A 72,089-nucleotide genomic window follows, 5' to 3' on the forward strand; every position below is an offset into this window, starting at 1 on the left:
TCGCCTGCGCAAGGAAAGGCAGTCTAAAAATAGGGAAGATTCCTCTATTTATAAACTAGCTCATCATAGATTTAGTCCACAGTGTTCAGAAAACTTAGGGAAAAAAAATGCTATTAATCCCAGGTAGCTTTGGACCAGACCCTGAAGGAAAACATTTCCACTTGCAGATACAGCTCCACCAGCAATTTTCCTTTCAGAGTCTGAATCTGATGCACGACAAAACCATTTACTGCTGAAGTCGAGGAGCGCACACAGAAGTACAACTCTCAACTACGATCTGAGATGAGAGGGTTGTTTCTCAGTAAATATTTTGAAAGCAAATATCTCAAAATATCATCTTATGAGCTCAGGAGACTGATGCCAATGAAAGTAAATCTCTGCAACAAGTACAAGACACCTTTGCACCAGCAAGCACAAGTGAGCAGCTTTCCAAACAAAGAGGAGTCACTGAGCCTATCTGACAAGATACAGCGATAATCCTCTCCAAGCACACAGGACAAATAGGTATCTTTGCCCCAGGCAAAAAGAGGGAAAAAATGAACTGAAATGTTCACAATTTGAGATTTATGCAATGGCTTGTTCATGTAAATGCACATGCCAATTAAAGGAAGATGAAAACGTAATGCAGACTAATGAAGTAATACTGCAACATGAAGTAGTGATGCCTCAGTTGCAGTGGGTATGTGTTCTTTGTCCCCCAAATTTCTCCCCACTGCGGTGCTCCCAGCTGCCTCCCCCTCTCCGGCAGGACAGCATCACCTTGGCTTGGTCGTGATGCTGCCTGGCCAAACGCTCACATCTGGGCACCGGGTAACAGCTAAATTCTGCCTGTCCTTCCTTCAGCGGAGACTAACCTGCCTCTCTCTTCTGTTCTTTCGTGGCAAAACTGTAAGGAAACCGACTGTCGAATGTGATTGAAAGTGCCCAGTGAGTTCAGAGGTTGGGAGATATACAGTGTGATTCCCTCAAAAACAAATCTAAAGAAAAAGTGGGATATTTTCCTTCACAAAATGATAGTGAGGGGTTGGACATGCCTAAAGACCAGCTTCACTGCTGGGTCTATCTACCCAGTACTTTTTTACATAAACAACTCAGGTTTTTATTGTGCTGAGCCTCGAACATGAGCTTTGAAAAAGATGCTGATAATGGTACAGATTCATACCAGTAGCATGCAAATCTGCTAAAAAGAAAACCAGACTGATAGAGAGAAGGAGAGAAAGCAGACTTTGTTACATTCCCAGTCTGCAAAAGACTCGGTATGCAACAGGCTGCCTGGGTAAGTAGGTACACAGATAGAAGACAGGGAAGCCTAAGGGTTTAGGGCCAGAAGGATGTACTGCTAAACAGATAGTCATTTAGTTTCCCTTTATTTTGGGTGATCATCCTAGTTAGAGCATCATCTGCACAACATATATAATGGCCAACGTGATTTTTCCTTGTCTTATAACTTACACAGTATCTTGCACAAGTGCAAGTGAGCATAAGAAGCTGCTGTCTGGCTTTATAACCACTTTAAAGTCCCTGTGCAGAAGAGATCGCTGCTCTTCGCTGCCTCCAGAGCGCATCCTCGCTGCTGAGAGAGGCCCTCAGCTAGCACAAATACCTCTGCTCAGGTAGCTTTAATAATTTGTCTGATCAGAGGAAGCCAATGAGTGGTAAACACTTTCCCATCGGTGGTCTGCAAATCCTCAGGGAGTTGTGCGTGATGCTTCAGAGACTCATGGAGGGCAATTAAGAAAAGTCAGCCTTTAAAAGGTATGATATATTGGTGTTTACTCGCACTGGAAAAAGACATTTATCAATCAAAACAAGACGAAAATCTCCTTTCATAGGAGCGTCCATTCCGTCTGACCTTCTGAGCCACATCCCAAAATCCTCTTGCGGACAGAACTCACCAGGCAGAGCCCCTGTCTGTCCCACGGAGGTCTGTGGGCAGGTGGAGCTGATGAGACATCGAGGGCTTCCCGCTGCGGGCAGGGGACCAGCAACTGTCCCAGGCTGACCCGAGACCCCGGCCACCTCTCTCCCTTTCCTAGCCCCACCACCTCTCGCGTACCATACCCCTGCTGCAGGAGCCACAGCTAGAGCCAGAGGCAGCCTCCTGCTGTTACTTTGAAGGCACCCAAATCCACGTGCCGTTCCCCCCAGCGACTCGCCGTTCCCATCCCATGGAGCTCACAAACCTCTTCACGGCAGCCACCAAGATGGACGAGCTGGGGAAGCACGGGCAAACACACCAGCCCTGAAGCTACATATTCAGTGAGGCTAATGCAGAGGAGGAGCGACAATTCCTGTTGTCATGTGGTAAGTGGATGAAGCCACCAGGAGTTGTGTTTGTTTAAGGTCGTGGAAGAAAAGGTTCTTCAAAAAGTATTGAAAGTAGGTGAGGGGGATGACTTCGTGAAGCACGTCAGGAGGGCTGTGAATAGTGGCAGGAGGGGAAATGCCAAGAGATTTGCAGAGAAGCAGATGCACAGGGTGCTGAAGTTGGTATATAGGGCATGGAGGTTGCACAGGGGGTAGCACATGAAGTGGGGAAGAGCTGGAATTATGCAGGGCACAAAAGCAAGGACAAAGAACTTGAACGAGTTCTTTGATTGAAAGCGATTGAAAGAGGCTGGGCTGATCGTGGCAAAGACAGAAAGGGATTTCAACAGCTGTGTTCTGTCTGGGTGGCAGGGAGGATGGAGAAAAGGAAGTTTTATTTAATAACTAATAAGCAAATAACTAGCCTGGATTTTTAGCAGTGCAATTTGAAAGGCAGAATTTCACCCTTACTTTGCTTTCTCCCTGCACACAGATTTTGTTTGATTCCTGCCATTGCTGGAAAGAGCTCTGGCATTTTATTCAGCTTTGCTTTCATTTGTATTGAATTTTTCTTCCTCAGCCACACGCATGGTAAATGCGTTCATTTCATCCTGGCTCAGAAATGCTCAGGACTTACTCTGATCTCACTGACTCCAGCTCCGCATCGCTGCAAATCCATCGGTAATGTTGCGGTTGCCTCAAATTTTCTACAGATGTAAATGCAAGAAGCATCAAGCCTTGTATTTGGATCAGGAGGACTGACTGCCTCTTAATAGAAGCATAATGAAACCATCAAGAGTTTTCATTCAATTAGACGTTTTTCCCTCTGGCAAATGATTATAACACATTTATAGAGTAATGGGCAATTACTTTATACTCCTTGTCTGTTGACATCTTATTAAGTCTCCATTTTCTGTCCCTAACAAAGAGATCAGACATAATTGTTAGGAACTACAAGGAATACATAAGAACTACCAGAATACATTTAAGCAAAATGAATATGTATCTGTTAGTGAGATGCATGATATGCGGTGGCAGATTTCGCCACTCCTTTCTGCTCTGGGGAAATCTCAATTACATATTCTTTTATTTCTTCATACATTAACTTTTCCTCTGGTGTCAAGAATGATCTTTGTGCTGAGTGGGTGTGGATTATACAATGAATTCTGTGCTTGTGAATGAGACTGAGAGATACTACGAAGGCTGCAGAGGAAAGTTTTGCCCCTGGAAGTTTTGAAGATACATGTATCGCTGGGGTTTTTTAAACCTCTAGCTGGAAGGCAGGGCAGGGGCAAGAACTGATGGAGTCAGCTGTGTCGTGAAGCACAGCAGGTAGTTCTAACAACGCTGATGTTTTCTTTAGCTCACTAACATTTCTTATCCAGCCTCTGAAGAACACGATCTTTCCTGCGGTGCTCTACCACCTTGGGATGTCCTGATGTCAGGCAACAGGCAGATGCATTCAGCATGAATGGGTACTGATGGGAGCTGTGCGTGCATACCCCTGAGAGCAGAATACAGCCTTTGGATTGGGCTACTTAGCGAAACTCCTACACGAGGATTTTAACAGAAATCCGGTAGATCATCACTTTTGAGCAGCAGTCTGCAGAACCCACTCTGGTCACACTCAAGCTGCCACTGATCTGGGACTCACCTGTCTCAGCAACAGTCTGGAGATCTCCTACATGTGGCCATAATTCCCCTTTGAGTGACCCCGCTCACCCTGCTGCAGTGCTCAAAAGCCTTAGGGACTCTGTTTGGTGGTGGGCCAGGAAGCATCTCGCAGCTGCACTATCCTTGGTTGCTGTCACCGTTGCTGAATTACACCGCTTGGAGATGTATTATACCAGTAAGATACAAGGCCTTTGCAAACTGTGGATCGTCACCTAAACACTTCTCTCCCAGTCCTCGTTGGTGTTCCACCTCATTGCATTAGAGCTCCTAATAACTGCAGCGTGGCTGTCTTCTTATTGACAGGTTAAAAGGCAACAAACAGTACCCACAAAGACCTTTTTCACCTGCTTGGTTTTATGCTCTTTCATTATCCTCTGTGATTACATACCCGTGACTGACAGGATAAGCAACGCCGCATCCCAACACAGTTGCCCGGGAATCCTGAGCACACGCCAGTAATTCCTACCTGGCCGCTGCAACTGGATCGGTTTGCAGCTCAGGAATCATCTTACAAAGAGCAGCTTTAAGAAACAGTGACAGAGTAGTCACCCAGAAAGAGACGTTACTCAGATGCTGTACCCACAGTGTCAGGTGAGTGGGACAGAGCTTGGTCTGTGACAATTTCCGTGGCAGCAGAGTCCACGCCAGGACTATGGGATGTCTGAAGGAGGCAAGGAAAGCAGCAAGTCAGATAAAATCACTTCATCTGCGGGTCCAAAAGCCACAAACAAATACTTTTAACCTGAGCACCCAAGTCCTCATTCTTCTTGATCTGCCTCGTAATTCTCCCTGGAGCTTGAGATAGGCAAGGGTTCGCCTGTGATGGGCAGGGGCACACTTCTATGTATGGTCTTCAACATTTTCATTTTAGAACCTACATCCAAATACCAAAGTGCTTCTCTGTTCTGAATGCTCTTTGAGGCTAATTCTGACCATTTACAAGATTCCAAGAGGGGTTTTTTTTTCACTCTTAATGGTAAATTTGAGGGTTTAGGTTGCTTTTCTCCAGCCTCTTCTGAAACACCCACATGTGGATGGATTTTCATGTGAGTTAAGTTGGTGCTTCTGCTGATCCCAAGAAACCTCTCAAGTAGTGGGTGACTTATCACAAAGTCAGGGCTAAGCTGATGACAGGCTTGGGGTCAAGAAGGAATCTGTGCCATAAATCAGACGGACATGTGCCACTGGTTTAGGGCCACAATTTTTTGCTTTTACCCATAGCATGGGGTAAAATCTTCTCCCCAGTGTCACCCAAGTTCTCACTGACACACAATAAAGGTGTTAAACACACTGAAGGTGTTAATTTAACACCCTGGAGGTGTTAAAATTGCTATCAATGGCAGAGGGGCACGCAGGGACATGTCACGATGGCACGTGGGGACCGGCACGTGTGCTGGGCTGTGAGTCTCTCTCAGCCTGACGTCTATCACCAAACTGCTTGTGATGCCAGGGTTGGACTTTGGTGAAATGGGGGTCCCTTTCCAAGCCTTTGTCCCCATGTATCTATGCAGTCCTCTATAGAATAAGAATGCAAACATCTGTGCTTCTGCCTACTGTTGACTCTTGTCTCTTCCTCCCATAGATTCAAGTATTACTTTTTTTCATGCTCTATCTAAATTACCTATTTTTCACCCATTTTTCACAGATTTCTTTTCTACGGCAATTATCTGGGTTTTCTGAAATCAAATATCTGTATGCATTTTGTTTTCAGAGTAAATATGAATTTCATTATACTTTGATTATTGTTTAATAGCACTGGGGACACGACGGTTGGAGGCAGCTGAATTTTGGTTCAAAATGTCAGGTCTTTTTCTGAATAGCTCCTTCAACTGGAGACCTTCCCCATCAGCTCTTTCATAAAGAGAAAGGAGACAAATGGGAAGGTAAGCTAACTAGGAAAGAAAGAGATACTCCTTCCCTTGACCTAGAAGCCTGGCAGGACTCTTTTTCAATGCAGTGTATTATGTAGTGGTTTTCACTATTATGCATATATTTAGCAACTGCCACTCACCTATCTGCAAAGGGAATAGGGTGGTGAAAGATGGAATTCAAGGAAGGAAAGAAACACAGGAGATGTTTTGTTTCTGCTTTTATATTGCCAACAGTGCACTGGAATATACACAAGAATATCTCTCCATTGTTACGGGGGACTCTGTAGCTTTTAATACCTTCGGCTTCTCTCCATTAATATACTTCCTGGTGACATTTCTGAACAAAAAAAACCCCACTTCAAACTGCTGTCAAGACCAATCAAAAAGTGCTTCTAATTACAAGCAAAGGTAAAAAGATGCATCACAGTTCAATGAGGAATACAGGGGCCTATTGGAGAACATATACCAAAATGGTCGTCATCCTCCAGCTAGAGAATAGATATTGGGAAAGACTTTGCCCAGAAGCCGGATTTTGAGAATCTTTTAGGCAGGTTATTTTTGCCGGGTTCCTACTTTGCATGCAATATCTATACTGTCTCATAAATAACTTTCACCGATAAAATCTGGCATCTTGAGTGCTTGGTACCTCCTAGTGTTTAGATTCTCTATTTTAAATACCTGCTGGGGGAAAGTACCTATAAATGTCAATGTGTCATTACGTACTCTGAGTGTTCTTTGTTTCCTTGCCATTATCCCCTGGCAGATTATCCAGCTTGCAGATAAAACACTTCTGCATATGGGCACTGTGCAAGCAATATAGATGGAGAGGGTCTAGTGCAGAGTCTCAAAAATGCCGCTCTAGTCTTTCTGAGTCTGCTCAAGTATCTTCACACCATCCAGTTCAGAGCTGACTGTATATTATAATGCAACTCATGTGAAGTAGGCTAATTGTGAGCAGACCTGGCCACACTCTGTGTAGCAGAGCTTGCACGGCTCCTACTTCATCCTGCTGGAGGTTCCTAGATGTGTCCACAATGTACAATATAACAAGTAATGCTTCAAGCTGGGATTTGCATAACAGCAAAGAGGATCTGGTTACTCACCCATCAGTTTTAAAATATTACAGACAGACCATGAAGACAGAATTTGGTTCTAACGGAGGATACGAGGGTAAATGTCTTGCTTCAGTCACTGTGTCTCTGGGCCTCTATAAGGACAAAAGAAGATGACAAGGGCGTTTTGATTCCAGAAGGTGAAATAAACCCTGAATCTCAGCACCGTGATAAGCAACAGGAGGAAACGCACATCTGAAAGGCATGGTAAAGCCACATTGGGAGGAAAAAAGAAAAGGGTATGAAGATGATTGGAAATCTTAAGCTTGTAACTGATGCAGGTTTATGAAACAGGACAGACAGTCCATCTGAGTAAAGATACAAGAGGAAATAAAGCCAAGGGAAAAGATAATTTAGTTAATACATGGTAATTGTGACATCTCACAGCATGTCTTACTTCCTTTACATGTTCAGCTTATTTGATGTTATTTTTTAAGTTTATTGCAATGTTTTTGTTTCAGCCCCAATCTGGTCAAAGGCAATTCATTGTGATATATTGGGTTTGTGTGGCAAGGTTTTGGTAGCAGGGGGGCTGCAGGGGTGGCTTCTGTAAGAAGCTGCTAGAAGCTTCCCCTATGTCCGACAGAGCCAAGGCCAGACGGCTCTAAGACGGACCCGCCACTGGCCAAGGCCGAGCCCATCAGTGATACTGGTAACGCCTCTGTGATAACATACGTATGAAGCGAAAAAAAAATTGCTGCGCAACAGAAACTGCAGCTGAAGAGAGGAGTGAGAACATGTGAGAGAAACAGCCCCGCAGACCCCAGGGTCAGTGAAGAAGGAGGGGGAGGAGGTGCCCCAGGCGCTGGACCAGAGATTCCCCTGCGGCCCGTGGGGAAGACCATGGTGAGGCAGGCTGTCCCCCTGCAGTCCATGGAGGTCCACGGTGGAGCAGATATCCACCTGCAGCCCGGGGAGGACCTAACGCCAGAGCAGGTGGGTGCCCAAAGGAGGCTGTGACCCCGTGGGAAGCCCTTGCTGAAGCAGGCTCCCGGTAGGACCTGCGGATCTGCGGAGAGAGGAGCCCACGCTGGAGCAGGTTTTCTGGCAGGACTTGTGACCCCGTGGGGGACCCACACTGGAGCAGTGTGTTCCTGAAGGACTGCAGCCCGTGGAAGGGACCCATGCTGGAGCAGGGGAAGAGTGTGAGGAGTCTTGCCCCTGAGGAGGAAGGAGCGGCAGAGACAGCGTGTGATGAACTGACCCCAACCCCCATTCCCCATCCCCCTGTGCTGCTGGTGGGGAGGAGGTAGAGAAAATTGGGAGTGGAGTTGTGCCCGGGAAGAAGGGAGGGGTGGGGGGAAGGTGTTCTAAGATTTGGGTTTGTTTCTTATTACCCTTCTCTGGTCGATTGGTGATAAGTTAAGTTAATTTTCCCCAAGTCGAGTCTGGTTTTGCCCGTGATAGTAATTAGTGAGTGATCTCTCGTGTCCTTATCTCGACTCATGAGTCTTTTGTTATAGTTTCTCTCCCCTGTCCAGCTTGGGGGGGGAGTGACAGAGCAGCTTTGGTGGGCACCTGGCATCCAGCCAGGGTCAACCCACCACATGTGAATATTGAGTATTTGGTATTAGACAATTATTCACTGGATTAAACTGAACATACAGTGAATGTTTAATCATAAGTCATCATCCTTCACCATCAGTCCTGACCTGCCGGCGCCCCTCTGCAATTGCAGCATGAATTCCTATGCAAGAGAATTTGAAATACAGTTTCTGGACACAGAGGAACTGGTACAGAGGACACATGCACGGCCTGAGACCAAACACAGGAGTCAGCCCTCAACCAAACAAACTCAGAGAGGGGCTGAAGTACAGCCATGTGAAATGTCGGCATTTATGGTGTCTCTTCACTGTATTCAGCACTGCATGTATCACAGCAGACGAACATTTCTGTGAAAGCATCCATGAACAGAATAAACCAAGTGTTTGCCAGGTGCCTATGAGGCACTCACTCTCCATTCTTGTAACGCTCAACCACAGACTGAAGAATAAAAGCCTCCAGGTGAGCCTACATCACACACCTCCTGTGTTCAATGGCTTGTACTGACATTGTTTCTTCAGGGACATTTTTTGTTTATATTACAGTGAAAGCCTAACTCATTTATGAGGTATTCAGTGTCTTTTAAAGGCTTTTAGAAGAAAGATGTGTGACTTAAGTTAATTCTGTCCTTGGCTCTGTAGTAATCCCAGAAATGAGAACCATTTCCTTAGTTATCTACCAGCCATTGCAAGCACTATTTTTGAGTGGACACTGAAGTGACTGAGAAGTCTGTAACACCTGGGTATCCCTTGGTAGATGCAGCATTCAGAGCCCAAAGGATTGACAACCAACCTTTCAACAAAAAAATCCACATTTATTTTTCTTCGTCAAAGTGATTATTGATTGGCTTAAGGCAAAGCTGGTAACTAACCATATGGGGATGTCTGTTATACGATTGGATTAGTGTTTGCATCTAACTGCACTCCATCTCTATCTTTAGGATCAATAGAAGATGATAAAGAATGATTAGCCTTGCAGCTTCATTGCATGTTGTAATTCTTCAGCCATACAGCAAAAAAATCTAGAAACTAATCAGGAGATTTAGAAAAATGACTATTATCTCTAAAACATGCCATTCCACTGTTTCCTAAACTGAGGGAATATTTAGCAGTAACCAGCAACACAGGAATATGAAATGTAGATTCTTATTTAGTTCAACTTGCTTTTCCAGGAGATGCCTCTACTGCCTAGAATATGCAAAATCTTAAACACTTTGACAATTTTTACAGGCAAAGTTACAGCCAGAGAATTAGATCAAAGTCATTTCTTTCTTAAAGGATGGAGATGCATGGATTTCACTCAAAACCACAAATTCATTAAGACATTATGAAGTTTTCCCTACATTCTTTCAAAAATATACTACCTTCCCTTTATTCTACTTTTAGAATATAGCACAAGGCTTTTCTTTTCTGCTTTGACATGAATGTGGAAAAATAGATTTTAGTACAAAAGAACCCCCTACCTTCTAATATTAGAGACTGCTTGGGTTACTAATCTAGGAGCAGATGCTGATTGTCCTATTAATCAAAGCAAATCATTAGGCATTAATTACACTTAGTAACAGAATAATTGCTTGGTTTACCTAAACTGTGGTAGGAATGTTTTTTTCCTTCTGAGTAGGATAAGCTTATTTAAATTATGTCACGTGCACACTCACAAAACATAATGAAAGTAGATCAAAATCTGGTTTGTTTTGCACATGTATGAGGTGAGCTGATCTTGGAAACAATGTCAACGGGTTGGTGTATGCAGTCTATGAAAAGATCAGCCTCAGAGATGTTCTGGCAGAAGGGAAGATTGTTTTGGTATAGGAGGAAACAGTCAATAAATCTTGTATCTTAATTGGTGGAAGTGCTGGCAACAGGGTTTTTTTTCTGCTTCCCCTGGCTGATGTTTGAATGCTGGGTGATCAGCCCTTCCACTGCACTATAGAAAGGCGAGTCAGACAAATACACCCTCTGTGTTAGTGGAATACCCTCTCTGATCAAATAACGCAGTAAATAAAGACACAGAGGTACAATCTAACAGCACGTTATCATACTTAATGTATTCTATATATAAGAGTTTCTTTAATTTTGTTAGGGAGAGAGGGGACCCTTTCTGTCAGTCTGGCACTAGAAAGAAAGGCTGATGTGACCAGGATCATGCCCACAGTATACACAGCAGTTCCAAATGCACAGGAGAGGTTAGGGCTCCAGCATGAATACACACCTTTGGTGAAACATCCAACTGAACAGTGTTGGCTTTTTCTGCCAATGGCTTTAGAAAGACCATGTCTTTCCCTGGGAAAGAAAGATTATGTTCCTGGTGAATAAAAAAACCCCAAATTTTCTCAACCAAAGCTTAGAATCGCTTTCACCAGGTTTCCACTTGAAGTTCTTGGAGCTAAAAGCTCAGCACAGCTTTGCTGTTTTTTTTCCCAATAAATGTCCTATGAATGTTTGTGATGTTTCGGGTATGGAAAAATGTATCTTTTCAGTCCTGTGACAAGACAGTTACACAACCTAGGCGTAGCAACCCAATACTGGCAATAAGAAGTATTTGTTGTCATAAATAAGTTTAAAATGTCCTACACTGACAGAGATCTGCATTTCCCCAGCCCAGAATAGCTGTTCCTCTGCTACCTCTGCAGCACATACTCAGCCATGGTCAGAGGACACTGCTCCTCTCCTGGAGAGCAAATGAGAGCAGCACCCAGAGCAGACAGCTCAGAGCAAGCTTCATGCTGGCCTAACAGTACATATCCTTCTGACAAATCTCAGTTCCGGTAAGAAATCTAAATATTTCTCACAATGCTTTGCAGGAAAAGCTGATCAGCAAGATACAACATCAGCTGGAATATTTTGTTTTCCATCAACACTGGAAGGTTTACCAGATCTGGCCAGAGTCACAGAACATAGTTTTCAGATTGTCATTTCAGCTTTTATATTCCGTACACTGTAAAGAAATCTAGTTTTTAAGTACTTGAAATAAAAATGTTTCAACTGACCCCACACATCCATAAATGATTTTCCTCGGAAAACCACTTCTCTGCTGCAACACAGAAAAAAGTTAGTATTTCACAATGTCAAAACCTGTCATAAAACCTTCCGCCTCCTACACAGCTTTAATCACAGGCTTAGGTGGCAGCACCACAGTCAGTGCCCTCGGTGCTCCCCTCTAGTGTTACACCCCCAGACTTTTTCACCTTCGAGTCAGTTTGGACAATCCTTGTAGACAGCACTGCAGCACAGCAGATAGTAGTCATGGGTAGAGATGATGTTTTCAGATGAGACCTTGAAAAGAAAAGTGCAGAGGCATTTACAAAGTCCCTCCCTGATGCTAGACACAGGAATCAGTTTTGCAAATTATATGTTCAGCCTTTATGAAGGAGTGGGAGAAGCTGCCAATGTATGAAAAGAGGGAACAGGAAAAGAAAGAGGCAAAGTCAATGAGACAGGCTGGACGCATTGGTGGAGAAGCGGGGCGGTGGTGTATAGGTCTGTTTTCGCTGGCAATCCTGGGATGAGTCATGCTTATGTATTACTAAGATCATAATTTAGCTTTATGGGAATCATGACTGCATGTTCAGAGACTAAAACCTTTGTTTAAGAGGCACTCAGCTCATTCCCAGGAAGAGATTAATCATGCCCAGTTCAATTTGCAGTCTAACCAACCAAAAGATGCACCATCACAACTGAAGCTAAGTCAAATGAAGAGTTAGCTGTTTTCCCACTTGTTCAGTCCAATGAAAGACATTATCTCTTCTTAAAGACCTTGTAGCACATAAAAATAACAATGATGATGACAAAGTCATTATTAACATGTTAATTTTTACCCATTGAGAACAGAGATACAAGACGACTAGTGACTTGCCCAGGGACAGACCCAGCTCTCCAGAGGCTAAATAAAACAGAGATTTGGAGCTTGGCCATTGACCTTAATAAAGTAAGACTGGCCCCAGAAATGGTGACATGGCATTTACAGTTGTTCCAATTAGAAATTTATTTAATGGCACTAATACGCAAGGATGTTAGTGGCTTTACATTCATTCAGCAGTTAATTTACACTCCACACTAGTACCGTACCTTCCTATATCCACATGTGCTTCGGGAATTGAGAGGTTGACAACTGAAGCGCGTGTGGAACAGGGACTGTGCTGCTATTCGGTGGTGTGCATGCACCTCTGCTTGCACATATTCACTTTATGGAGATGATGCTCTTGCTGATCGTGAACATGTGAACAGCCAGACCTGCCAGCCATAGGAGTGTGTAGTGGTACTTATACCACGCTCTAAGTATTGGCAAGAGGAACAAAGCTGAAAAGCAACATGCACTTTGTCCTTGCTCTACTTTCCAAGGCTCTGAGAAAGTCTCAGGAATGTAACCACACTCAGTTAACTCTTGGCTTCTTACTAAACAAACTCATCATATGAAACAAATTTATCACCTTGGATAACTCTGCCAACAAACTAATTTGTTGAAATCAGCTGGTACCTCCAGCTGTCACAAGGAGACGGAGAAGAAAGCGAGCTCTGAGTTCAGGGGATTGGCTCCATCCACCACAAAAATCCCACCCCAGTGACGCAGGCATCCTCCATCCGTGATGCTCTATGTGTCCTTGCATCCCTGACAGTGTATCCAAGAAGCTGGCCGGACATGAGCCCTGTTCTAGCAGCGTGCAAGCAGCTCAGATGCAGAAATCAATTTTAGCAGAGCCTGTCGGGCTGCAGCAGTGCCTAGATGAAGTACAGCCTACTTCACAAATGAAGAATGACGGCTTTGGCCTGTTCAGGTCAACACTGCAGAACAATGAGGCACATTGTAAGCAAACACCAAATGAAAAGATACTTTATGCCGTGATCAAACCAGGCCGGTGTGGCAGCACCGAGTGCCAGGGCTGGCACTTCGTACAACAGGGGAGTTACGTAAGTGGAAGCACACAGAGGCTTAGGCATTTCCACATCAGGATTTCCAAATTTCTTTGCAAGTCTCCATCTCAGCGATGGTTTTACTAGCTATGTCTTTGCTTCAGCAACTCCTCAGATCACTGCCCATCTAAGTTGATGTAATCGGCCACTGAGGTCCTAACAATAAGCTACAAAAGTGGCAAGAAAGCAGAGGTCCCTGCCTAGCAGTAGTTGGCCACGTCCTCAGAGCAGTGCCCAGCACTCTCTGGAGCCAAGGCACAGCAGGGAGGAGACACTGAGGAGATAAAGCATTTGGGTCAAAGAAAAGTGACTCAGCTGGAATTAACAGGACCCATTTGGGGATCTATTTTCCCACCCAGTGTTCCTTCTTCACGCTTCATGATTCTGTTCTTTTTCTGATATCCTGCTTCTTGCTTATTTTCTGTTTTCCCACTTGTCGTCCCCTGCTTCAACCTCTGTTTAAATGGCCTCCCTTTCACCGTGTTTCTGTGTCTGTCGTTCTGCCCCAGATCTTACGACACATGCAGTAACTGACTTTGCATTTGGCCAAGTGATACTCTCAGCATCTTGAGAGTTGACCGGCAGTGAGAGAGGAGGTGGCATAACTAAGTTGAGTGAATCACATCTACTTCCCCAAAATTTATTTTCTCTCACAGGGGATGGAAAAAATGAAATTGGTGGCCTGAAACAGCAGCCCAAACCTGCCTGTCTGCAGGTCCACTCTGCCTTCCGTCTCACTGTTGCAGAAGAGCAGGTGAGAGCAGCATATGACCCTGCATTTTTCACAGTATACTGTGCACATCTGTGACGCTCTGTGTATAATATAATACAAACAGAATTGCCAGGGATTAAGGTTTTGTTTCTGCTCCTACTAATAAATGCCAAAATCCCCACTGACTTTGCTGAAATAGAATCGGGCCTTAAATGACCCACCATTGACGTTTGTAAGAATCTTCCCAAACACAAGACACCTTTGATGCGATACGCAGCGCCATATGGATGGCCTTCTTTTCGCCTCCCACAACAGCTGCCAGAAGCTGTAAGGCTGACTGTAGTAATGACAATAAAACAGAGATGGTATTTATTACAGGAAAAATAAGGCCAGCTTCACAGGCCACTTACCTGGCATATGGCTGTTGACTGCAGTATCTTTTACGCTGACTGACACTGGCCTGCACACGGAGTACTGCTGCACCGCTGTGATATAATGAAACATGCTAAATGCTGGGCAATGTATACCTGTGCTGCAGATCTACCTTACTCTGCCTGAATCCAGCTCTGAAAGCACTGGAGCATGCAGACACTGATTAATTTTACCTCTAGTCTTACTGCAACCTGGGTGTAAGAAGGAATAAATGTGTTATATCTCTGGCAGTAATTGTCAGTCTGTCTTTTTCTCCGTAACTTTTTCCTTCTTGCTATTTGCCTCTCTTTCCCTCATCAGATTTGCTCTTTCATCATCTTTCTAGACTGACATGCACTTGAAAGGACATTCAACACTTTGAAATCTGCTGTTTTTCAGATTTTATAAATTTCTCCCAGCTTAAGTTCTTGATGACAACTCTGCTCATAGCGTGGCTTGTCAGTAACATTGATCTAGTGGAAATGGCCCAGTTTGAATTTGGTGCACGATGCCTTCCCGAGACATCCTAACAAAACCTGGCCAACAGGAGAATTCTGTTTTATTTCCAACTATCACATTTTCCAAATTCCTAGTATTTATTTTAAGGCTTTTTCCTCTCTGTAAATGCTATGAAACTAGTGGGAATTGTTTATTCTTTATTATTTTAGTTGATATTTTCTTTTTAATGAGTCCTACAGACTTGATAGAGAAGGCTGACTGGTACTGAGAGGTGCCAAGCAACCTTAACTCCCACTGGCTTCACTGGAAACCAAACGTGCTCAGCACTTGTGGGAAGCACTCGGTATTTATGATCCAGTCCATCATTGTCTGCCCAGTCTTTTTAAATCGTAAAAATGTTTAAGGCTTGGAATCTCTCTCATTGTGCATAACGCAATGCAATCCTAAATGAAGCTCTACCCTGTGGGCACTCCTGTAATATAAATGATAATTGCTATATAGGTCTCCCAGCTATAACTACAAAGTAATTCATACACAGGCTTGCTTTCACTGATGAAGGGAGAATAGGAAGGACTGTTCCCAAATCAATCTTTCGAGTTGTAACAGCGGCAATGTTTTCCTAACTAGGAATATTTACACAAAGTTTATCCTGTTCTTACATAAAGTGAACAAGAAAGTCAACCTATTTTTTATTTAGAAGCAGCTGATTGTGTAAAACTCAGTTTTATTAGTTTATTATTACACAGTTCCTGAAATCTCAGCCATATTTATCAAAATGATTTAGCAGTGATTATTGTTTTCTTTTGCCAGTACCATAGTCACACTGGTTATACTTTACAACTCCACATGTTTACACTGGAATTACAGAATAATGCAGCTATATGTCTTGATACTTAATTATCATTTAGTCATATGAGTGAAGAGTTAATTATGATGTCAATATTTAAACTTCGCTGTTCTCACTGTTGTTCTTTCTAATATCCTGGTACATTATTTAAACTGTATTTATATTACAATCCTCAATGACAGAACTTTCTAATTATAAGGACTAGTGCTTCAGCTAGGGAAATGTAATGTATAGTTAAATGTTACCTGTGTAGATCATTAGGTTATAAAGCTAAAATAGCATTAAAGTCACTGTACTGTAATACATGACAAAACCAGCTAATAGAAGCACACATTTACTCTAATAACAACTTCCACTCAGGAACTTGCAGAGATCTAATTATTTCCAAAACACTACAAGTTTTCAAGAGACATGGTCAGCATAGTATTTTTATCTTCCCTGCTAAAAAAACCCTATTCTCTGAAGTTGTTCTGCACAACTTAAGAAGCACCAAGAATTTTACTAAGTCTGAATATAAGTACATGACAAATAATCCCATGGAATTAACTTTATAAAAGCGGAGAGATGCATTTGCTGCTCCTAACTTCATTTTGTAATTTACAAAGACAATATATAAGCACTGACCATCAACTGTCAGTCCTGATATGATGATAACAACAGATAACTTAACTATTTCTGAAGCTCTGGAAGAAATCACTAACCCAGCAGCACTCCCTTGTCAAAAACATCACCATAACTGACAATGTAAGCCACAAAAGACAGAAAACAGAAATTCAAATCATTATTTTACTTAATGCCAATACTTGCAAATGATAAAAGCACTCTGCCCAGCCTTTGACAATCTACTTTATTCCAGTAGTGTCAGCTCAGATAAAACTCAACAAAGGAAACTGAAATACATACAGTATCCACTGGAGCATCTTTCTTTTTTTTCTTTTTGTGATGTAAAATGTTCTGTGTTAAAATATTGACACTGCAATATGTGAGCTAGCTGCGATAAACATGCAAAGCAGCATATGCTGCTGCCAGCCTTATGCTGCTGTGAATGTGTAATTTACATACTGAAAAAGACATGCCTCAGCCCTTTGCTTTTGCTGTGTATCACAGAGATGCCCAAGGTAACACTAAAGCAATTTTGGCAACACAGGAATTCTTCTGGTTTAGATCATCTGTGCCTTCCTCCTTCTCCAAAATCAGCACAGGGACATGAGCAGATGGTATGTGTGGATCTGCCATACCGCAGCAAACCCCAGTTATCGTATGACACAGGCAGTGCATAGACTTTGAGCCAAACCCACGTACAAAGGGAGTTGATCTGTATCTCATCATTCTGATGCAACATCTCTGATTCTTCAGAAAAGAAACTCTTATGGTCCCCCGATGCTAGCACAAAAAACTCTTCTACCATTAATATTTTTAATTCTTTTATGTGAATGTGTAGCTGTTGGAAATATTGACAGCCATGGAGATTAATGTCCTTTACATATATGGTATATACCCATATATGGTCCAGCGGTTCAGGCAGTAGCAACAGTTCCAGAAGATCTGAGCTAATATTCTTGCCTGTGATCCTGCTTGTAGACCTGTGGGAAGTCTACAACAATTCAATGTCCCTCAACAATCTGACCCTAAACTCAGTTCCTCATTATGTTACTGAGGATTGTGAGATGCTCAATGACTGTGATAATGTGGCAATATAATCACCTAAAGTATATCTATAGTTTCAATGCCACATAAGACAAGTAATCCAAGTGTCCTATTGATAAGCACCAAGAATACCTCAGGACTATATAAAAGAGCAATCTGGACAATTAATCTCTTCTGTCCATCAAATCATTGGCTTTTTTAAAAATTCTTTAAAAAATTGTCACTACAATTGGTCATTTTGATACAACTCTGTCTACAAGTGATAATAACACTACATTTTTACCATGTGCGGCACCACGCACTCAGCAGATTATAATTTTTAGTCACCACTATACTATATTAATTTGTAATTGGCAAACAAGAATTATAAGCTTATACAGAACAACATCAACCCCCCCAAACCCCACAGTGTAGAGCCTCTCTCATCGCTCTCAGGTCAATGAAGTTAGCCTAAAGCAGAAAATTCTATCCAACAGTTATTGCGCTGGTTTTGCGATCAGAATGCTTCTCCTGTGCTAGCAAATACCCTGTCTATTTTTTTTGAAACCTGGTAAAAGCACAATTCAATGTAAAGTGGAAGTTTACATGAAATCATGACCTACTTCAAAGAACCAGCTTCTTTTAAGTGCTCTGGACGGATGGCCAATGTAGGTTTAAAAGCACCTCTGAAGTTCAGTGTTGGTTTCCACATAATCTGTGATTTACATCTTTATCAGAATTCTACTGCTCTCTAGCCTCCGATGATGAGTCACAAGTATTAGTTCAAGAAGGGGAAAAAAGAATTAAAAAAAAAAAATCTAGGAAGGTATGTTCTGCCATCACTCTTCTTACAACAAAACAACAGCAGTGGCAAGCAATGGGTCTGCAATGAGCACAGGTGGTCAGGGCCTTAGTTTAACATCTCGCCTCTAAGATTGCATTGGTAATAACTGGCATATTTCTGAGAGCCTCTTCCAACTGTGAGGGAGAAAAAGAAATAAGCAGCTGCATATTATCCTTCAATATATGTAGCAGTGAGAAACATGACTGGTCAAGTATTTGGGGCAAGATTCCCATGGCAAAAAATCACCTTGAAGTATGTACTGTATCTGGTGACATTTGTCAACCCACGTGGCATGATTTGAAATTGTGGTGCACACCAGTCCTGCTTGGGTAATGGCTAGAGTGCTTCAAAGGCATGGCACCTCCCTGAAATGTAATGGAAACATTGCTTACAAAGGACTTTGTGGATAATTGTTAAGAAACATTTTTAACCACTTCTGATACCCACCACTTCTGGACATGAGCCCTTTGCAGCTGTGGCAGTAAGCAACATCACTGATCACAGCATCATGCATTTTCTGGAAATTGTAAAACTAGCCAAACACATGCCTCAAGAAAAAGGAAAAGGCAGCAAGAGACCACGCTTAGCTCAAGGCAGTCCTGTTCCAGCAGAAGGGAGCAGATAAGAACTGCAAGCTCCAAATTGAGTTTCAGTATGGACTGTCAGCTACCAAGCTTCCCACCAGTCATAACAGCTGGTTCCCCACTAGCGAGAACTTTCGTTACTTAGCCCTGTACTTCTTTCCCTGTTTTTCCCCAACCCAAGCCTCACAGGATTATGGAGTAAGTCCTGTGCTGTGTGAAATAATTTTGTGGCTGCGTTGTGGATTGTGGTACAATACAGAAAAATAAGTTCATGTTATTAAAACATTTGACATGATTTCTCCTGGGGAATAACAACAGTCCAAGTGTTTGCCTTTTGTATATGTTTAAACATTCTATTAACATGGAAATGTCCCTGTTTTAATATTTTCTTTTATACACTTTTGGCAGCATCTTTTCATGTGAATGAAACCAAATACAAGCAACGTATTATTGCTGAATTCAAGTGATTACTGAAAAGAAGAAAATCTGGGATGTAGCAAGGTGGGGGGGGAAATTTACCTTTCCAAAGGTAACATGTTGCAAGTGCTAAAAAGAGCATCATCTTCACATCAAATCAAGCAAGGTACAGGATTCAAGAAACAACGTGCCAAGAGGCAATTTCTCAGCAAGATGTTAGCATCAGAACACAAAGTGATGTGTCTGGAAGCAGAACTGCTGAGCTGCAAACAACCTGGGTGTGAGTCAGAGAATATTAGGACAGTGCCTGTCCACCAGGAATATAGACTTGATTGCATGTGACTTGTGTCAACTCTGGAGACATCAAGAGCAGAACATAAAACCAAGGCAACAGAGATATTTCTAAATGAGCCATTCAGCCTCCAAGGCAACAAATCTGGCAATAACTCAAGTTCCAAGAGAAAAAGTCAACATTCCAGGTTTGTGTTCCATGGTTATATCCTTCATTCATTTTTTTCAGGAAAAAGGTCACAGAAACATCATGTTTTAAATCATTAAAAGACAGAATGATCTCCTTTTAAACTAGCCCATAACTTTGAAACCAGAATCCAATTGCCTGTTCAGGCTCATTAGTGTCTTTGGATCCTAATGACCCACTCAGTCACAGTAAATGAAAAACTAATCCTTGTTTTATGCCATTGGCCAAAAAGGATTAGCCAACTCTTGCTACCCATGCAATCAGCCTTGCACTGGGGAGATTACTACCATCTAATACTGTAAGTCTACACATTCCAATCTGTTACAATAAGTAGCACTTAAAGCTTATTTCCTTGAAATGCTTAAGCGTATTAATGCTATAGTGTAAGATTGTTTTCTTACGATGCAATGATTCTTCTACCCCGCCACCAAAGTTTGCATTTACCCACATATACGCAGTGATGCCCCTTTACTTCCAACATTAAGTTTTAATTATGTTCATAGTCTTGAAATGAAAAATGAAATAGAAATTTTTTCTTTGTGTAGGGCCCAAACTGGGCAGGCAAACATGTACAGAATTTCAATGGGGTTCAGTGCAGTAATTTTCTTGAATTGTGGGGAAAGACTGCAACTCAGAGTGTAAACAGTTGTAACTGAAACCAGGGGTTTAATTAATTGTTTGATGTTTAAAGATCCAGGTGACATTTTTTGCACCTTACTATTAATCTTAACAGGTAGCTAGAAAGAGAGCCACTACTTACATTCAATATTCTCTAATCAACACTGCGGGTTGTAACTCAGTTTTGTACCACTTCTATCACTGTAATTTTCCAACCCAGAATTCTGGTTGCTCTTGCTATATTACACAGAAAATGAGTAACCAATTATATGAGATGAGTCTACAGTGTGATGCTATATACATTATATATATACATTTTTTTCCCCTCAAAGTATTCACACAATGTTATCATTAAAAATTTAAGATGGTAAAGAAACAATTTTAACAATAGTATATGCCTCATTCATACTTGAACACTGAACAGTTTTTCTGATACCAAATTAAGGAACTCTTATCGTTTTATCACCTTAAGCATTATACAAAACAGCACAATGAAATTTGTCCTGAAGAACATTATGCTGTGCATGTATGCTTTATATTGGTAGACTTAGACTGAAGTTACAGAAAATTAATAAATTGCTTTTAACTGGAAACCTGATTTTTGAGTGGGAATAGTTTGATGAATGTCTAATTTTCTATCAATGGTGGTGTGTGAAGCCATAAAACAGCATTATATTAAAATAAGTGCTATATCCCACAACTGCTGGAAGTCATTCCATTAGTCTATACCTCCTAGTTTCTAAGTTAATTTTTTAGCCTCAAACCTGTCCAGCTGTTGCTTATTTGTTAGCCAAATATCCCAGACTGTTTATAAGCATATTTTACATTTATGCATCAGTAAAATTAACAGTAAAATAGTAGATGGGGCTCCAGTCAGTGTTATATCACCTTACTAATTATAATTAAATTTTTTTACTGGAAGACCACTTTGCACAAAAAGGCAAATGTGGATAAATGCTCTTTGTGTTATTTCTGATCAGAAAAATGACATCTCCATATAGGTATTATTTCTGTCAGAGAAAGAAAACTGAGGCATAAGTAGGTAAGAGTGTAAATTTCATTCTTCGCTCTTCAAAAATTTTACTCAACAAAAAAATGATTTATTCAAACGTTGTGATATTTCCTACCATTTTGGTGACATATAGTATTGTCGTGGTTTAACCCCAGCCAGCAACTAAGCTGTACCATACCAGCTACTAGGAAGACAGTTAACTCTATCCCAGCTGAAACCAGGACAAGTATTTAACCAGCAGTCTCCTAATGCTGGGTGGTACAGCAGCTTTTACAAGGAAATTTCAAGTTAAATAGTTTTCTGTCAAAAACAACATTAAAAACTTAAATGGAACAGTAAAGACATCGGGGCCCTAAATAAACATTTGCCTTCTGGTTAGGATACTCATATAAGATTCAAAGTCAAATCCCTGCTCTGCTTATTTAAGAGAGATTTTTCATTGTTATTACCTTAGCGCTCAGTTGTGAACCTGAACTCTATTTTACTAGGTGCAACACAAGGATAGAAGAAAAAGGCAACCCCCACCTCCAAGGATTCACAGTAGAAGTACACAGTATAACCATATTACCACTTTGCAGACAGCTGCACTGCTTTTAAGAGATTACAGCTCCCAGCTGCCATTGCTACCCCGCTGCTGGAGGTTACTGGTCTCTAGTTAAGTTGCAGTCATGTGTGTAATACCTGTTCCTCATCTACTGGAGTAGAGTCAGACAAGTTAGCTTTCCACACTTCCAGTAATACAAATTAAACTTACTGACTCCACACTGAGGACTGAGGAACAAGTGCACAGTCCATTTACTGTATCTGCACGACAGGGACAATAACTGCAAATAACAAGTGGTAATGAACAAATAGCACTTTGCTCTCAAGCAGCCCCTGCTACATTGACAAGAGGATCTCTGTCTACACTTTCAGACCAGAGATGGATGTAGTTGGGTGTGTATGTAGAGGACAAAACAAATTTACATCGGTCAGTGTGATACATGCTAGTCTCAGCAAGCCAGCAACATGACTGCTGTTGATTTTATGGGCATAATAACAAGGAATCATTTTTAGGCAGAATTTGACAGATACTAATGAAAAAAATCTCAGTGCATGTTTATAAGCAGTTCACGCTCTCAGATCTCAGAAAAGTATGCCAAATACCGAGTGGTTGCCTTTTCTGAAGTAGCTTTCTCTTTTATGTTATTAATCAGCCTATCCAATTTGTGTAGCGTAAACATCCAGCAGGACCTAGAACTATGGTTTCTCCCACTTCAGCCAGCAGCCTTGACTACCATACTGTAATGTCAGAGACATGGATGACAGAATTCATCAGAAGACAGGAAAGCAAGCTTCAGTTATGGAATAACTGAGCAAACAAAACTGTACTTTCTAGCTTCCTAAATGATCTCAGAACACCCGCCAGTAGCGTACACTAAAACACTACCCCAGATAATGTAGACAGACTCTCAAACTTGCCTCTAGCTTATGTTTTTCTGATTGCGAGGTATGCAGTAGATTAGAAAAGCTGTTTAAAATAGATTAACTTGGAAACCCACATTTGGAGAGCATAAAGTCCACCAAATCCATGTGTCTCACTTATTAGCTGGATCTTAGCAGCACTTCACTAAAAATTCCTGAATCCCTCTCCAGTAAAGAAAAATCCAACTTTCACAAATCTCTAGGCACGAGTATTTAAGGAGAAGCTAGGCTGCACAAAAATAATCCCAAGGCATTTATGAGTTTGGCAGAACAGAAGTAGTGGCATAGATAACTGAGCTTTTGGTCATTTAGGGCTTTGCAGGTCAGCAGAAGAAAGGGGACTCTACTCCCCTTGGGACTTTGTTGACATTTTATTGGCAGACTGTGCAGACTATACTGGCAGGATGCTTTTTGTCAACTTGTTCCACTCAGTCCATGTGCCCCTCCGACTAGTTGGTGCATTTGCAATGTCTTCTGTGAAGTTTGCTGAATGATGTGGTCTGCCCTTTATTTGCTTTGATTCCATTTCAGCATTTTGATTGCCTGCTATCAGGCAGGTTTTTTACTTCATAGTAAATGAGTGAGAAAGCCAGTTTCCCTTACAAATTCATAAGGGGGTTCAAAAATTAGTAACCTATGTTTCACATGTAACAGAAAAAAATAACTCAAAAGTGATCTGGTATTTCCTTCAAAGGCCATAAATGTGAAACTGCTGGTTCTAGAGAAAATGGTTCCGAGGGATTCACAGGGCACAGTGCTGTGGTGGCTCAGAAGAGTCAGCATTCCTTGCTGACTAACCCTGATATTGTCTTCACAGCCAGCCATTCCATAACAAAAGCCATTTGTGGAGAGCTGGTGGATATACTTGTACTGACCACAGTTAGACTTTGGGAACTGTCTGCTTTTGTATCTTTTCTTGAAAGATACTAGATAAAGAAGAAGGAACTTGCTTTCAGTGTTTCAAGTTAGAAAGACAGAAGTTGAAATGTTAAGTATTATAATTGCAACATTATTTCACTTCAGATATTAAGAAATACCTACAAAACTTTACAAAAAATTAACAGAAATGTTTATTTCAAAAGTTTTATAAATATTCTGTGTATAACAGCTAATTTAAGAACATTGTCTTTAACTCAAATTCAGCTTTTACTGCTACAATAAACAGGTACTTCTACTAACACAAGTTATTTAGTTTATATCAGAAGCTGAAAGTACTCATCTAGAAGTTTAGATGCTCTCTCACAGATATTGAATTAACTTGACACACTACTGTAAAATGATATTTCTGCTGCTTTTAAGTATCAATTTAGCGAGAGTGTATCATAATATTTTATGAAAACAACATATCTAGAAAATGAATAAGAAAAATAAAAGCTGCATCTCAAAGCATGTGTGCCTGATGAACATACACATGCTCTTGCAGCATTGCAATAATGTATTCTTACATGAAATGAAAGGAGAAGATGAAATGCTTTGTACTTTAACTTAAGAAACTGAAAACATTTGTCAAGGCTAAGTAGGAAAAGAATTTAAAAGGAAGTCAAAGGTATTCAAAAGAATGTAAATGGCTTTGTATTTTGTAAGGAAGAATGAAAACCTTTCACAGAGGGAGAGCGTGATGATCTCTGATCCTGTCCAAATGCAAATGGAAAATTAAAGTCATCTTTTCCATCTTCAAATGCATGAGAAGTCGATTCCGAGGGGAAGGGAAAGGCAAATGCATCCTCACTTTCTGATTTCCCAAACAAGCTTCCTATGTGGAATATATATTATATTAATTATTAGATTAAATCTTACTGAAAGAATACTGCACTCAGCATAATATGCTTCTTTAATAATACTGTACTCCCAACATCCCGCTGAATGTCAGCCTACAGTTGTGTGTTTATTTCTGCACTAGAAATGGTACTTCCAGGATGGCATTATTAGAATTTACATAGAATGAAGTGTGAAGTACTTGAATGATTTAGAACAACAAAACACTTCTGCATGATATACTGGGTGAAATGTTTTGAATACTAAGCAACGGAGATCTTTGTAAACTGATACATTTTTGCAGATTCTTTCTTCTCTAGAGAACAATGCAATCAATCACTGAGATACCCGAAGAAACAAAGCTACAGAGAGAAAAACACCTGAAATTTCTATTTAGTAACACAAAATTCACACACGTTTCTCTACAACAGTTATATATGCATACAACCTTATATTCATCCATTATTATTCAAAAGAGTAGCTTTGCACTCACAGCACCTCAAAAAAAGAGTAGTTCCCCTCAGAGAAGCATGTGATCAAGTGTAAGCTTTCATCTTATTGATATCACAAAAAATTGGCCTTTCATTTCAGTAAAGCCAGGATTTCACATCAGAATGTGTAAATGTGTGGCTCACTTACTATGAGTGGCAGATACTGTTTAAGTCTGATTCTCCTCTCTCTCACTTGTACTATTTTTACATTGTGTACCTCCAATGGTTTAAACTGATGGAATTCAGTTTACTATCAAGATTTCTTTAATGAAATGGAAACTTTATTTTCATTTTAGTTGAGGGAGGAAAAAACCCAATGGATGTACTCTTTCCAACACTAAGCTGGTAGCCTTAAGTTAAAAAGTAGTATTTACCAAGTACTATAGCTTTTTGCATTAAAAGAACTGTTCTTTTTATCAGTGAAAAAGCTTTGACACTTGAATTTTTCTTCTCCTTTGCAGCTCCTCTCAGTTTGCTTCAAACCCACCTAACACTATCCCTATTTCTTTCTTTCTCATACCTCTTTTTTCATGACATCTCATACATTTGAAGCCAAACATGCAGGGAAAGATTTAAGCTAGTCAAAACACAAATGAACACAATAAACCACTGAACTATAATATCACAACTGAACATCCTTTTAGACAACCAAAGCTGCCTTGTTGAGCAGGATCACGAGCTTGTCAATCACACAAGTACAAGTAGAAGACAGCTGGTATACACAAGTATATCTGAGTTTCAGACTTACCAATATCTTTGTGTGGGGACAGAGGGTTCAAGTTTCCCACAGAGTAACTTTCCTCTGTCTGAAATGTAAACAGCCATTTTATTTAACAAATGAGAAAGACAAAAGATAAGCTCTAATGCTGATGTGTAATAAGTTCATTTGTTTTTGGTGAGTAAGACACTGTCCCAGTGAATGTTAGCAGCCTTCACAAAATCTGCTTTTAAATGTATGTATCAGTCCCTAAAGTTGTAAGGTGAACTCTTTGATGAGATAAGCAAATACCATGAAACCTACGTCTGCAAACATACTCCCTCCATTCTTCTAGAAAAAACATCAGATTGAGAACAGACCAAAATCTGATCTGGTCTACTGCTGTTTTTTAAATGGAAAAGATTAAAAATTATTTAATTCTGTGACACTTTAGAAAACCTCTAAGCAACAGCATAATTACTGCCTACTGAGTAGGACCTGATATTGCCAAGAAAGAGTAGCAGAATAACCACTTGTCACTCCTGAGAAGAGTTCTTAGACTAGATTTGTAATAGATACTTAAGTCCTTCAAAACTCCCATCTAACTTCAGAGAATCACACATGATGGCTACAGGCTGGTAAATTCTTGGTTTCTGCCACTGAGTAGGCACAAAATTACATGGGTTCTGACAGTACTAGGTGGTGACTTAATACCTACCTCATTCCTAAACAATTCACAAACTACTCACTGGTGTATTCTCTCCTACACACAGCTGATACTAGGAGATACCAACAACACATATCTTGCCAAGCACAAAATAAAACAGTGTTTTCCCTCTTCCCTCCTTCAGCTTTTATCTAGTAACCTCAAGACTGAGCACACCCACTAAAATAGGAGATACCTGGGTTCAGATCCCTTATTTGCATAATGGGGTTTGAATCTACATTGCCAGCAGTGATACCTAATCACTGCACTATGAACTGACACACATCTATCCTGAATACCCAATTATCTACCTATTAGCCCAGAAGAGTAAAAATTACTCTAGAGCACTGTAGTTAGGGAACCTGCAAAGGAAAAGGAACACCTGGATTTCACTCCGGGTTCCAATTAGTTGCCTATCTGTCTCCGCCATTTAAGTATAACTAATCCATATTTGCTCTTCAATATTCCTGATAGTCCTTTCTTCCTTTTCTCAGCGTTCTGCATTTTGTGAAAAATGGGGGGGGGGAATGTAAGTACCTGATTCCCCACTTCAGCAAGAAAAAACCACACAGGATTGGCATGTGAGTTGTGGATTCTCTTAGGCTACCTAAAGTTTTGCGTTGCAACGCTGAACCAGAAGCCTTCTTGTGAATCTAGTCACCTGTATATTTGCGCAAGATCCAATTTTGCCCATATTGGAAGGATTCATACTTGATCAGAAGTCATCACAGGGGGATCACCAGGAAAGGAGATAAGCATTTTCAAAGGATATCAAATGTAAAATTAAGCAAGCTAGTAAAACAATTATTTGCTACAAAGATAACCAGTCTGAAAAACCTCATTCACTGTCAATGCTGTTTTCTTAGCATATTTTGCTTTGTGGAAGTTTAATATTCTCAAGTACTTATTTTTACCTCGTCAGATGAATTTTCTGCCCCAAACACAGAAGAATCAAATAAATTAAAACCAGGTGACTTCTGGGAGAAGTTCATGAGAGAAAAGAAAGCAGGAGATTTTGATGTTCCTTCTTCACAACCTAAATTGTGAATGCTGTAAAGACAGAAAGGAAGAAACTACATTAATAGTTTTAAAAAGTAGCATAGATGGCTTTTTTTGTTCTATTTGTTCTTTTTCTGTTTTGTCACTCTTTTAGATTTCCAAAGCTTCTATCAATAATTGCTTCTTGCAACACAGAACGGGTCACACAACTCTTTAAAGGAAAGTGAGGTGGTGTTCTTACCAATTGCTTACTCTTTTACCAGAAAAACTGTTTAAAGGTAGAAATTGGTGTAACAAATATTACTGCAGGAAAAGACAACTGCTTTAGCAAAGGAGCTACAAAGAACCTGTGTCTCATATATTTCTAAGCACAGTTTCCCTCTTTCAAAACAGCTTCAAGTGGAAATGATACTGTAAGAAGAAAATCTAATAAATTACCTAGCATAAATCAGCAAAAAAATTGAATATTTTCAGAAGAGGTTTCTAGAGAACTCTTACTATAGTATCTTTCAAAAACAGCAGAAATGCTCTTACAATAAACATCAATACAACTTTGCTCAAAATCAAAATAAAAGCTGATATCATACAAGTCAAATGAAGGTGTTTTAGGGAACTGGGTTTTCTTCCCCTTTGAGTTAGGTGTTCCTACAAACTCAGGTGTTTCGGGTGCTCTTAAAAAATCTTCTGCACTTTCTTCTGCTGTGTCAGGATTATCTTCATTTGACTTAAAATATGTGTGTATGTCCTATTAAAAAGAAATATACAATAATGTTTGTGGCATATAAAATTTCCCAAAATATCATTAGCCCATTTAGCTATAAATATATTCATTATATGTTTTATTCTTAGTTATTTATATTCTCATGAAAAGTAAAAGGATTTTAATTAAATGCTCACAGTGACATATTTACCATACTTAAAACTGTAACCTTAATTTATCTAATTTAAAATGGACTCCTTGTCAATGAAACTATGTATGACAATTTTCATCCAAAAAATAAAGAAACTCATGAACTGAAAACACTGATTTTGAATAAAAGAACTATTTCACTCTAAAGTAGTTCTTAGCGTAATGTTTAAAGTCACACTGGAATCCTCTTGATACTCCCTAGTGAAATAAAGGAACATCACCATCAGAATATATTTCAGTTGACTGAGATAATTCCTCTTCCTCAGAAAATGCTAAATGAGAATGTAGCTCTTGGATTTGGTGGAGCAATTTCCACCAGACTCAATATTGTTTTAAAGACATTCTTCTCCACCAACTGCCTGCAGGCATCAGCCTGTAGTGAGCCAACCAGAAGATAAGAAGTATCTCAAACTCGATCTTGTGTACTGGTTTTGGCTGAGAGTTCATAGCTTATATGGTGCTATATTTTGGATTTGTGATGAAAACAGCGTTGATAACACAGGGATGTTTTGGTTATTGCTGAATAGCGCTCACACAATGTCAAGGCCTTTTCTGCTTCTCATGCTGCCCTGCCAGTGAGTAGGTTGGAGGTGCACAAGAAACTGGGGGGGGGGACACAGCAGGGACAGCTGACCTCAACTGACCAAAGGGGTATTCCACACCATATGATGTCACGCTCAGCAATAAAAGGTGCGGGGAAGAAGGAGGAAGGGGGGGATGTTTGGAGTTATGGCATCTACCTTCCCAAATAACCCTTACATGGGATGAAGCCCTACATTCCTGGAAATGGCTAAACAACTGCCTGTAGATGGGACGTAGTGAATTAATTCCTTATTTTGTTTTGCCAGTGTGCACAGCTTTTGCTATACCTATTAAACTGTCTTTATCTCAACCCACAAGTTTTTTGCACTTTTACCCTGCTGATTTTCTTCCCCATCCCACTGTGGGGGGAGTGAGCAAGTGGCTGTGTGGTGCTCAGCTGCTGGCCAGTGTTAAACCACGTCTTGATATCACCTGTATATGCAAGCTGTACACACAACTGGCTTGAATATTGTGGCATGGTGAGCTTGATCTCACATTCAGGCACAGCTAGTAAAAGCAGTACCAATGGAGCCATACAAATGCTGTAGCCAGCACAGAGCCTATTTACTATAGTTCTGTGGGAGAAACAAGTTTCAAATGCAAACATTTTTTTTAAAACATTTCATCAGCTCACACTGAAGAAAATTATATGCACCGACTTATACGAAAACTATGATGTACATAGGATAGTCATCCTAAATAGCCTACTGTTGAGGTAGCATAAAAACCCACTGAACACTAACATGATCGAGAGCAATGATCACTATATTAGTAATCAGAAGGCATTGATTGGCTTCTCACCTGTTAGGTGCCTTATAATGAGTCACTTTGCCAATTTCTGGGACTTACCTCTTGCCAATAGATTAAAATATGTCAAGATACTTTGACTATTCTAAATAAAATAATTACTTATTACATGTGAAATGCTTTGCTTACTTGAGGTATATACAAAGAATCCTTTAGCTCATCTTCTGCTTTATCACCACATTTGGCTTCTTGGTTTGCTATACAAAAAAGACAGCACTGCTTTTATTATAACAGCATTTTAAATGGATAAATAAAAATTACATTGTGGGAAAGAATCCTTAAGAAATGTTCACTAACTTGGCATTGCTATTGGTAAGGAAGTGTTCTGACTGTAGTTTTCATAATAACCCACTTTGTGGCTATGTCCATGATAGTTACCTCTCGTTCTGCTGCTTACTCCCTACCGTTAAAGCAATGTTTAGGCTGCTTCATATGATTTGGTATGTTCTTCAAACCTAGCTATTGTTCCCTGAGAGTGCTATGTTTGTCTAATCCAGCTATTGCCCTCTGAGAGTGCTAATACCAGTCAATAGAAACCAGGTGGAAACAATATAAAAAGCACATCCATATGACACTAATGAAGTGTATCTTAAGGAACTGGGCAAAAGCCAGGATGAGAAATGAGAAGAATGTTATCAGACTTTCTGCTCTAAGCTTCAGACTGTGCAACATTTCAGGCACTGTGGGTTAAGATCCTGTGTTTCAGGACACACGATTAGGATCCTATTTATAAAAAAACAGACTACAATTTTTTACATGCATCTAAATTGGCAGTATAATTAGAAAAAAAATATTTAAACTGAAACTCAGTGCCTTGTACTTTCAAAAACTATAGGTGTATTTGTAACTACCCTGTTTTGTTTCTGTAAGCATTCTGTATGTATTTCTCAAGTTAATCTTCATCTTTAATAATCTTAATCTGATGCTTCAAGATCCCTAAATTACTGAGTTTATTATATCCCTTTTCTCTGCATTTTCTAGTGCCTTCTGGGCAGATTTTCAGACTGGATTTCTTTTTACCCAAGTAATTTGAGACAAGAGCATGGATTTACAAGAGATGCTGGAAGATTCCTTTCATTAGCAATGGTCAATGCAGAATGAATCCCACATTACAGAGCAGTTAAGTCAATTAAATTAGGACACTGCCTGTCTGCTATACTCAAAGTTTGAACTAAATAATCAAGGTGGAAAAGGAATACAAATGGTGGCCCACTTAATACCAGAATGAAAATTTAGCCCCTAGAATTTTCCCTATTATAATTATGTGATATAGCATACAGTAACAGCACAACCTATCAAAAAAAATGACCAGCGGTACTGTACCTATTACTGCATTTTCACACTCAAACTGTTGATTGGAAGTCGTCTGCTTTGGAGGAACTACCAGTCTAAAAGACAAAAATTACTGTTTGTCAAAATATGGATTATTTCCATAAACCTCAATGTCAAGAATGAAAACTACTTCATATTAAAGAAAACTTACCTGAACTGCATTTGGTTTTGTAAGCTTGCCATTGATGGAACTTGGGCAATTTGTGGGTTATTAGTCCCTGCAGTGTCAATAACCATCTAAAACATAGCAAAAAATTCAAATGAGGCAGCATATGAAATGGTCGTTTCAACAACATCACTCTGACTTCTCCATAGACTGTGGTAATCCCTTCTTTTAACCACTCTTTAGGGGTCAGGCGACATAAAAACTTTTTTGCCTATCTTTGCTTTACCTACATTTTAACAGCATGATACCCAAAACCACTTCTATCATTTTTTATAAAGTCTCATTCACAGCACTGACAACTAGATGTGAATAATTAACTTTTCTGTTGCACAAATAACATAACATAATTTACAAACTTTATCCAGGTTTTCTACTACTGCAGCCAGATTGCTCCTGCCTGACAACACAGAAAGGGCTGGACCCAGGCCTGTCTCCACCACCAAAGCCAAAGTGAGTATGTACATCAGTAAATGTCTCCTCTGTGGATTGAAAAACTGCAGAGAACATGGAAATACTCCTGCCTCACAGATTTTCATCAGATCAGAAGCCCTAACTCTTATATGTAGCATGTATTTATGCCTTAAGGGCAGAATGGCACTAGGAATCTATGCCTCAGCATCAGATAACACATTATTTCACAGGGAGCTGCTAGTTCTATTTTGGTTTTAATTTGCAAAAAGTATCAAATTTAATTCAATTCGGGGTGGGGGACAAAAGGGCTAGTTATGCAGTTCTGTCTGCCGCTCAACTCCTGTAGTTTATAGCACACCTTTTCTGAAGAATAGCAGCCTTCTTTCTTCCAATCTTTTTATTTTACCTCAGACTCCATCTTCTTTTCCTTGTTGCCATCACCCTTTCTTAAAGTTCCCTTAACCTTGACTCACTGCTTCCCACTATTCTCTAAGTGCAATTCTAGGTCCCAGATTCTCATCCTCATCTCTGGATTACCCTGACAACAGCCCTTCCATCATCCTCATCATGTCCACCTCCCTCAGCCAGTCGCAAATCAGAATTGCTTGAAATTTCTCCTGGTCTTGTTCCACTCAGTCTAGCCATTGCCCTTCATGTTGCCTTATCTTATGAAGGCTTCTTCTTCTACTACAGGCTCCACTCTAAACCATTTAGTGATTCACTCACTTCATCCTTCAGTTCCCTTGAAATTCTTAAGAAAATCACAACTGGTTCTGTTAATTTTTTACTTGATGATTTTTGTTGTTCATTAAAATTTGGTTTTAAATAGATCCAGTGAGATGTCCCTTATAAAGAAAGATTTTGGTATAGAAACTTCCCTGAGCTTCTGCACAGCAAACACAGTTGCAAACTATCTATTTTATCTCCTATGGCCTTACCTTATCTGAGCATTCCTTTTATACTTTAACAATCTATTGGTCCTATGAACGTTCTTGCACTTAATGAGATTTTATTACTGGTTTTCATAACTGTGCAAGTTGTTCCTCCAACTTGTTTCTGGGTTGGTTTATTGTGTTTTTATATTTAAGATATTAAGCTGCAATACACTCCACCTTTTCAAAAAACTGCCATAGGATCTATTTGCTTATGGGTGAGAGATGGAAAATGTAGTTGTGGACTCCTCAAGTGTACAAAGCAAAACTTCTTGTGGTTTTATTCCTCTCAGCCCAGATTTTTGTTTCTAGTTAAGCCTCAGAACTGAGCTGTTAACAGTAGGCAGTCCTCTATAGCACCCTGCACATTTAGTTCTTTATGAAACCCTTCATTATGGAGTAGATGGCTGACAATTAATAAGTAATAGGAGATTATGTTCCTCCTTTGGAATTAAAAAAAATTTGCTACATACAGCCAAGTGAATCTACAAAGATTATTCTAAATTTAAAAAACTATTATACAAAATTAATTGGGTAGATGGTCCACCTCAAGTTTGGCATTAGAATGCTTACTATAACTACTGGCATTAGAATGCTTACTATAACTACTACCTGTTGCACTTTGTAAGAACATACATATTTTCAGTTGAATTAGAAATGGCACCAAAGAAAGATTTTTATTATAATTACCAAGTAATAGCAGATTACCAAGATTAGCGTACTAGTTACAGTGTTAACAAGTTTTATGTAAGATATAATAGCACTAGGTATATTTGAAGTGTTTTAAATTTAAACGACCACATAAAACAGATTATATAATCTCATGTTTTTACCAGTGGGAGAGCTGCATACCTGTGATGAATTTTCTGCAAGGCTGGAGGAACTGCTAGTGGCCACTGAAAGTTCCGCAGACTTTTCTCTTTCTTCTCTCCCTAAATTGACAAATATTACTTAATACTGTTAATAGGATTAAGTATCCAAAGCATGGCATTGTTAAACTGAACTTGCGAGCAAAGCTTATAGGTTTTCCTGTTAATAGAGAGCTAAAAGAAAATTATCACAAAATATGAAAGTATCAATCAATTTACTGGAAATACTTGGTTAATATTTACTGTATTATGCAAACAGTGCTAAAGGTATGTTTCAGATTTTTTTTGATACTATGCATGAGGTATACCTGTCATGTTACTTTAGTCATTGCACAGAAAAGAGAAGAATCAGACATAGAAGATTTTCAGAACATAAAGACAAGTAAGTACCCAACTTCCATTGAAAGCCTGGCTTCAACTATCACATTAGGAGCAGCTCACTAAATTTGTTATCACGGTTTCCATTCATTTACACAAAAATAATCCAATATTCTCACAGAAAGATCATTAAACACACTGCACCTGTTTCTGTTTGTTGCATTGAGAATCTAATACTCTGTACAGACTGGACTAATTTCCGAGGAATGCATGGGACATGTAATGGTTTATACAGTTGATGTTTCTCATTTAGCAAAGGTGGATGTTCGCTCTCTTGAAATATCCTAAAAAAAAAAAAAAAAAAGTTAACAATTGCAAAAGAAAGGAAATCATAAAATATAACTGCTTCAAGTAAGTGGAGTTTTCAAGGGAGATGCATGCTGCCAGGTAGGTTCTACCCCTTTCAGCCCCAGCAGTTGAAAAAAAATGAAGTTTTCTTTAAATAATATCAGACAGAGAATACCACTGAAAGAAGAAGACATAAAGTAGTAATAAGCCAATCATAAGAACAATGCTGGCTTAAATTTTGTCAGTATCAAAGAAAAGTATTAGTAGCTTGGCATTTTACACTTTAATTAAAGTACTTCATTACTGTAGTTCTGAAATCACATTTTCACATCTAAAAACACTTGTTCTTTCTCTGAGATTGTCTGGAATACTCACACTATACATACACAAAAGAGAAAACTGCAGCAAGTGTTTTCACTTGTGGTGTAATTATTTGTGTAGGGTAAATAGCCTTTTACAGTGTAGAAAGACAAAGGTTAGCAGAACAATGAAGGGTAAAATGGCTATTTGGCACAGGAACATTTACCATTTTTAAAAATAATGAGTTCTATTTTTTTTCTCTCTGGCATTCCTGCTTAGTGCCTCTGTGCTTCTAGCTACAACATCTGGTTTATAGCTGACTAAACAATGCTATTCAAAACAAATGAAGAATCGAGTCAGTTTTTTGTTCCTCTTGAAATTTTCCATAAATAAAAATAAGATTAAATGTAGGATGCACTTTATAAGGTAGTGTGGAGTAAAATTAGCACTAAAAAACATCCAGCTAGAAGCACTGGTTAAGATATATGGATGTAACAACACGTTAAACTAATATACATGCAGAACTGTGATCACATAAAACCAGGAATGCACCTCAATTAAAAAACTCTGATAGAAAGGACTATCTTCACCTGTAAAGTTACATATACCCCTAATGCTGTGCTGAACTGAGCCCTAACAAACTATATAAACCATATACCACCTAATACATCAATCAAAAAAACTAGGAATAATAAAGGATTAAAAAAAAACCCCTGTATTTCTTGCAGTTACAGTAATTATAGTTATTACTTTTGTCAAGAATGAGTACTACAGGAAATAAGATGTGTATATGGCTGGTGCATCTTTAAATTCAGATGCAGAGAGCGCAAAAACAAGGAGAAATAAAAACAGAGCTAAAGCACAGAAACCTGTGTAAAACTGCTTCACTTTGTTCAAAATGGCTTATTTGGCCACTTTACCACAATCATCATTCAAAAATGAATTGAACAAGGCTGCTGCTGCTGCTGCTGCTGCTGCTGCTGAGGTCATGAGTCAGATCACCATAAACCACTTTTTTTACAGAACTTAGGATGCCAAATTGTGTTTTTAAAAGTTCCTGGAGTCAGTTTCCATGTGCTTCTGTAGAGAGTAGCAGACAACTCTTTATATCTAAAAATTCACTCTCCCTGAAATGAAGCATTCTTTTACAATGCATATCTATTCAGAAAAATGTATTGATGGCAAAGTTACAAACAGGACTCAGAAGCTCTTAAGCTATGTAATTTTTAAGTAACAAAACCTTCTAAAAGAGCCTGCAGTTAAACTTTATGTGTACACAATACACCTGCTCCCTTCCCTCCCCAAAAACAGTTGAAAAAACACGCACACTTCTCTAACATAATTAATAACCATTGAAAGAAAAATAAAACTGCATACTGAAGCTCAAAATAGTCCAAATTGCAGTAACAACAAGAAAGATCATTGTCTCCTTTCTCTACTTCATTGTTTGCAGACATCTGAGTAGATAAAAAAATCTTTATCTTGATCCATACTGCAAAATAGATAACATTTTTTTTTACTAAAGCGCAAAGAAAAAATTAGATATTCTTAAGTCAAAATAAAATCTCATTTCCTTAGCAGCAGTTTCTTCTTTGTGGCATAATGAAGCCCAAAGATTAATATGACTTTATCTTCACTATAGGAATTAAGTGTATTTGATTATACATATGAAGAATCACACTTCCTACTGTGGTATTTACCAGGACTCTCTACTGAAGCCACGTTCAGTATTCTAATCAGGCGCATGCCAGCAAGTCCTTTTGGAAGCAGGACTTTTAATAACTGGCTGCCATAATAACTAGTAACTGATAACTGCCTATGAGGTTGTGGTCAGCACAAGGGTTGACTCTTCATGTATGTTTACATTTAGAAGTCCAGAAACAGCTTTATAATTTTTCCAAGAATTATATTACAAAGTTTTTTCTTTGATCAATAAAAGCTAATCACTTGTAATGCAAAGATACTGAAAGAACTGCAATAATCTGCCATGGAATATCCTTTACAAGAAGCTTTAGCAAAAATCTCTCACTTGGAACATAAGATATTTTAGGTATTCAGAGGTGGAATTAATACATAATCAAATTGGAAAAAAAACCCAGAATTACAGAATAATGGAATTAAAGTACTCTCAAACATTTTACAGAAGCAGACAGAATGAACATGATATATGCCAAAGCACAGTTCAAGATGTCAGCCTTTCTATGTAATAAATATAATCTCTAATTGAGAAATGAAGACCAGGGCTTCAAAAGAGTTGAGTCCTATTTGGTCATTGATGAGAACTCTTGATTTGGAAATTTTAACTATGATACTTGTCTGTGTAACTGGTGAACTATGAAAGCCAAATAATCAGAGAAAACAGCTGGTATACGAAGAGGAATCTGTGTTTTGCAGTCAGCCTACTCAACGACTAGCTGGCCAGCAATAAGTGATTCAAACTAAAATGTTCCAAGCCTTTTAAAAGAACAGTTACCACTGCCATTCTCCTACCCAAAGGAGAACATATATATCAGCACCTATTAATTAACTTGCAAGCTGGTTTCTTGTCTTGTAGCTTTCTAAAGCATTTCATGGGTATTAATTTGTACATTGTTCTGCTCAGTGCTTTCATTGCTCTGTTTAGTTCTTTCCCTTGATGCTGCTGGTTTCTCTTCACACTGGTCTGCATCAGTTCATGGAGACTCACAGTACAACTCTTTTTTTCTTCTTCTTCTTTTGTGGCAGAAGATGAAGATATCTCCTTTTTCTTCAAAAACCTCTCTTTGCTCAGAGTAACCTTGTAGTAACTGCAGAACAGCTCACAAGAGACTACTGGCTTTGGTACCCACATTTTGCTGTTATATTTTTGTACATTGCCTTGAGTCTGCAAAGGTTTTCATTCATATGACTCATTGTCTTAGCACATTTTCTGTTTCTGTTTTTTTCACAGTGTTTATAATCACAGATTCATAATACACCTGTTTTTTGCATACGTAGTTACTTAATCAGACACTTGAATGCTTTCTAGTGATGACTTCTTTTTTAATACACTAATGCCAAATAGGGATTTTTTAAAACAATTTTTATGCCATTTTCTACAAGCCTTTTATGTTATGGATATCTTTGACATAAATAAGCTTTAAAATTTACTCTAGGAAAAACATATTAATTAATAATCAGGTTATGGTCTGATACCATATGCTATATCACATAAATGCATACATGGAGGTTAAAAGGCAATGTGAGTTAGGATAGTGTAAAGTGTTTACAACATCTTATAATCATTATGCAAGCCATGGAATTATTGCTTCAGTAAGAGCACCAAAAAGATCTACTTGTAGGCAATCAAGACACAACTTCAGGTGAAGGTACAAACACCTGAAGACTCCATGACACATAGGTAAACATGCAAATGGCAGGTCTAGCAATGCACCCTATGAATTTCTTTCCATGAGGAGCCTGAGTGCTTCTGATGCCTCCATGTGCAGAGCATAGGTCTCTGCCTTCTATAATATGTCTTTAACTGGCATTTTGCTTTCTGCAGACTGAATATACATGGGTTTCTTTGAAAATTCAAAGGCAGTGCTTCCCATGTCTCTTTTTACCTAGTCTTAAAACTAAGTGGATTTCTTGCTTCCCTATGTTTCTGAGGTCTTGCCAATTACAAAAAGCTTACATAAGAAGGTAGAACAGGTGTAAAGGCTTAAACCACAAAAAAAAAAAAATCATCTGAATAATGCATAGGTCTGTAAGAAGATATTAAAGAGGTAAAATGCCCCTGTGGAAAGGATCTTAGGGATGATTAAAATTACATATCTCTATAGACATACTAAATCCCTATTTAAAGCCCTAAAAATCTTCTTTTTCAAGCCCACCATAATGTAAAATCACTTGTACAAAGTCTTTTGGACATATTCTCAGTCTAAAATGGATTTTGGTCTAAAAGGGTCAGCTCTGAGGGTGATGTTTCAACATTCACAAGGACTCCAGTTAAGTGCAAGATAGTCCTGATGGTGATATTCAATCATTGCAATTGAGCTCAAATTAAAGTGAGTCACAGTTGTAAATGACCACTGACTAATTTACTAAGCCATTAATCCTGTCTATGAAACTTTCACTCATGCTTTTTTTTAAGAACTAAATTAAGAGTTAAATTTCTTAAGTAGTTCAGAGCTGAAGGCAAATGACATGTGGAACCCTGACTCTTTTTCCACAAGTATGCATTTAGAGTTAATGTATTTTATCTCTGACTGCATAGTCACTGTAGTTGTATTCAAAACTTGTAAAACTATTCACATAGATCTATCAGCAGTAGCTGTGAGGAGCAAAGGTTTCTACAAAACACTTTTGAATAGTACGTTTCCAGATACATTTAGTTTCCAAGAATCAAAATTTGCCACCATCTTAACCCCAAGAAATAAAAAACTTTTAAAATTACATAATTAAATCACATGACCAGGGTTAGAGAAGATTGCCAGTCATTATTTAGCAACAGTTTGTGTTTTGTGGTCTTTGTGTAAATGCTGAGATAGTACTCTGGATGAAAGCAAGGGAAAGAAATCATCTTTAAATGTACCTTTCTTTAAACTCCTTTGGCTTCTCTAGACTTTTCTGATTTTTTCCTTCAATCACTTTGGAATTATTTTCATCTTCTGTAGTCTCTTCAAATGTCTTAAAAGATAAAGAACAAATAAAAAATTGAATAAAATTGAAAAATTATAGCTATATGTTGCAAATATTTTCTAAATGTTTTCTAAACCAGTGCACAGTAGTAGAGTTTTTGTAGCCAAGACTGTCTGAAGAAACAAGCAGAACAAGGTTAAAAGAGGCAATTATTTTTTGTTGGACCAACTGTAACAACTGGAATAAACATGGAAGTTTTTAAGCACAGGCTCTACATATCTATTCAGGACAAGGAGATCCTTACATGGTCTCCTTCATAGTTATAAATAAATTCACAACATCCCTTCTTACTGTATGTTTATACAGCACATACAACATTAGGAACGTCAATCTGTAACTGTAAGTGTCAAACAGTACCACAAAATATAAATAGAAAACACCACCTGTACACAATATGCTTCTATCAGCATAAGGCAGACTGAAGTGGACACTGCTAACACAGCAGTAAATGGAGTCCTTGATCATCTGATCCAGAGACATAAAAGTGTCCAGGTGCAATAGTGTAAAAACTTACCAAAATCTTTACAAGATTGGCCTACTGTCCTACCTCAAGCTTAGGAGAGATCTTTTACTTCCTACCAGAGGAGTGGGTCAAAATGCTGTCCTGACAAAGTCCTTTTTTTGGAAGACCATCACTTTGGAGTCAGTGCTGCTTCTACTCAGTGGAACTATACTGATCTCCTGCCTAAAATCGGCCAGTTTTACCTCCGAGTATTATTTACCCACACATTTATTTTGGGGGGGGGGGGGGGGGGGGGTGGAATTACACGATTCTTACTGTAAAGCATATTTAATTAAACACATTCTTATTAACAAAACCTTAAAAAACAGTAGGACCTGTGAAAGCTGTATACTCAAGCTCTGGGCCTCACTAAGGAATGGCCCTGCTACATTTTGAAGTGTATTCTCTGGCCCTCTTGAGCTAGCACAGAAGTCACCGTGACACAGTGACTTTATGGAAATTATGGTATAAAATGAGGTCAATAAGAAGCAAGCTTTAAAAGCCTTTACATTCATGGACCACTCTTCTCTGAGAAAACATATGTGATGCTGTAGAAACATAATTACTAATACTGGAATTATCCCCTTGGTCTGTGTGCTTGAAAATACACTACTTGTTATATATTCCAGAAAATATAATGGTGGTATATATAACTACATATATAAAATGTATTTATATGAAATAAATTTAAAATACAGTTACCTTTTTTAAATAATTAATTTTCATTTCTAATTCCTCCGCTTCTTTTTGTAGTTCAATGGATTCTTGCGCAGCAACTGCAGCAAGCTTTAACATTTCCTGTGTTTTTTGCCTCGAAGAAGCACTTTCATGTTACGGAATATAGATTGCAACATCAGTTTTTTCAAGCAAGGGATGCTATCAGATCCCTGACCCCTCTATGCCATAAGCGCAAATGCTGGAGGTGCAGAAAGTTCTGACAAGTCTACATTTCCTAGACAAATCTTCAAATCTGATTTCAACTAGGCCTCTCCTCCTTAATGAAGCATTTTGACGGATATGTCATTAAGTTAAATTCTATTCTCTTTCCTCAAAATGTTCCCATAAATTTAAACTGAAGAGGATTATTTGACCTTCAATTTTCTTACAGAGAAATGCTAATGTTGCCACTCTAAACATAAATATATAAATAATTACTGTACTTTCTAATAGAAAGTTGTAAAAGGCAAATATGAACTTTCTTCCCTGTCAACTGCATAAACACTACAAATCAAGGATACATCTGTAAAGCCCAGTCATTTAGGGATTTAAAAGGAACAGGCTCTGCAGAAATAAAATTTCGTTTCAGATCATTAATTCACAAATATAATTTTCTTTACAAATACAAGATAAATTAATAGATCAGAAGCACTTATCTTTACTTAGTATACATAACAGAAATAGCAGTATAACAGAGAGTAATGCCATTAAAAACAGCACTAAAAAATATATGAAAAACAAATTTAAAATTCTGAGAGTCTAATTCTAAAGTAATTTTAGGGCTTTTTTACCCCAAGAAGCCCAATGACAAACAGAGGTTACATTCATGTGTTGGAGGAAGGAATAATAGTATGCATACTCTAAATTCTTGTTCAAAGTTCCAGCTTGCTACAGATTCTTTTCCTAAAAATGGTGTAACAAAAAGACCTGTTTATTAGCTTAAGTGAAAGTGTGGAAAATTAATTAGAAGATTTCTGTACAGCACTTTTAATGTGCAGTGCACTACCACTAAGCTCTACTGTAAAAGCATCGATAGTAGTAGTACCCATAATATCCACGCAAGCGTCTTCTTTCAATTTATATTTTTCAGACTGTTTCAAAACTCTGTTTTGGATTTCTTCAAGTTCTTTCTTTTTTTTGTAATACTCCTGTGCAAGACCAGTTTCTGCATATTTTTCACGGTGTTGCTTCAAAATCTCTTTATACTGGGTTATGTAATCCTGATACATTTTCCTATAAAAATACACGTAATTTAATTTTTTTCACATGAAGCCATTGTTTATAAGGAAAAAAAAACTCTATTAATTTATGGCATCAGCTCAGTTAGTCTTGCTGCTGTCCTGGAAAAAAGTCAAATTATATTTAATGTGCCACTAATTGACTCTATTTTTTATCTTCCAGCTATTCTTGAGGAAGACTATGCTGTATGTAACAACAAATACACTCATGATGCAAAAAACGGTCAAACCTCATTGTTCTGAAAGGAATGTAGACCATACCATATTCAAAGGCAGCCTGACAGATGACAAATGTTTTTTCCCTATGTAATTATCAAGAAACTTACTGCAGGCCAAATTCTCTGTTCATGTATATTGGCACAACTCCACCAGTTTCGGTGGAGCTGTATCAAACTTACAGTAAAAGAGAACTGGCCTAGCATCCCATATTTAGAGCAGCCTGATGCATCACTGAACTAAGAGCTGCCTCCAAGGAGATGCTGAGTAATCTGTGTCTGACTTGGTGAAGCCTTAAACACACACATTAGTCACGCTAAAACAATAAGACTATTCATGCTTAAGGTTAAGCAAACACTTAAATGTTTAACTGGCAAAGAGCCAGAATGCTCAGCTTCTTGTAGGACTGCCCTCTGAATTAATGTTACACTAACATAATTTCACTGACATCATGTGAGTACATAACTACAAATTATTAAAGTAGGTAGCATCAATTAATGTTCATGACATTTAAAAACTTTAAATCAGCCTTTGAAAAAATTGTACTATAAAAACAAATAAATACCATAAGAAGTAATAGGATGTAACTCATCACATAAACCTGAAAATTGATCAATATATATTTGGAAAGAAGAGAAAGAAAAGTGCGGTTGCACAGAACAGCCATCTGCTTGTGTTAAATCAGTGACAGTGACTACATTGGAAAAGACTTTTTTTCCTAGGTTTTCTCACTCAGGCAAAGAATTTACAGGATAGTTTGCTAATGACAGATCAAACAGTCAAGTATCTCATTGGGATGAGCCTTTTATTACACCTATAATGCTGCTAGGCATAACTTTTATTACACGTAATTTCCAGTACAAAAGTAGTATTTTTGGGGAAAGCTGAATAATTAACAATGCCGTCAGGGAACTGGTTCTGGTTCTTAATGTCACAGGTAATCTAAGTATAGACCTGCAGGAAGTCTGTATTTCCTACATAGACAAGAGTTAACTATTGATAGCTTTTAAAATTATGAATAATAACAACCAGTGCCCAGTAACTATTTTTCTCTCTGCATTTGAAAGCAAAAGCTTAATAACTGCTTCAAATGAAATTAAAATACGTCATTTTTTTTGAATGTTGATATTCTATGCCTCTTATTCCTGAAAAAAGATAAATTTAGGCATATGCAAAATACAGAAGAGTTGGATGGTGAGCGTTATACACATGGCACATATTTATAAAGAGATATCACAGCTACAGATATCCAGCATGTACCATAAACACAGAACAGTCATTTAACTGAGAAAGAAATATTACCAAAAGTTGCTTGATATTAGAATATGCCAATATAAAACCACAGAAGGTGAAGGAAATCTCATCCTCTAGGAAAAGGTTATATGAACAACAGAGAGGCAAATTTTAAAATATTAAGTTATTAGTACACCTGTAGATTAGCCAGAAATTCCTTTATGAAACAAATGGTGCATAATAGCAACTAAAGCCAGAGACCCAGCTGTTTACCTGCACCATGAATAACACCTACATTAAGGAACAGCTCTCACTACTTGTGAAGCATACAGTATTCCATTTTATCTCAAACTGCCATTAATCATTTAAATGCAGCATGACTGAAAGGCAGACACTCCTGGCTACCCGCTGGCTAGCCCAGGCAATGGAAGAGAGAAAAATTTGTGTCCAAATTCAATAGTAGAAGCTTCTGCTCCTACAAAAGGAAAACAAAAGTCACAGGAAAAAAAAAGTAAGATCTTAATTTTCAAATAAAACTACAGTCCAGGCACTAGTTTCTGTTAAATTGACTGAAGTTCAATACACCTGTTTAGGGGAAAGAAGTTGTAGATCAACACTGTGAAACCAAGGAATTGACACCTCCCAAACTTCATGTAGAAAATTACATTAATCTATTTGTTTTTCTTCACGGGTGGTCTCGGGAATCTAAGTTTCTTGATTTACTGAATATTTGTGTATACTGTACAAAATTTCCCAGATATGAAAGATATAAAATACTCAGTTCTATTTAATTTAATAGATGCTACAAACAATAACTGAGCAACAAAGAAATTTGCTGATATACAATTAAGAATGCATTAAAAATAAATTTTAAAAATATAAATAAGTAAACTAATGTGTTGTAGCAGGTACATTTCAAGCTTCTGAAAATAATCGTCAAACTTTATATTCTTTTCCCAAAATGCATTTTCCACAGATCAATATTTATGACCTAGTATAGTATAGTACAGTACAGTACAGTATAGTAGTCTTGAGAAATTGTCACTGTTTTTAATATTTTTCCTAAGTAATTCACATCCTCCAGTTCACGTAGTTAAACATAGGCTATTTAGAATTCAGCACTGTTCACATTAAAATAACTAGAAAAAGATTTAATCTAATGACAATGGGGAAAGGACAGCATCCACAAAACCCCTGAACATTATGTGGATAGCTATTTATTCCTCCTTCCTTCTTCATATCACTTATTTTCAGGATGAACTTCCAGTTCGTATAAGCGTTCTTCTATGTTCTTGAAACCAATAATAACAAAAAAATGTGGAATGTTTTTCAAACCTCCATAGTAAGTGCCTAATTAAACGGAAACTGATCTTCCCATCTTTTTAAACATCTTCCCATCTAAACCAGTATGTCCTCAGTGTCCCCAAATGCCAGGCTAAAAAGCACATTCAGCACATAAAATTCTAAATGTACTTGGTTTTCTTCCTAATTTAAATATTTAGAATTTGCAGAAAGCACATCTTGCTGATTTGAATATATCATCAAATGCTTCAGTACAGAGGGACTATATCTGAGAAACCACTTTTGTAAAATACATTAATTAAATTTATTTTATGATTTATAGTCATGATGTCTTATAATTAAGCTCAGGAAAACAGATCAAACACTTTCATGTTGGAATTGAAACTAGTTATCTGAAGAAGCAATTTAAAAGTAATGCTTCTTTGGCTTGTCAGCTCAAATTAGTGAAAGCCAAAATGGCTTAATCATATACTCATAGAAAGCCAATTTAGCCTTATTTTTCACCAAATATAGAGCTCTGAACAGGAAGAAGAAAGATAAACTACTGAGTTAATTAAAGGCTATCAGGCATGCTATTTCTGCTGTCTTGGACAACTGGCAAAAAGAACACTTGCAAAAGAATCAAAGCCAACATTTTAAATTACCTAAAGTTACACCTCTGAATTGGTATTTAGATATCTAGATGGGTCTGCCATGATTTTTTCACCATAGGGCCAACCAACCTCTTCCCCTTCACAAGCAGATCCGTAAAGGTGAGCAACCTCTCTAAAATGAAGATCAGTTTTACCTGAGTGTTAAATAGAACTTCATGGGATTAACTTGGCACACCACTTTTTGAACATTTCAGTGAAAATTTTCAGGGACTGTTCTTTATTCTATTGAATGTAGGCAGCTACATTGCACAACTAATAATTTCTTTAAAATGCAGAATCTAATTAATGAAGATGAAACAACTGAAATGCCACTTACTGAACAGAATTGAATTTGCAACTAATACTGACTAGAATCTTACCCACAACTGGTCTTAAAATGGTTTTAGACCAGGCTTTCTTGAGCCACTCACCCTATTTTTCAGGATCTAATATTGAATTTGCATGCTTTGTAGTTATCTTGAAGAATATACAGCAGTATAAAGAAACTTGATTTGTATATTCTAATAATCATTGGAATTCATATGCACAAATAAAGAAAAGCATGAAATTATCTGAATGCTTCTAACTGTTATCTTACTTAGTACATATATGAATGTAAAAATTTAGGTTCAATTAAATGATGCTTCTGAAAAAAACATAAAACCTGTGTATTTTCAAAAAAGTCTTCCCAAACCTGAATATCTGAAACTACTGAAATCACAGTATACATGAAGACATGTCATAATAATGGCAAAAAAATCATTCATAGATAAAACTTATGTATGCTTTTGTAAATATGCTCTGATATTTCATATTTCTACCAAAGCTGAAACATTCATTGCCTTTATTTCTTGGGCTTTTCTTGAAATTGTAGGGAACTGAACAATGTTCTGAAAAAAAGGGAAGCAATTGAATCTGAAGAAGCCATATTTTATCCTATTCCATTGGTAACTACAAAATAACATATGACCTCATAATAATGTAAACAAAAATTCTTTTAATTACTCAGTCACTTACATTATCCTGAAAAGTTTACAACAACTTTTTGACACAGACTATCTTTGTTGATCAGTTTAGACAGGTTAGTAAGTACTACTGCTAGAAACCTCCTCTCACATGATCATAGATACCTCTCTTTTTCTGTATCTTCTTTTAAAACTTCAAGTTCATTTTTCAAATATTCTTCATGCTTGCTAAGTATTACATAGGTGGGCTTCCAGCTGTGGAGAAAGTAAAAAAATAGAAAGCATTTAAGTGGTCTTTCCTAATAAAAAACCATTCAGAAATGAAGATATCAAGTTACTTTAGCTAGCTTACTGGAACAAATAATTTACTTAATGTTTCGAAAGTCAAACATAAACAGGTTTAGTACAGAAAGCTTTTACATGTGTACATTATTTTCTTAAGATTTTAAAGCTGCAAATTCAAGAATATATATATGGGATTAACAAAGATTATAAAGCACTTTTTAAGGAATAAATAAAGTGATCTTCACAAATTTTTGGAGACTAATGCTAGGCAATTAGGCATCTAAATCCACATATTAGGTACTCAGAACAGCGCCATCAGTAAACCATTTAGATATGTACGATCTTCTCGTTGGAGGTGCACACAGCTTCGTTCTCATCAGTATCACCAGCACCCATCTCACACCTAAATGCAAGCAGCAGCCACAAACTCAGAATTTCCTCCATTTGCTAAGCAAGTCCTGCTCAGAAAACAGTCAGAAAGAGATGATGTCTTTCAGTACAATAGCCCAGACACTGGGAACGCTGACCTGGCAGTTTGGAGTCACAGGTCCACATACCACCTCTTACTGACTAGACTTGAACTCAAATTCTGCCCCTACAGGAAAACACACCAGCTAACAGTTAATAATAAATTAATGGCAGACAAGAACTGAACTTCAGTTGCTGTCAAGTAACATTCTGTTCTACCTCTAAGTCATCATCCACATATATTTTCATATTTCATGCAGTTGGTATCTGGCTATATAGTATGTCTACATTGTTAAATGCAGCCATTCCAGAAACCCGTCTCCAGACAGGAGGTGCTGAGTGGCTTATATACAGCTCATAACTAGATTCCTCTAGAGCAAACTGATGGGTCCACATTCTGTAATGCTTAGCCTGGATCTCCTCTCATGGGGCTTCCCTAAGGCCCTGAAACACAACTAATCAATTTTTTGTTCTTCTTCTCATTTCAGGAGCCTCCTATAATAGAAGAGCTATGATGCAGCCCACCAAAGTGATTTTCTCACAGTAGGATGCTGTAGATTGTACTGAAAGCACAGCAACTTCAGGGAATACATAAAGGACTTAGGACTAGTAAACTAATAGTACTTTCTCAACATCCAGGTATTAGAGATGCCTCTTCCTTGAATGTGGGAACACTAGAAAAACAGATAAATAAACTTTCTGATTCAAGTGAAATTCAGATGTGATCTTTAGGAAAGGCATACAATGGGTATTTATTTCTTTAAAAAGAAAGCATCCTGCCTGAAAAAAGATGGTGTAAGGAGCATAAGCCATCCATGCTTAGATGTCTCCTACCCTCCCAGCTGAGGTGACAGCTATCAGAAAAGACATTTTCATAGAAAGTTGTAACTGAACAAATGGCCAGGATGTTGCTCAGTTAAAGATAAGAAACAAATTCAGAAACCTCTGGTGCATGGAGCCTCCAAACAGTGAGTAATGCCTTAATAAGACTTAACAGACACCAAAGTGTTGTAAGGTGAGGGAAACAGCAGAAAAATTACTTCAGTCTACTGAGCGTATGTGCTACTGACAAACACACTGCTCATTCTGAGAGAATAACCTCTGTAATGACAGGTTGTCAACAGGCAAATTCTGAGATGCTGGGAGCTGAGAATCTGATGACTGCCAAATCATCTGAACAGACTGGGCTAGAGTAGGACAGAGATACTACTTCCAATGAAAAAAAATCACATGCTCCCTCCAGAGGAACCTTCTACAGAAAAAAATTAGCACACCGTCTCCCTAGTTAGGGCTTAAAGTGATCTGTAAATTCAGCTTTTGTCCAGAATACAAGCTACCCAAAGGCAATACAAACACCTTCAATGTTTGTCTGAGTGGAACTATCTGTCTTAGGGGATGTACGCAGAAAAACCCAATTGTAGGAACACATACAAATATACTATCAAAGCTAAACACTGAAGAAATAGAAGAAGGAAAAATCCATAAGGACTGAAGAGACTAAGTGAATCTGGAACAGCAGAGATACAGTTACATTTAAAGAGTTACACCAACAAGGAGGAGGGGAGAAGTAGCAATACAGAACAAGGTTGCAATTGAACAAAGCAAATAGTTCATTACTGGACAGGTGGGAGCAACTGAGGACGTATGGTTCACTTTGCACAGCATATTCATGAGTAGGGTAAGCAAAGGGCATTTTTGGATGTGAGTATGCCCTATGGTTCAAAACTAGAGTGTAGCATACAATCACACAAAGTATGAATGTGCATTTGGACAATCACTCCAAAGGTGGAATAAAAGAGAGGCTTCAGTAACAGCTAACTTAATGCAATTTCCATCAAGGAAATAAAGAACAAAGACCTGACAATTAATTTGCTGAAGTGAAGTCCAATAACCTTGAACAAAAGATAACGTACTCCAGGGGGTGAGACAACACAACATATAATCAACGTTTATAACAGCAGTAAAGTTTGTAAACAAAAAAGCTGAATGAGAAATTGCAGCATCCATTCAGGAAATTCAGCACTATTGGTACAAATTGTTTGACACCACTGGGGACTGAAAATGTAATTACAAATAGTTACTTCACCATATCTACTGCAAATTCAGCAGAAAGCTGAATTTTTAAAGGGTCAGATTTTTAAACAAGTAGAAACCAACATACTTGGATACTTATATAAAAATGTACTGGCACACAAACACTGTGATCTTCTTTTACTCAGAAAACTCCATGCCTTTCTTTGGAGGAAAAAAACCCCAAGCAATGAAAAAGTCATAGAGCTTTTATTAATCAAAGAACAAACCCTGTTGTGCATTGTATTTTGTGTTCATATCTATTCTCTGGACATTCAAAAACCACATAATACAAGAACACTGTTTTGTAAACACAACAAGGTATACAGGGCTCAAGTAGCTCATCTACTAGTTTGCTAAATGCATCACTGTTTCACAGAGGTTCTTGGTAGCTATCACATTTATTTGTCCTTCCTTTCATCAGCTAGTGTATAAAAAAAATCTTTATTCACACTAATCTGAAAGCAATAAAAATATCCTGTTGTTTAGCTAGTGGGACAAGACAACAATTTATTTTCCAAATTAGCAACATTCTGAGTTCATCTGGGTTTTTTTATTTCCATGAAATCTCACCATCCTTGAACCCAAATTTAAAAAATATAAGAGAAACAAAATTGGAATAGCTTCCATCAGCAGTATTTCACCATTTCTTATTGTTCTGGGATCAACATTTCTAGTTTGAATCATTCAAGAAACTAAATATTAGAAAAATGTCATCACTTGTCTAAAAATATATATTTCATTTTGGTAATTTTGTGCCTTCAGTTCTTTGTAACGTAGACTAATATGGATTTCTTCAGAAAACACAGTAGTATCCCAATACATCTGTCTCGTATATCATTTTTCTGTAGAAAAATGTATATTCTGTATATTCACTGTTGAATATAAGAATCCCTTATTTTGTTCAAGGTCTTCAAACATGCTTCGATATACTTACAATGTCTAGTAATCCGGACAAAAAGTTGTTTCTTTGAGAGCTCCGTTGAGCATTACTGGCAATTAATCAACTATGAGGGTGATTGTGACTCCAAATCAATATTTGGATTTACAAAATCAACATTAGAATCACGTCCAGTATACATAAGAGTATCAACTAGAATAAATTTTAGAAGTTTAAGATGATTCTACCACGTAAGTGCTCTAATTGTCTGATCTTATAGCTAAGGCTTGTTTATTGCTGTTTTCAGTATGTCGTTAAATGACACTTTCAATAATTTAAGACACAGAGTCTCTACTCTTCTGCAAGCATTGTCCTTCTATGAATACATGTATTCATTAATGAGTCACTTCTCATTTTCAGTCTCTTTACACTAATGCCATTAATTATTTTTTGTAGGACCTGAGCCAAAACCCATTGAATTAAATGATTAAAATTTAGATCAGATCCTTAGTTCTACCCTTAAGTTTTTATTTCTTTATTTGCATCTCTTAACAGTTTGTGATTTGCAAACAGATTTGCAACTTCAAAAGATATCTAAGGAAATAGTGTGAATGGTTTCAGAAACTTACAGAAGTGTTCATTTTATACTGCATCGGAGGCAAGAATTTAATGTAAAGGAAAAGTGGAGTTTTCTTGTCAAGGCCAAATATTTTCCTAACTCTTTTTATCATAAAGCTACAAACCAGTATGGTGAGGCAATTGATTCAAACAGCCAGCCACTACACCCACTTCATTCACTAATGATTCCATTCTTTCTTCCGTTTTCAGATAGTTCAAAATAAACCTGGAAAGGACCCTGATGCTATCTTTACTTCTCTTTTTATTCTTAAAAACACCCACATTTCCCATTCACATCCTAAAAAAAATTTCAAATATATGTTATAGACATTTTTATTCAAATACTTATCTTTAGGTATAGAATTGCAAGAAACCAAAACCTATAGACTTTGCTAACAAATCACTTCAACTGCCAAGGAACTAGATAGATTGTGGAGAGATGAACGCTGCAATGAAAAGACAGGATTATATCATCCAGGCCAAACTCTCTGTATTGTCAAATACAGATTTGCCTTTTCAGCTACCCTTGCAAACACCTGAGATTTTCATTTTTAAAATTAGACATTCCATGAAAAAACTCCTTGTAGCCAAATTCTTGCTTGAGAAACTTTTAATTACTAAGACTCAAAAGTGATCTGCATTCAAAACTTCCACTAATAATCTGATAGAAAAATTTCTGTGAAGAAAACTGTGAACTGCAGCCCATTGCATTCATCAAAACAGAGTGCCTAGAAGAACAATTTTGCAGTCTGCAGTAAAAATTATACCAAAATCTGCTAGTAGAACTACTATGTAGAGGCAGTTATGAGACACTTTAGGAGAGAATACATATAGAACAAAAAGTAATGCAAAACACATTGTGAACAAAGAGTAGGCAGATGCTTCAATTTCAGAAAGCCAAATTCAGAATTAAACAAAGAAGAACATAACAGAGACTTATTATCACTGATAGTTACTAACTTTTAAAAAAAAAAGTTAACTTTTTTTGAACAGTATTCTTAATACTTTTCAAATTTGACAGAACTCACATGCATCCAAATAAAGAAAAATTCTGTTTCTATTACCTTACTGCTTGAGTATTTAGCATGCTGCAAACAGTACCTGTGATCTCTGAAAACCATTGATTCTAATAAAAAACTAAAACAAACCTAAATGTAGTCTTTTTTTCTATAATTTGCTTTTTCAAGGGGTGGATAATACTGCAACTTTTGTACCTGATGATTTGCAGCTTGAAAAAAACAGAAGAGTACTAAAGTTTTCTTTAACATCACTCCTGTCTGAACACACACTTACATATTTTTACACTACTTCCTCACTGAGTTTCTTAATGCCATCTGTAACTAAAAGTTCAGGCTATATTATACTTACGCATTACAGCTCTTCTTACTACTCTCATTTTGCTTGTGCAAATCAGCTATTGCATCATTGCTGTTATTTATATTTTCCTGCAACCTGGCAATTTCATTCTTTTTTTCCGTGATTTTTACAGTATACACTGAAATTAAAAATAAAAAAGTAAGCATATGTATTTTCAACATTTCCATGAAATAAAAAGTCTACATTCAGAATGATTCAAGTTTTCTTCCAAAATACTTAATCTTGATAGTGCCAGATGAGTGGACAGCCTGCAACTAAGCAAAGCAACAACAAAGTGAGTCAAAAACTCAAGCAGTTTCAGCTGTGTGGTGAGTACCTTGATTATCATTTAATATTGTGAGACTGACTTTGGAAGAAAAAAATTATTTGTACCATTTGTGCATCCCAGTCTATATAAAACTGAAGTAGCTATTAGTGGTAGAAAGCAAAGCACTCTTAAGAGTTAGAGCTGACCCTTCTTTTTTTGCAGTCCACAGTGTCTGCAGATACTGGAAGTAGTATGCAGGGAAACCGGAGTGTAAGCCACTTTGCCCTCAATAATGCTTGTAACTGGGGAGACTGATTGAAGTACAAAAGTTGCTTGAGATAAATGTCTCTTTCAAACATTTGTTTTCTTTTACAGAAGTCCAGAAAGACAAATGTTTTGAATGGGAAAGTTGACTACAAGAAGGGAAAAATAAAAACATCACTAAAGGCATATAATCAAATTATTACTAGAAACAGAAATTAAAATAAAAAGGGAATTTACTCAAGGTGGGAATGTGTAATGTATGATAATACAAGAGGCAGTGGTTAATTAATGAAAAAATGCATTATAACGACAAATACTGAAGCTCTATGATATTTGCAGAGATTCTTAAGGCAGATTCTTAATTCTGCCTTTTCTAACAGCAGACAGCTGATAACATTTTCTGAATGAGTGGTTAGTAGAGAATCCATACTGTTGGTCATGATCACTGTCCTCTTTCACAAATAAAGCTGTGAGAGCTATCACGCATGCTCATGCTGCAATGCAATGAGCACAACTAGGTGCACTTTTTTTTTTCTGTGCTGTTTATTTCTTATTTTTTCATACAAGGTTTCAGACTTATAAGTGCCAAACCGTCCCTTTCCATCACTGCTGCCCTGATGTGCTATATGCCAAAGTTGGTGGCCGTAAACAGAAGTGAATCACAGACATCCTGTCCTTCTCATCTACGTAACCAGGAAGGGCATCTTAGTTATGCCACAGGTTTCTTGAGTTGTTTGAATTACCACTCTAGAACTTCAGGTCATCCTGAAGTTTGGGTCTGGTTTTTCAGCACTTGCTATATATTCACTTTCAATGCCAGCTGCATTTATACCAGAAAAAAACACTTCTCAGAGAGAAACATCAGTCTGTGAAAGCAAAAGATTCTCAATGTATTTTAGTATCTTGAGTTATCCTGAATATCTTCAGTATCTTAGTATTTTCAATAGCTTAAGTCAGTAACTTGCCGTTACTTAGCATGAAACATAAATATTGGACAACTGATGTATGCTTCATTTCTGTTAAAAAAACAGGTGTATTTGGAAGTATCCTGCAGATGACAGTTTGAGATTTACCAAGATATAACATAACTGTCCTAACAAAATATCTGTTACATAAGCAAAGCTATACACTTAACATTTCATTCAGTATTTTCTATAGATGAGCACTTCTGTGACAAGTGTGAGTTGTTCTACTCACCCTTTGCTTTCGCAATCACCTTGTGGATGAGATCCATCTCACCCAACTTTACAATGCAGGCACCTACTTCAGAACTAGACACCCATGGCTACAGCTACACTCAGCGGAGACAAGTGGACATTTTTTAAAGCTTACTTTATCTAACCTACTTTAAACTCTTTCTTCAGGATAAGACAAATCACACCCTAAAAGTGCCTATTTCCCTCCACTAGTTATAAAGGGACTTTAGCCAAAAAAGCCTGATGAATCTCACACTAAAAGTCCGAGGCTGAATGCTACAGCTGTTCCTATGCCAAGTAATACTCACACAGAGACGAAATTAAAGCAGTGGAACTATTTCTGGGTAAGTTTCTGAAAGATTTAACCCAAACTTTTACAAGTCTGAGTGTTGGTTGTGAGTTCACACATAGTTAGATATCTCTGAACTGAACATGCAAATAGCTATGCCATGTTACTACACAGCCTTTGGATTTTCCCTAAAAGCATGCTCATTTACCATAAGCTTGCATAAATGTTAAGAAAAACCTCAACTCTAAGGTTCAGTTATGTGACTGAAGAGTTAAAACAGAATTCTAGGTGCCCCAGATTTAGTTACAGATGTTTTAATGATTAAGATGGTTCAATTTAATAATCTTCTTAATGAGTAAGTACTTGCTTGGACATATCAGTCAAGATTATTAGATATGTTGCCATCAAGAGGAACAGCAATTAGACCAGAATTCTCTCTTGTTCTTTTTCCTGAAGGTTATGAGCTTCAATATCTACCTGTGAAGTACCAGTGATGAGCACAGCTGTCCTCAGATTGTCTAAAGAATAGTTCACCACAACAGTTCTCCTGAGATAGTGATTCCACGTAGTAGCATGGTAAAAAAAAAAATCAGTCCAGACCTAAGTCCATAATATTATGCTATCTGTAAGTCCTGGGGGGAAAGAATTTGATGTGGAGCAAGACTTTCTCATTGGGTTCACTGCTTTGAATTTCAAATAAGATTACCAGCTGCTTGATTGCAAAAGAGAAGAACAAGGCTTGAGTAGGTAGTAGCAACTGAGAGAACTTTCATTATTTTAAGAAAACAGAAGAGAGAAGCAGTGAGGCAGAGGTCCAAATCTGGAAAGAACAAAAAACATGAAGAAAGAAAGGGAGGCAAGTGGCAGATGTATTGAGCAAGCACAGCTGAATCAAAGAACTGCCAGTTACTGTGAGGAGCTACAGAGTAAGAGCAGGAAATGGCGCAGCATGAAACTGGCTGTCCATGAGACAGCTGAACAGCATTAGCTAAAAGTCGCAAGCAAAAGCAAAGTCTGCTAGGGAGAATGAGCAAGTATTGATGGCAAAAGATGAGGTAGGGTGAGAGTAGGACACGGGACAGCTTTCATTATTAGGCTTGCTTCCGCCCCTGAAACACAGAACATGTACCAGGACTAATGAAACAAAAGCAGTGTGTTCAGTGTCTAATAAAATGATAATTTGTCACTACTCACAATTTATCTGTTGAGTCACATGTTCCTTAGCATAAGAAGCTTGTTCTAGCTGGAAAACTAAGAAGAAAATAAACACTTTTTCATATATATATATACATACACACACACACACATATATGAGTTGAGCTGTGAAACAAATGTATGTTGTGCAGCATTAATCGCACAAACACTGATTAACAAAGATTTTAACAAAATACCTAAATAACAATTTTACTATTAAATAGCTGTTAGTACCCCACTCCGTAACATCACAGCTAACAAAACTTTATGTAGGCAAACATCAAAACCTTAATATTATAAATTTATTTTAAGTTAATATAACTGCTTAAAGCAGAAAACATCACTATATGTAGTGCATTAGTAATTATTAATTAAAAAATATAGGATATAATGACCCACCAAACTCGAGCAGAAGTTTGTCTAAGTTGCTCAAAAGCCTGTCACTCATTGTGTAAACTACAAAAGAAAAATGCAATTCAAGGATTTACACAGTCAAAAGCTTTGCTGTTACAATAAACAAGTCAAAATTGCAAGACAATACCATACATTTTAAGGTAAAGGGGAGAAAAAAAAAGTTTTAACTGCATTTTAATTAGTATCTAAACCACTTTAGTGGAACCAAATTTCTCACTGATAGTGGTAAGTCTAAACCACAGTTAGGAAAAAAGGAGGTATACCATTTAGGTAAAGCTTTGTTCCTGGAGCAGTTCTATCTTTGAGAGGCTTAATGTTCTTAGAAGGCATGAAGAATGCAGGAAAAGATGCTTGTGTACAATATGTATAGTCTCTACTCCGGCTGGTTTAGTAAGCCTATCGACTGCAGTGCTGGTAATGGAAAAGCTACTTATCCATTCTGTACACTCCTCCCGTAGTAATTGCAAAGTACATTTTAATCAGAAGTTATATGCATAAGTGTGATTAAAGGCACAACTCATATACAATGGAAAGCAGATTATTACAAATTAATTCTTCTGTTTGTATAGTGCTGCTATGTACAGAAATTCAGGTATGGGTTTTTAAACAGTTTGGGAGTCAGGTAGTCTTCTAAAAAGGATGCGATCACCATTTTATCAGAACGTACTGAATACAGCTAGTTAGCTCAGATATACTTAACATTAAGCAAAGTTATCTGATACTTAATTGTCCCACAATGGCTTCCCCATATCCTTAGTACTGTGTAAGAAGTAAAGCCACAACAAATTGGTGATGAGGATGAGATCCTAATCCAGGATAAAGTGGAATAGAAAACAACTCCAGAATTTAACTAAAGTGGCATTAAGGCTACATACTGTAGCACTGAGACGTTGAGACGGGAGGGCGGTGGAGCATTTAAAATGCTGGATGTTTGACAGAAATGAATTTGCCTAATAGTTAAGTGAGGATCAGAACACCTAATCCAAGTGACTGGATTAGTATAGGCTGTGATAAAAACTCTGAGAAAGAGATAACAGTTTTACCAAATGTATTAAAAGCTTGTAACCCTAGTTCCTACTGCCTGGAAACATTTAAGATAGGAAACAAAACATTTTCTGAAAATACTAAGAAAAATCTAAGAAATGCTACCTCAAGCCACAGGTCAACGCAGAATATTTTTGCTTTTACACGATGTGAAAGAAATTCCTAAGTAATTCCTTTGGATGCAAAAATTAGTTTGGATCATATATTAAAAATCTGTTCTCTAGAAACAGTTTAACGATGTTTGTTAGTTGACAGTTCCCATAAAAACTGCAAGACATTGGGGCATACACAGAAGGTACACAGATGGATGCAAAATAAAAAGCACAAACATTACTTTAAACAGCAAAGAATTTCTATTCATTCTATTCAAATCACAACACAAAGTTCACCAATAGAGCAGACTGTACAGCTGTATTATTAAGATACATACTATTCTATCGTCTAGTCACTAAGACAGTTACAATTGATTTTATCTTTTGAATACTTTTGTAGAAGAGAGAAACAGAACTGAAGTGAATGTTTAATTTTTTTCCCATAATTTTGCAATACAATTTATGTAGAGTTGCAGAAAATGGCAGTGCTTCTGAAAGCATGCATATGTAAAATACCTGCTATTCTGGATATTGTTAAAATGAAGTAACATAACTGCAAATGGCAAATGCTATTCTGTGTTGTGAATTAAGAGGCTACATGTGTCACTAGTAGAAAGGGCTGAGAGATTCAATTACACTGGTAATCTACAGGATGTTTGTAGATTTTAAAAACAGTAGTTAATACCAGCCTGAAACAAAAGACATCTAAATTTTGGACAATGGATAACTTCCAGGATATGACAGTAGTAAAGCCCGATTCTTTGTCCTACTGGAGAAAAGTAGCATCAAAGCATTAGCCAACTCTGGATGACAAATTCAGAGGAGGTTCTCATATGGGGCTGTTATTTTGGTTAAAGAGAAATATGCAATACACAGCAATGGGTAAACCACGTTCAAACTGCAAATATTATTTCTAATGGTGCTATTCGGAACGCTGCCAGAAGAAAAATATTACTATGCATCTTGCATTTTTGTACCGCATTAATGTAATTATATGGAATTCAATTGTGGCAATAGAGTTTCATATATTACAAGATTGCACTGAGTGCAGAAACTACAAACAAACTGCCTGATGGAGTCTCTGGCCATTATCATAACACTAACATTAATGCCACTTCTCAGCAGAGTTACAGCAGTAGTTTCATATCCCATCTGACAACGGCCATTCCTCAGTTCTTCATTAAAAGGTGAAAAATCTATGAATAATCTATGAGGCAAATTTCTTCCTTAAAATCAAATGCTCAATTCTACCCATTGTCAGCTGTGCAACAGTACTAATTTCTGTTGGCTTTATATAAATAATTTTCATTCCAGCAGGGCTCTTTTGAGAGCAAGCCGTATTTCTCCTGTGCTATTCAATACTGTTTAAGACTCTCTTAAGTAGTTATTTGATTCTTCTTGAAATTTAGTAGAGTTCACATGTCTAGACTACGTTTTTATCTCTGTTAAAAAAAAATAAAAATGTGCCTTTCATCGTGCTGCTCCTCTCCCCTCTTCTGCAACACCGTTTTAGGGACCCTGTGAGGAGACTAGAAGCCTGCATTCAAGGTGAGGACATGCAATCTTTTTTGAAACCTGCTGCTGTTTTCAGTGTTCCTGACATCATCATAGCCCTTTCCTGACTGGTGATAATTCCAGTTATTACATCTGAGTTAACGTAATTGTAAGGCTTTTCACTTATGAAGTCCCTGTTTCTAACACTTATGTTTTAAAGCTCGTTGCCACCATGCATTATGTACCGTGCTTTTATTACCAGCTACCAACATGTCTGTCAACTCCTCAGAAAGTCAAACATCTAGTGGATTGCCCCATTTTACTTAGTCGGGCGCATACCAAACAAAAGGATATTGCTGCAGATTATTCCCCAAGTTCCTGGAATTTAAAAATTAAACCGATTTTTGTCAAAATGCGGGGGGAGGGGGGCGGAACTCATCCTGTGGGGTACCACAGGGGCTGCGCCTAAGCGCCACAAAATGGCGGCACAAGAAAAGGGGAGCAAGACCCTCCCGGTGGAGAGGGGCGATGGGGTCGGGGCGGCCGCGTAGCCCCTCTGCATTTTGGGGGGCCGTCAGCACTGGGAAAGCGACCAGGACATGGTGGCCCTGCACCGCCAGAAGGAGAAGGACGAGGAGAGCCATGACAGCCGTCCAGTGCCTCACCCAGGGCCGTCAGGCGGAGGAGGCCGGAGCACGGCCACCGCCCCGCTCCCTCAGCTTCGTCCCCGCCGTCCTGCAGGGGAACAGGGGCGGCCCAGAGCCGCCGCCAGCCTACCCCGGGAGGAGCCCCGCACCCCGGCGAAGGGCCCGCTCCAGCCGCTGCGGGGGCCGGGCACCGCCTCGTCGCTCTCCCTCACCGCCGGCCGCGACCCGCGCCTTCCGCCGCAGTGAGGCGGGAAAATGGCCGGGCAGCCCCCCGCGCCCCTGGGCGGGCCGAGGGGAGAGGCGGCGGGGAGCCGGCAGGAGGGTGCGGAACGGGGCAGCAGGGGCTGGAGCGGCGGCCTCCCGCGTGGCGGAACGGGCAGCTCAGCCCCGTCAAATGGTGCGGAGAGGGCGGCAGGTGTCCTTGCCGGCTGTGGTGGGGGGGTCGAGGGTGGCAGCTGCCGGCGGTCGGGCTTTCCGCTGGGAAACCTGGAGCAGCTTCACCTGCCGGGAGAAGGGGCTGAGGCCATTTTGCGAGGAGGTCAACAAGCAGAGCCCGGCGGGGCCCGCCGCCCATCGCCAGGAGCCGCAGCCCTCCGCTCCCCCGGGGGCACATCAGCGGGGTGCGTGTCCCCTCAAAACCCACCCGTTTGCCTTAGCAGTGAGAGTTATAAGGGAAAGATCAACATTTCCGAGGGCTTCGGGGCGGAGGGCCGAGCCAGCGGCGCCGGCCGTGGGTGAAAAGCGATGAGGATGCTCCATCTACCGGGGAGAGGGCGCAGGCGGGCGGGAGCCGGGCGGCCGCCGGGGAGAGGAGGGAGGCAGGGCCGCCGAAACGGGGCATCTCCGGGGAACGTGCCGGCGGCTTAAACACACACCCACACCCCGGGATGTAACACACACACACAAAAAAAAAAAAAAAACAACAAAGAGGCTGCAGCGTGTGACTTGCTTTATCCACCCTCCAGGTCCCACGCGTGTTGCTGACCCAGCCGGGCGTGGGGGGCAGGTGTAGCGACTGTATAAAGCCTTCTTCCTGCCATACCTCACGCCTAAAGGTGCGGCCCAGCCCTCTGACAGTTTATAAACGCATTAAAGTATCACACTTCACATCCTGGAACAGTGCTTTACATTGAAGACGGTGGGGAGTGTCACCAGCCCCGGCAGCTCTGGTGCGCATGGCAGCCTCAGCACAAGTTGCGCTAACAAAATCGTGTGCGTTTATTTATTTATTGATGTGCAGCATTACCAGGCAAAAATGCATAGGCCGGGCACGGAAGAAACTAGAACATGATACTTCCCTCCAAACTGCGGTAGCAACAGGGTTGTTTTTTCCTCCCTGTTGAGGTTACTGAGGCAGAGGATGGATTTAAGTATATCGATAAGCAAAGGAAAATAAATGAGACGGGGGCACGGGGTGGAAGGGGAAAAAAAAGACATCGGCCTGGCTGATGAAAGAAGAAAGGACAGGGAAAACAGAAACAGGACGGAAGAGACGAACAGAAAACTATTTCTGCCACCCGCAGCACAGGTGTCGGTCAGATACGATGCTGCTTTCAGAAGAGTCAATTGAACCAACAAGAAATGCAGCTTCAAAGAGAAATAGCTGACCTACCTGGCTTCAGGTCAGAGATGAAGGAGGGGAAAAAAAAGAGAGAGAGACAAGTGGAAAATGGCATGTTCTTTTAGAAACCACACGTCTGCGGCCTCTGCTTTGTGCACCCCGCTGGCGGCGAGGCCCCGTCCTTTCCCACAGCAGCTCCGTGGTGCTCCCACCACCCACCTTATCTCCCTGCCTGTCCCGGAGGGCGAAAGCCGCCTCCCTGCCCAGCTCCTCAGGGACAGTTTAATTCCTAGATGCCCCTAAAGCCTCCGCAATTGCTGGATTGCAACCCCTCTTCCCGAATCATTAAATAAAACGCAAGGAGAAATGGCTTCAGAGCTTTGTCCTGTCTTAAGCAACACTCTTAAAGACCCTACAAACTTCTAGAAGTAGGAATTTAATAGCAAAGTAGCAGATAACTTCAACGATGCTCATTAACACCTCCTGGTGTCCCGGTAATTTAAGCAGCGGTGTCAAGGGAGGCTGAGGTTCCCACAGATCCAGGGACCCGAGCTCACCCGGAAGGTTATCAGTCATTTCAACAGGCTTTGCATAAAGCCAGCGGGGACTTCCCGGATAATTCCCTGTAAGGACTGTCAAGAGCTGGTCCCCACTGGGGCTTTTCAGGCACCGGGAGCTCCTTTAACCCATTTATTTATTACAAGGACTCCCCACCCGAGGTTATCGCTCCCACAAAAAGCAGTTTCTGAAGCTTCAGAAAGGAGGGCTTTGTGTCCCGCTGGTTCCGCCTTGTTTGTTTTGCTTTGCTTCCCAACAGCATTCCTCTAAAAAAAAAACCAAAACCCAAAAACCAAAACCAACCCCAAAGTCATAAACAACTACTTTCATTACCGGCCGGCAAGCAGAAAGGACTCTCTGTTGGTATCATCTCTAATCAATGATGAAGGTGTTGCGTTCCTCTGCAAAGAGATACGGTCAATCCAGGGCTCAGAAAGGGCTCCCAAACCCGCTCCCCCCTCCCCGCTGGCAGCCCCCCGGGCCCGTCACTCCGTTAGCGGAGAGCCCCGGCGCTGCCTCTCGGTGGGCTCCGCTTTCTCCGTGCCCCTCTCCTCTTGTTTTGGCGGGCTCCCCTCAGCCCCCCGCTCGCCGCCTCCCCCAGCTGATGGAGAGGGGAAAGAATCCCGGGACCTTCCCCCCCCAGAGAGGACAGAGCGCCTTGTGCCCCCAGTGCCCCCAGCAACACCTATGATCGAGTTTGGGAGGGTCTCTAGGGACACCCCCGCCAAATCCCCCCCCCCGCCCCCCGAGAAAACAGGGAAGCGTCGTTGCCTTTTGCTCCTTGAGCCTCCCCCGGCTGTCCTGCCGCAGAGGGACAGTGGCCGGTGCCTAAACTCGCACAGGGGTGTAACGACCGGAGGGAAACGGGGTCCCTGAAGTGTTTTGGAGACACGGGGGGGGGGGGGGAGCGATCACCGCTGGAGAGCGACAGGGACAGGGTAAACGTGTCCCTAACAAGTGCCTTTCTTCTCAACCTGAATAACTAGCTCAGAAAGGCAATGAGCAGGTAACGCGGAGAGGCTGAAGCACTGGCCCTTAAAACTCGGCAAGGTTCAGGGACCTCCTACCTGTTACCCTTCGCCAAAAAAAAAAAAAAAAAAAAAGAGGCAAATTCGAGGGGACGATCCCCGTCCTCATGCGGCTGCTCTGGGATAAACTCGCTCCTTGAAGCAGCACCCTGAATGCCGGAGCCCACGCAGATGCCCACCTTCAGCGGTGGCCCCAATCCTGTTTCCAAGCCCCGGTGTGGTGCCAGGGAGCTGGACCAGGAGCTGGACTGGCCTGGGCGTGATGCTGCTGACTCCCACAGGGCACCCAAAGCTGCGCAGGATCTCCCTCACAAGAAAAGAGGGACCCCGATTCCCGAGCAGCCTTCATCCGGAGCGAGCAACCTCCGATAAGGGCTGGAGTCCAGCTCAGCGCCAGTGCCCAGACCAGCCGTGACACAGGATTTGTCCCGGACTCAGCCCCATACATTCAGCCCCAGAAGCATTTAGACACTACACTATCTCAGGGTATCTAATCCTGGTCCTTCACCCTCCCCCAAACACGCGAATTGTCCCCATTTCTGCTTTCCGCTAAATCAGTGTTTTCGTGACAGCCCTCGTCCCCATCCTGGGAGAAGATGTAATGTTTGAAAGACTTTTTTTTTTTAATTTCCATAGACACGAAATAGTTATCCATATGATTCCTGCTCTCAGTTCCCTGCCTCCCACGGGAAGGGAGCCGCAAATGCCTTCTTTTCCCAAAGGACCATTTCCCATGGGGAAAAAAAAAAGGGGGGGGGGGGGGACTTACCGGGGAAAAAACCCACCTGAATGGTCAAAACCTTCTAAACTTAGTTGAATACTTTGGAGCTTTGTTTGATTGCTTTTGTTGGAATTTTCAGTGAAAACCCTGATGAAACCGGGGATTTTAAACAGAGTGAAGATTTTATGTGAACACACCTCAGTGAAAAAGGAGATTTGGTGATGTGTGTATTTACCTGCAGGCAAAGGCAGCAGCCAAACAGGTTGCAATGGATTGGGGACTTTAAAACCAGGCCCATAGCTACACCCTAAAGAAAATTAAAGATAAATCTTAGGCTGTAGGTCCTTTCTGCCTGCAGCCCTGCCCTTGACCAGGGCCCTGTACAAGGAAGGAGGTCTTTCCTTACCAGTATAAAAATAATAGTTTTTTTGAGTTTTCAGTGTTTCTTTATTCTAACATCAAATATACCAGCCATGGTCTGATACTTCATATTACAGGTAATCTAAATAATATGCCGAAGGACAAAGATTTAATGAACGCATGGTCTGAGAGTGGAAAGTGAGTGAACATCTCTGTCGTCGGACAGCATTTTAGGGACTCTTCGTTGCTTTCGACGGTTATCAGTAATTTAAGTGAGGATCCAGACTGCACACTCTCCCTAATATTAAGCAGATTATAGCTTTAAAGATAACTCTTTTTAGGAAGAAATGGGGCGATTGATAGCTGCTCTTTCAACAATTATGGCACCCTTAAAAACAAAAAAGGCAAGCACAGAAACACATCGAAACACACGTCGGTTCCCTACCAGGCATCCCCCACCACATCATCCTGAGCTTGAGGTCCTCCCTCCACCAAATTCCCCGAGTGGCTCGGTGGGAAACGCTCCCGAAAACCCCGGCCCCGGTCCCCGGAGGGGCTGACATTTTCAGTAACCTTTTCTATAAGCCACAGCGGGCACTCTCCGCCGCCAGAGCATCCCTCCTCCTCCGGCGGCACGGGAGGAGCTGCGGGAGCCGGGGTGAGGGCAGGGGGCCCGCGCCGCTCCCCGGTGCCCGCTCCAGCCCTGCCCGACCCGGAGCGCTCCCCGGCACCAGGCCGGGTCCTGCCGGTACCGAGCCAAGGCCCAAAACTCCCGGCTGATTTCCCAGGTTCCCGCCCGAGGGACTGCCTGCACTCCGGCCCTCTCAGCCAGTGCTGCCGACTCGGTTAGCATCACTTAATGAACATCTCCGCCAATCCTGCCGAGACCTTTAAAGTGGGGCTTCTCCTTCCCGGGGGTATTTTTTTAATGCAATACTTAAGGCCAATCAAAGGTTTAAAAAATATATTTCCACCTCTGCTGCGTTTGGAAACTCCGCCTAGATAAATAATCCCCAGGGACTGCGATTCGGGGACCCGGGATAGCTGTTAACTGCTGATATGAAGGTGTATAGGGACGTTGCTCAGCTTGTTTTTGCTTTAAGGCTCGGGCGGGGTGGAGGGGGTGGATGTGCTGTCCGCAGGCCAGAGAGCACAGCGTGTCGATGCAGGCCGTCGGGATGATACGGATTGCCGGCAGAATTTTTGATAAATATTTTTTTCACGTACAGTTTTATTCCAGCGGGTTCGTCTCTGCAGGGACAACCCCTCACTCTACCTGTAGCAAGGGTCAGAGCCGTGATCTAAATTAAGGTAGTTATCATTGCCGGCTGTTAATGTCACGAGTAGTGTCCTTATTATACGGGGGGGAGGAAAAAGAAGAAAAAGGGCGGAAAAAAAGCAGAAAGGGAGCGGACACGCCCGAGTGCACACCCAGGCTCGCAGGCAGCTCTAATGAGGCTCGGGGGCTGAGCCAGGAGCCCGGGCACCCCAGGACCCTGTGCTTTCCCGGGAGCCTCTCCTGGACGCGGCATCGGGTCCCACGGGGGTGGGGGTCGATCCTGGGGGCCCCGGTCTCTCTGCAGAGGCAAAGCCCGGCCCGGCCCGGCGGTAAAGCTCCTCCGGAGCGACGGGGCGGGGGGAAACCTGCCGGGGTCCCGGCCACGGATAAAACAACCGAGGGGGTGGGAAAAGGACGCAGGGGTCCCCTTGGAGCTGATCTCTCTCTCTCGGCGCTGGTGGCACAGAGCGAGGAGCCCCCAGGTCCTTCCCCAGCCAGGGACAAGCCGGTTCCCCCCGGACTGTGCCACTTCCCAAACACAGAGCCCAGCGTTCACAGCCGGAGAGGGCGCAGAGCTGCTGGCGCTGGGCTGATTTCCCCCCCCCTCGGGTCACCCTTTAAAGGGTTAACACAAGGTTCCTGGGTCCATTTCGGTGTTGCCTTTTCTTTCTCTTCCTCTCCCCTCCCAGCAGAGCTGCCAGCATCTCCCCGTCCGGGCCGGTTTCTGGGGAACAAAGGCTGGGGACCTGGGGGACAACCGCTCGCCCCTGCGAGCTGCTCTCGCTGCTCTTAATGAGGATTCATTTCTTTCGCCTACAGTCCTCGCTTTCATTATGGAGCCTGTCTCTCTCTGTTCATGGTCATTAGGCTGCAGCCCAGTAACTCCCTCGCTAGATCATGTGCACGCTTTTAACAAAAAAAAAAAAGAAAAAGCAAGACCTTCAATAATATTAGTAATCATCATTATCATCATCACCATCATATGGCCGGTCTAAATTAGCTACCCATTAACACAGGCTTTCCACCCTTCCACCTCCCTCAAAGCAGAGGTCTTTCTCCATCAGCCCCTGTCCCGGGATGTGTTCGGGGGCTGCTGGCCGCCCCCCGAGCGGGGGCCCCGGCGGGGCAGGCAGGTCCCCTGCCCGCTGGGACGCGCCCGGCGCCGCGGAGGTCGCCGCCTTCTCACCCGCTCTCTAGGGAAGCCCGATGCTCATACCGAGGAGGTCTGGGTTTTGTTTGGGTTTTTTTGTTTTGTTTTGTGTTTTGGTTTTGGTTTGTTTCTTTTTTATCCCTGTCCGAAGTGGTTATTTGGGATCTTTCAATGAGCTGCTCAAATCACTGTTTTTCCCTGGCGGAGAGGACAGAGATGGATTGGAAGGAGAGTCTTCCTCAGCAACATTTATAGATGATTCTTTCCTCTTCTCTGATTTTTTTCCTCTCCCTTTTTCCCCCTAAGCGGATCGGCAAATCAAACCTGGGTCTGTAAAGTGAAGACGAAGAGTCTCCCCTTTTATTTTTTAAGTTTCTGTGGAGTCTCTCTGAACTCGTGAGTTTTGTCTGTGCTTTTATGTCTCCCCAGCTCTGTCGGGTTTTATGAAAATGAGCAGTATTGAAAGCTTTTCCATCCCGCTAGCTGTGAGCCTCACATAAATGATGTAAATGGCTCGAAGGGTTTTTTTCAAGTGAACTGTGTAGATCTGTGAAAATAATATCAGGGTTTTCCGTCAGAATGAGCTTAGCACTGTACTGAGGCGTACCATAATCTGACCCGACACCTCCGACCATCTGCGCTATCTATCTGCCTTCTGATTTACCAAATCTTCACAAGCAAAAGACAAATTGTACTTGATACTAAAGAAAAGACGGCGAGCCCCAGTCCAGCTCCATTTCTGCGGAGAAATGATTGGAGAAAATGTAAATCTGTTTAATTTCGGTCTACGGGCAACTAGCAAAGGAGCTTTCTTAAAGAAGGGAAGAAAGGAAAACAAACAAAAAAAAACAATAAGAAAAAACAAAGAAGAAAAGGGCAGGGGAGAGAGACAATAACAAGATATCAAATTAAGAACGGATTTCTTTGACAAGCATTCTGGAAAAAAAATGCATTGCAAAGATCAGAGGAGAGAACATATTGAGCTTAATTCAAAATATATGCTGCCTTTCGGAGCATGGTCCCTAACGTTCCCGGGAAGAAATTGCCACTGAGCAGCTATATGTAGAATAAAGATTGGCTTCTTGATTCGCCCCCCCCCCCCCCTTCTCTCCAGAAAACAAAACGTATCCTCACAGCTCAGAAAGTGATTTCATCCCTGCCCCGAGACGGCTGGAGGTTGCCTCGCTCCTCCGAAGGGCCGGCCGGGCTCTCACCTCGCCCCTAGCCCCGCGGTAACTCGCTCGGGGAGCTGGGGGGGGGGACACTTGGAAAACCCTCGGGGAGTGATTGCTACTAGGTGATCAATATTTCAAAAGATTCCTGAAATCTGCTTTAAGTCGCTGTCCTGACCTACAAATGACTTCTCACTCCCCGCGACTATTCTCGGCGTCTATTCAGCCGAAAACAATACGGGTTCAAATGTTAAAAAAAAAAATTAAATTATAAAGCTTTAGTTGTACGGAGAAGGGCGCTGGGCTCTTTGCAGGTAATTCCTCGTTTTAACAGAGGTGGGAAGTCACCTACAGGGGGAAGGGGGAGAGTTTTCCCCTAAATCTCGGCTCTTCTTGCGGTCCTGCCGCTGCATCCATTGTCACTGACACTCACTCCCAGCACCGCTGTCCCTATTACGCAGCCGGTTTTTTATCTGATTTCTCAGCTCTGCCTCATCCCCCTCTCCGACCCCGGGTGCACCGAGCTCTGTGCGTGCAGCCCCGGGACCGAACCCCACACACAGCTTTACCGGGGAGGCTGTAGGGGGGTCCCGGCCATCCCATGGCGGGGGCTGCTCCCTCCAACTTTCCGGCAGCAAACCTCAGCGGGTCCCCCCCTCCCCTCCTCCTTCTCCGCCTTGCAGCCCGCTGCCCCCGGGACGGGTGAGCTGCTCTGCCCCTGCCCGGAGCGGAGGGGCAGGGAGGAGGTGTCGCGGTCCCGGGGGAGCGGGACGGGACGGGACGGGACGGGACGGGGAGCCCCGGGAAACCGGGGCGGGGGAGCCGGGGCGGGGAGCCGGGGCGGGGAGGTGCTGCCGGCCGGCGGCGCGGGGCCTTCCGCCGTGATTGGCAGCGGCTGACAGTGAGTGGCAGCCCCGCCATGGAAACCCGGGAGCCAATCTGCCGAGCCCGGCAGCAAATCAGCCGCTCCCGCAGCAGCGCGGCGGCGGCGCGGAGCTGGGCTTGTGCCTTTTCCTTTTTTCCTTTTTTTTTTTTTCCTTTTTTTCTTTTTTTTTTTTTTCCCCTTCCCTCCCTCCCCCCACGCCCGCCCTCCCCCCCCTGCTCCATCCTCCTCCGCCTCGCCCCTGCCCACCGCCCCCAGTCGCCGGAGCCGCCGAGCGCTCCCCATCGCCTCTCCGCCCTCCACCGTCCCTCCCGCGGCAGCTCCAGCCGGCGCCGGAGGAGGCAGAACCGGAGCGAGGGGCGGCCGCCGGGGCCGCTGCCCGCTTCCCCGCCGCGGGGGTGTGCGCGGCGGCGGCGGGCATCGCCGGGGGGTGCGCGGAGCGCGGAGCGGAGCCCGGCGCCGCCTCCATGTTCCAGCTGCCCATCCTCAATTTCAGCCCGCAGCAGGTGGCCGGGGTATGCGAGACCCTGGAGGAGAGCGGGGACATCGAGCGCCTGGGGCGCTTCCTCTGGTCCCTGCCCGTGGCCCCCGCGGCCTGCGAGGCCCTCAACAAGAACGAGTCGGTGCTGAGAGCCCGGGCCATCGTGGCCTTCCACACGGGGAACTACCGGGAGCTCTACCACATCCTGGAGAACCACAAGTTCACCAAGGAGTCCCACGCCAAACTGCAAGCCCTCTGGCTGGAAGCGCACTACCAGGAGGCGGAGAAGCTGCGGGGCCGACCCCTGGGGCCGGTGGACAAGTACCGGGTGAGGAAGAAGTTCCCGCTGCCCCGCACCATCTGGGACGGCGAGCAGAAGACACATTGCTTCAAGGAGCGGACGAGGCATTTGCTGCGGGAGTGGTACCTGCAGGACCCTTACCCCAACCCCAGCAAAAAGCGGGAACTGGCTCAGGCCACGGGACTTACCCCCACGCAAGTGGGCAACTGGTTCAAAAACCGCAGGCAAAGGGACAGGGCAGCAGCCGCGAAGAACAGGTAAGGTGCTGCCCGTCCCGTCGGGGCGCAGGGCCCCCCCCCACACACACCTTAGGGGGGTTTCGCCCCCGCCCGCCGGGGCCGGGGGGCTGCGGGGGCCGGTGCGGGGCTGCCGGCAGAGGCAACGCGGCCCCGGCGCTGCCCGCCAGCCCCGCTTCGGGGGACGGGGAGACGTAGCCCGGGAAGTTTCTTCCCGGGAAATACAGCGAGATCAAGTAGGAGCAGCGGGAAAACCCTACGGCTTTTTTTTTTTTTTTTTTTTAATTATTTTTAATGGGGAGAGGGAGAGACACCGCCCGGGCGCGGCGGCCGGCGAAGCTGTCGTGACCCCGGCACGACCTGGCGGCAGAAGGACCGCATTCAGCGGCGTATAAGGGGATAGAACCCCCCCTTCAAAGTTTTGCCCGGACGTATAAATACCTATTTCATACAAGTCCATCTGGAACAGAGCCGGCAATGCCCCTCTGCGGGCCCTGCTCCATTGCAGAGAGCCGCCTTGCCCTAAACCTCCGCCGGTGCCAGCCGGGAACGTTTCTTGGGTAATTGTCTTATTTCTCTTCTCCTCTCCTTTTTTTTTTTTTTTTTTTTTTTAATCTTAAAGAACAAAATCGCGGCTTTTAATGAGCAGTGTTACCCCGACACTAGGGACACAAGCAGACGCCCCGGGAAGCGGGGAATGGAGCAGAGTCTCCCCGTTATCTCCTCTCCGGGAGCCCGGGGCGGTCGCTCCCGCTCGTCACCCCGCCGGCCCCTGCGCACAGCCGGGCGGCCGCACGTCGGGGGAAGGGGTGCTGTCACCCGCAGCCCCTTTTCATCGGCGGAGAGGGAAGATGTAAGGCCTGCTGGAGGGGAATCGCCGCCCGGGAGATGCTGCGGGCAGTTACCGACCCCTCGGATGAGGCCCGGTTTGGGGACAGGCCGCGGAGGGCAGCCGCCCCCCCCCCGCCCCGGGTGTGCCGGCCGAGGAGCGGGGCTGGCCCTGGGGTGGGCAGCCAACCTCTCAGGCAGAGTCGCCAGACTGGGATAACTGGTGTGAGCTGGAGGTGGGGGCAAGCGGCGTGGGGATGCGGGTCGGGGGAGTGCCTGGGGGGGGGCGACGGGGAAGCGGGGGGGCTGCCGGGGGGGTCCCCGGGTCGCGGAGGGCCGGGCGGTGATGCTGTGTGTGCCGGTTCCTTGCAGGCTACAGCAGCAGGTCCTCACGCAGGGCTCGGTGCGCTCGCTGCAAGCGGAGGAGGAGAGCGGCGGGGAGGCGGTGGGGGCCGCCTCCAGCCCCGCAGCCAGCCTCTCCAGCAAAGCGGCCACCTCCGCCATCTCCATCACATCCAGCGACAGTGAATGTGACATCTGACACCACCGCCATGACAAACCGGGGGGAGCGGGAGGTCCAGCTAACCGGTGCCTGCCTGCCTGCCTGCCGCCGCGGCCGGAGCAGCTGGGCTTGCAATCGCCCGGCCGCCGTCGCCAAAGCCGGGGTACGGGGCTCTCCCCAGCCACACGCCGCCCGCCCGCGCCTCCCTCCCAGTCCCGCAGCAGACTGCATTAAAAAACGTGATAAAAGTCGTTGTCGCCTTTATTTCGAAGGATTTGCAGAATTGATGCCTGAAAAAAAAATAATTAAAGTCCAGAAAACGTAAAAAAAAAAAAAAAAAAAACGAAAACAAAAAACCCGAATGCCAAGTTGCAAAATGTCTGAGCGCCTGCCCTTATCCCGCGGGGATGTTTCATGTTGAAAAGACGCTGTTCTTTTGGTTGGGTTTTGCTTTACTTTAAAGGGTTTTTTTTATATATATATATAATGTTTATTTACTTATTTAAGGGATTGCTATGGTAGATTTTTTCTATTATTATTATTAATTATTATTATTTTTGGCTTGTTCTCTATGTGCACAGGTGACTTGTAGAGCATGTGCAGGACGAAACTGTATGAAGCAGCCTAAAACCATAATAAAATATTTGGTGAACGACCCTCGCATCTGCTTTGAAATGACGGTGTCGGTCTCAAGCCCGCCAGTTTACGCAGAGCAGATCTCCGAGGCCACGGGTATTTCAGCATCAGCTCGGCAGGAACCGAAATAGCCGGGTCCCCGGGACCGGGGGTGATGTCTTTGCGAGGCAGGGAGCCGGGGGGAGCCGGGCTGAGGCGAGGGGAGCGGGGCCGGGGCTGGCGGAGGATGCGGGTGCCCGGGGAAGGGAAGGAGAAGGCATCGCTGCAGCTTCTCCTTTCCCAAGGGCTGAGGCTTTTGGGATTATCGGCGGCGAATTTTCGGACAGGGACGAGGGAAAAGGAAGGGAAAACAAAAAAGGAAAAAAACCAAACAAACAAAAAGAAAAAGGAGGAGAGAAATGGTTGGGGACAGCGCAGCCGGGGAAGCCCTCACCTGGCAAATGCAAGGAGAAGATGGGGAATGAACAGCTCTCCATGCCCGGGAAGGGCCGGATCGGGGGCGAAATAACACCAAATCCCGGCCCTGCGATGTGCCAGGGGCTGTCCCCTCCATCCGCCTCCCTCCTTTTGTTTTGCGGCGGTTTTGCTGGAGGAGACCAAACGCCAGGTCTAAGGACCGTGCTAAGCTTTTTCCCCCAGCAGAAGGATTTTATATTATACAATTTGACATTGATCTTTAAATCGCCTGAGCTGTGCTTTTTTTGTCTGCTCGGTCTCATCGCGTTTACTTCCCTGTCCTCAGAGAGATGCCTCCCTAGTAAGCTGATTGCTCGGCTCGTTTTATTTAGCAGCCGAAGCCTTGCATCGGGGGAAGCCGGGCAGAGCTAACCCGCAGCGGCTGCGAGCAATGCCTCGGCTCCTGCTCGGCTCCGGCTCCCCTGCAAAGGCACGGAGGCGGCCGGGGGCATCCGTGGGGGTGGGCACGGGGGCTATTTCAGCTCCGTGATAGATTAATTTAATCGTGCTGCCTTTTATCCGGAGGTATATTCCTGCCTCGGCGGTGGCTTTTCCCCCTCTGCCTAAGTTTGCATTTAAAGCCTGAAAGGCGTTGGCACCGCCGATGTCTAAATTTACTTTTCATCCCCAATGCATGTGCCTTGCTTTTCCTTACAGACCATCACAGGGACGGGGCAGGTAGCAGGTATTTATTAGCTGATTTTTAAGTCCATTTACAAGCCACTATTTCCCTGGCGGGGTGTAATTCAGGGTGTCGGGAGCTGTGTTTTGCCAGAGCAGCGGATGGCAGGGCCGGGGAGCGGGGGGGTTTCCAGCTCCCTTTAGGGGGTACCCACCTGCGGGGGGGGGCCTGGAGAGCACCTTGCACCCCAACCCTCTGCCAGGTTTGTTGCCTCTTAAACCCCAGAGGGTTTGTGCCCGACAGAGCCGTGCGAGGGGAGCCTGGTTTTGCTACTCAAACCTAAAACGAGGTGGGGATTTTGCCTCGGTTTTGGAGTTGGTGGGTTCGCTGGCGGGCAGCGCTTCCCACCCACGAGTGTTTTGGGGGGAGCAAAAGCCGTTTTCCCCCTCAAAACGGAATCGGCTGGAACACACCGTATTCTTTCTTTCCTTCGCCGGGAATCGGTGAAGCGGATTGCAATTTCTCCATTGGCTTCTGCTGGCGTTTATTGTGGGGAATTAAAGCTTTCGAAAAGACATAGAGAGAGGTGGAGAATTATATGAATATACACGCTCAGCCTCTCATAACGTGGAATGACTTTCTAACTAAAAAAGCTGGAATTTGGACAATAGGCAACGGCTTGAATATATTTCGACAAAGGGTTTAAGTGGTCTGAAGGATGCTGGATCTCCCGAGTGGGCTATGGAGGGACTCCCGAG

General features: G+C 41.6%; 2 protein-coding genes across 2 annotated transcripts; one reads left to right on the forward strand and one right to left on the reverse strand.

Annotated features, from left to right (window-relative positions):
- Nucleotides 1-24,133: 24,133 nt before the first annotated feature.
- On the reverse strand, nt 24,134-55,317 carry C2H14orf39 (chromosome 2 C14orf39 homolog). The gene is made up of 17 exons (XM_029999312.1): nt 55,266-55,317; nt 54,867-54,923; nt 51,668-51,794; nt 46,144-46,233; nt 41,438-41,625; nt 40,914-40,956; nt 40,378-40,498; nt 39,067-39,161; nt 34,068-34,207; nt 33,529-33,608; nt 31,319-31,404; nt 31,159-31,223; nt 29,965-30,032; nt 28,124-28,281; nt 27,452-27,587; nt 25,883-25,940; nt 24,134-24,641 (listed from the first exon to the last, which is right to left on the reverse strand). Exons 1-17 carry the CDS (start codon nt 55,312-55,314, stop codon nt 24,439-24,441), a joined length of 1,764 nt encoding a protein of 587 aa, XP_029855172.1. The 5' UTR covers nt 55,315-55,317; the 3' UTR covers nt 24,134-24,438.
- Nucleotides 55,318-67,473: 12,156 nt separating this feature from the next.
- Nucleotides 67,474-69,949, forward strand: SIX6 (SIX homeobox 6). The gene is made up of 2 exons (XM_030007222.1): nt 67,474-68,308; nt 69,488-69,949. Exons 1-2 carry the CDS (start codon nt 67,737-67,739, stop codon nt 69,654-69,656), a joined length of 741 nt encoding a protein of 246 aa, XP_029863082.1. The 5' UTR covers nt 67,474-67,736; the 3' UTR covers nt 69,657-69,949.
- Nucleotides 69,950-72,089: the final 2,140 nt, after the last annotated feature.

Source organism: Aquila chrysaetos, chromosome 2, assembly GCF_900496995.4.
Source record: "Aquila chrysaetos chrysaetos chromosome 2, bAquChr1.4, whole genome shotgun sequence".
NCBI classification, from domain to species: Eukaryota; Metazoa; Chordata; class Aves; order Accipitriformes; family Accipitridae; genus Aquila; species Aquila chrysaetos.

Excerpts from the sequence above, each read along its gene's own strand:
- C2H14orf39 (XM_029999312.1), bottom strand. The coding sequence starts at position 55,314 with ATGAGTGACAGGCTTTTGAGCAACTTAGACAAACTTCTGCTCGAGTTT. Across the intron at positions 34,208-39,066 it reads CCAAAGGAGTTTAAAGAAAG|GATATTTCAAGAGAGCGAAC; the intron begins GTACATTTAAAG and ends TTTTTTTTTTAG. Across the intron at positions 27,588-28,123 it reads AAAACACCTTCATTTGACTT|CATTCACAATTTAGGTTGTG; the intron begins GTATGATATCAG and ends CTGTCTTTACAG.
- SIX6 (XM_030007222.1), top strand. The coding sequence starts at position 67,737 with ATGTTCCAGCTGCCCATCCTCAATTTCAGCCCGCAGCAGGTGGCCGGG. Across the intron at positions 68,309-69,487 it reads GCAGCAGCCGCGAAGAACAG|GCTACAGCAGCAGGTCCTCA; the intron begins GTAAGGTGCTGC and ends GGTTCCTTGCAG.